Here is a 72,089-nt window from a genome sequence, read left to right as displayed (position 1 = left end):
ACATAACCTTTTCCAAATTTCAGCTGCTCATATCCTAACTTGCCCCCACAGCACTGTGCTGCCTGACCTACATGTCTTTCCCAGCTGGAAATGCCTGAATATTTTAATTCTCATCTTCAAATCATTCCATAGTCTCCTCACTCCATCAATCTAACCTCCTTCAACCCACAACCATTTGCAATCTCTGTATTTCACTAATTCTGCTTTCTTGTGCATCCTAAGGTTGCATCACTCCACCATTGACATGCTGTTTATATGCTAACATTTATAATTCCCCTTCTACATTTCTCTGTCCATCTACCTATCCCTTCCTCTTTATGGCATCCCGATGAGTCGCTCTGTGTCACAAGTTTGGTTTCTGATCATGTTCCTGTAAAGCGCCTGTGAGATTTTGCTGCAGAAAAGGCATTATATAAATGCATGCCATTGTCGTTGCTGGAGCAGTATCCTGCAGGAAGCAAAGCTACTGAATTTCTCAAAGTATTGCCAAATATATGGGATTCCGTTTATACCCTTTGCCTTTTGGTACATCTTTTCTTTTAAGGCACTAAAACCTGCCTCTTTGCCCAAGCTTTGAGTCAGCCGGCCTTGTATCATTTTTTGTAGCTGAGTGTCGATTTATGTTTGATTAGACTGCAGTGAGGCTCCTTGGGGGATCTAAATGCATGTTCAGGCATTTAATCAATGCAAGCCCTTTCTTATTCATTTCTTTACTTGCTGCTGTAATATTCTTCTTGATGGTCTGGCTGCTTTGACCCTTGATAAATTACAAAGCTTCCAGAAGTCCACTATTCACATTGTCCCCTTCACCAGGACCCACAGGCACATTATCACTGTTCTCACCAAACTCTATAAGATTCTACCCTGGAAAGTTAGCTCAAAAACTTTCGCTCTTAAATGTAAAACCATCCACGACATCAGGGAGATCTGGCTTTGTATCTCCTCTGGTCTTGTATTCTTAAACATGAAACATTCTACCCACATGGATTACCACTTGCCACAGCAATTGCTCTGACCAGGACCATAAGTAACTACAGAGCGTTGTGGACACAGCCCAGTCCATTACGCAAACCAACTTTCCATCCAATGACTCCACCTATATTTCTCGCTGCCTGGGGAAAGTAGGTAACACAATCAGAGACCCCTCCCACCCGGTTATAATTGCTTCCAACCTCTTCCATCAGGCAGAAAATACAAAAGCTTAAACACACAACGCAGCAGATTTAAGAACTGCTTCTTCCTTGCCGTTACTAGACTTCTGCATGGACTTCTCAAATGTTAAATTTAATATTGATCTCACTCTTTGTGCACCTGCTCTGAAGCTGTAACGCTGTGTTCCGCGCTCTGTGTTCTATTGCCCTGACACACTTTGTATGGTATGATCTGTCTGTACTGCAAGCAAAACAAAACTTTTCACCTAGGTACATGTGACAATAATAAATCAAATCAAATCAAATCAAACCCATCACTCCAGTCTTCCCCAAACATTTTCATTAGCTTCACCACTGGGTTTTCTGTGACTAAACTCTGACATTCTGACATTCCTTCGCCAGTGTTCATTCTTTATTATTTCCCCTTCTATTTCCAAAATTCCCCTGAACTGTCCTTTCTTCAGCCATGTTTTTAATTTTGCTCTCTTTACTGCTGCTCACTGGTTTCTAACACCCATTGCTCTGTAAAGCAACTATCTACCATCTGGAATGTTTGTTTTTATATCATCACCGACATTGAAAGCCGAGATGCTGGCGTAAGGGTGTGCTAATTACGAATACGGTTTTGACTGCGCACTGAATGTCTGCACCGATAATTTCTTCCAAAAAAAAATCTTTAATCCAAAATGAAGTTTAACATGTTGATCAAGCCGCTGTGAATTAAAATGAACAGTTGGAAGGCTGTGTGTTTTAAATTGGACAGAGTGAGAGTGCAAGAAACTTGAAAACATGATCCTTCACAGAAAAATACTCCCTGTCACGGTGTACATGTAAAATCACTTGGGGACATTAAATTATATCAAAGGCTGTGAAGATTTTCAATGGATGATAGAGATTATGACTGTGCTGATAGATACGGGTTTGCATGGCTTCTGAATTGGTTAATATCCAGGAGAGCAGATCTTCAGTACATGTCCAATTGTAGTGGGATAAAATGCAGTGCAGCAAAAGATGACCTAAAAGGATAATAGATTATTCTTTCAAAGGTTGGAATTAAATGAAAGCTGGCTGCCCTCATGTATAGGAGTACCTGGCTGGAACTTTCCCTGTCCTGCGCAGAGGGATTGAAGGCTGGATTAGTAGGGTGTTAGACAGGGGTACCCTGGATCGATGTTCTAACAAATCCCCACCTCCAGCTGATCTTGCCTAGTAGCAGACCACCCTCCCACAGCCCAGATTGGAGCCCAGCAGAAGCCAGCAGGTGATTTGTGGATGTACTAGCCACTGGGCTGTGGGTATACTGGGGACTGAGGACATCTCCTAGCTCCAGACTACTTTGTGAAAGCCTAAGGTTCTGTCTTCTGCTTCTGTCTGTGTTCATGTGGGCAGTTTACAAGACAGCAATTAAAAGGGAGTTACTATTCACATTTATAAACTTGATTCCCTATACCTCCAAACTGAACTAGGTAAGTGGGAAAACAGTAAGCAGCTCTTTACAACATTTTTTAAAGTTAAAGTCCAGAAAGAACAGGACACACAATTGATTGGGAGCCAATCGTATTTGCTTCTTGGCCCCCTTTCTTGTGCCCACCCTCTTTGCTTGCTGGAGTTGCATCTAACAGTATGATTCTTGTTCTAATGATATACAAAAATTGGCAACTACTCCTATTTGAAACACAACATTCTCACCACTACTTGTTTGGTTTGGAGTGCCATGCTGGAGGACAGCTGTTAATGGGCTTCAACTCTGACCTGTAGGGTTTGGCCGTCAGGACTGAACTCTGTTGAACTTGGCCCAATCCGACTATTTGAGAGCCAACAAAATTTATTATTTACCCTCCTGGGCGAAATGAAGTATTCCCCATTGTTAGACCCTCCTCAATCAGCAAAACTTATTAGTACTGACTTGTGCACATTGAACAATCAATTGGTGTCTGGCAAATTGTCCCCTATAAGTGTATGTCCCTGTTAGCTACATCCCCATTAAGTGGTGTCAAGATTATCTGATTAGATATTGATTGGCTCTCATGCTGTCAGATTGATCAGTTACAAAGTGTAGGGAAATTAACCTGGACATAAAACTGTTAATAGTTTCAACTGTATGAGACCTTCGTGCAAAATACAATGCTAACGAAATCCCATCCATGTTGATAGTTTCCAATTAGCCACCAAACCAATAAAACAGCCAAGCTTAATGTCACACTGGTAATTAAGTACAATGTTAGCAATTAGGATAACATTTGCTGTGCAAATTCCGATGCTTTTTGAAAGAGAGTTGTTGTGACTGGGGTCTGGGATACATTCGATCGCAGGCAGCCATGTCTCACGGTGGAATAGTTCAGAGTCAAGTCACATCCACAGCACAGTAACGCCCTATTTAACTCTGTCCCAACAACGTCTCTCAGACTCAAGAGGATGCAGCTTGAAGTCCAATACCTGGGACGCGAGAACAAAATCTAAGCTAACACTCCAATTGAATACAGAGCAAATTGCTATTGTCTGAATGAGAAGCCAAATCCATAAGCGGACGTACAAAATCCTTCAGCATTACTTTTCAAGAAAAAAAATGGGGAATCCTTCCCAATGTCCTGCTCATTATTTTTACCGCAGTCAATGCCAAGCAAGAGAGTATTTGGTCATTAGTGGGATCTTACTTTGTTTCACACAGTGTAACTGTGACAAATTTGCAAATAACTTAATTGCTTGTCATTGTGTTGGGACGTCTTAAATTTATGAAATATCATCAATGCCCAAAAGTATTTTTATTCCCCTTTCTTCTCCCTCCCTACCTTACTACTCTCCCACTCATTGATTGTCACCTCTTTTTGAAAACCTCTGTACATTTTACATGCTCTAATGTTGCTCTGTCAAATGATCTTCTTAAGTTCAACAGGATGACATCTGATGTGCTGATACACATTGCCTCTTCATTTTTTTGCTGAGGAAATTTCCAAACTAGTTACTTCACTGACAGTTAACATTTTTAAAAAAATGTTGTTTCAACAAGTAATCTAAGGAAATAGTAGTTTGTGGTTCTCAAGACTTGTTCCACTACTTGTCTGTAATCACAGACTAAATGCTGTAGACTGGGTTAATCACACATTCATAAACAGTGAAGTTTCAGTTCCATTTGCACCAGTTATTAGATTTTCCATTCATGTGTTAAAATATCCCTTCTGTCAACTGTAGTTCTATGGTCATTCTTTGAGTAAGGAGGTTATGGATACACATCTCACTATGTGTATCATGCAACCCATGCTTGCTCCTGTGGAGCAAGTGTGCTATTGTTGAAGATGATAGCTGTCAGGTATGATGTTAAGCCAAGGGACTATCTGCCTCTAAGATAGACATAAAAGATGTCAATGCACCATTCTGATCTCCTGGCCAATGTACACCTTTCAACAAATGTCTCGAGTACAGATTATTTAGTCCTTGTCTCATTGCTGTTTATGGAACTCTGCTGTGTTTAAACTGACTGTAACAGTTCTGACATGACAACAGTGTGTTCTTTAAATGCATATCAATGGGTTCAAAGTGCTTGGGATGTCCTGAGGTAGGACTGACCACTGCATAAATGTGAATAATACCTTTGCACAGATGCATATAACCTTTTTTGCTGTGGGAAGATTATATGATTTTTATTTATTCACGGGATGAGGGTAATACTAGCTGGGCGAGCATTAATTTCCCATTGCTAATTGTTCAAAGGGCAGTTAAGAGTCAACCACATTGTTGTGGGTCTGGAGTCGCATGTAGGCCAGGCCAGGTAAGGATGGCAGTTTCTTTCCCTCAAGGACATTAGTGAACCAGGTGGGTTTTTTTCCCAACAGCTGACAATGGATTCATGGTCATCATTAGACTCTTAATTCCAGAATTTTATAGGATTCAAATTCCACCACCTGCCATGGCAGGATTTGAACCCAGATCCCCAGAACACTATCTGGGTCATCGCATTAATAGCCCAGCAATAATATCACTAGGTCAATGCCTTCCCATAAATCAAAGAAATTACCATTAGTGTGAGGAAAGAGGGATATGAAGATGAAGAGGAAGTGAATCAAAAACACACTATTGTCACTGTAACCAAAGTGTACATTATCTCACTGGTTGAGAGTAAGAGAAAAGAAATGCTAGCATTAACTATAAGAATCAACACTTCCCTTTTGACTTTAGGCAAGAGTGGACGGAGAGTCTACGGCAGTTTAAAGCACCGAAGATTTTTACAATGTTAAACACAATTGATAATCACCAGCTACCCATTCATTTAAAAGCCATTTGTTCATGGATGATACCTTGTTATTATCCCCCCCAAAATTAACTCTATAATGTGACATGTGATGTCGGTCTGCCTACAGTACTAGGGCAACTAGGGATGTGCAATAACTGCTGGCCCAGCCAGTGACATCCATGTCCCATGAGTGAACTCAACAAAACATTAATCATGCATTGATGAAAATTCTTAAATTCCACTCCAAACATATCTCTCCATGTGTTAGCTAAGTTTAAGATAGTCATTACTTTTTAAAATGCTTAAGTTCTTTCTAGTTGTTAATCAACTGTACAGCTAAATAACACGGATCTGGTTATTAATTCTTATGAAATAGCAATGTCACATACCTAATATTAATGTCGTTAATCATTATTAGGTTAGCTCTTGCCTGGGAAGTTGACATTGCTGGCAGGGTCATCATTGCTTGCCCATCCTTTGAGCTAAGTGGCTTGCTCAGCCATTTCAGAGTCAAACACGTTGCTGTGGGTCTGGAGTCACATGTAAGCCAGACCAGATCAGGATAGGTTCAAGAGTGTGGTGCTGGAAAAACACAGCAGGTCAGGCAGCATCCGAGGAGCAGGAGAATCAATGTTTCAGGCATAAGCTCTTCATCACTCTCAGTTCTGATCTCCAGCATCTGCAGTCCTCACTTTCTCCCAGGTAAGGATAGGACCTTCCTTAAAAGACATCAGGGAACCAGATAGGCTTTTATACAATGACATGGTTGCTGTTAGGCTAGCTTTTAATTCCAGAAGTTTCAAAGTGAATTCAGATTTCATTATTTCTCATACAAAAAGCTGCTTCCAGAATGTTAGCTTTGTTCTAATGACATCACTGATACGTTCCTATTATTGTTATTCAAGTAGATGTCTCTTCTACCACTGATTATTGTTGGTTAATTCTTTGGCATGTACAACTAGTGCACTCCCTTAAATTGAGGGTCAGTTAGCTCAGTTGGCTGGCCATCTGGTTTGAATTGCAGTGATGCCAATCAGAGTGGGTGTGATTCCTGTACCAACTGAAGTCACTATGATGGCCCTGCCTTTTCATCTTTGCTCTCCATCTGCGACATGGTGACTCTGGGGCCAGTAGTTGTCTCTTCACTGATGACTGAGTTGAATCTGGTGACTTTCAATTATTACAAAAAGGGTTAGTGGCAGCAAATCCACCCAAAAGAAGATCCGAGTGGATCGAAGTGTCAACCTGGTAGACAGGGTTGTGGGAAATGGGAGTGCGGCTTACTTGGTGAGGTCTCTCCATTGTTGGTTTGGACATTGTCAAGTACACTCTTTCTCAGTTGGAAGGAAAGATCTCCCGTCATTATTGCAAAGAATCCTGGATGTCGGATCAACAATGACCTCTTAAGGGTCACGTCTATAAACATTGTCAGATGTTGTCGTTGAACCATGATCGGCACAATTATGCTGCAGCCCTCCACAATAAAGCAGTGGGTGCATCTACAAAGTGGCTATGAAGTACATTGAAAGCCCTGAAATGCTAAATTAATGCAAGTGACATGTCCTATCATAATTAAAATTCTTTCACATTCTGATTGCTGACACTCCCAGGTTGCTGAGGGAGGCGAGAGAGGAAATAGCTGGGGCCCTGACAGATATCTTTGTGGCATTCTTAAATACAGGTGAGGTGCCGGAGGACTGGAGGGTTGCTCATGTTGTCCCCCTGTACAAGAAGGATAGTAGGGATATTCTAGGTAACTACAGACCAGTGAGCCTGACGTCAGTGGTGGGAAAGTTGTTGGAGAAGTTACTGAGGGATAGGATCTATTTCTCTTTAGAAAAGAATGGGCTTATCAGTGATAGGCAACATGGTTTTGTGCAGGCGAGATCGTTCCTTACCAACTTAATAGAGTTCTTTGAGGAAGTGACCGAGTTGATAGGTGGAGGAAGGGCCGTTGATGTCATATACATGGACTTTAGTAAGGCCTTTGGTAAGGTTCCCCATGGTAGATTAAAGGAGAAAGTGAATTCACATGGTGTGCAGGGTGTTCTAGCTAGGTGGATAAAGAACTGGTTGAGCAACAGGAGACAGAGAGTAGTCGTTGAAGAGAGTTTCTCAAAATGGAGAAAGGTGACCAGTGGTGTTCCACAGGGGTCAGTATTGGGGCCACTGTTGTTTGTAGTATACATAAATGATCTGTAAGAGGGCACTGTTGGTATTACCAGCAAGTTTGCACATGAAACGAAGATTGGTGGAGTAGCAGAAAGCATAAGGGACTGTCAGAGAATACAGGAGGATATAGATAGACTGGAGAGATGGGCGGAAAATTGGTAGATGGTTTTCAATCCATAAAAATGTGAGGTGATGCATTTAGGCAAGACTAATTCTAGAGGGAATTATACAATGAATGGAAGAGCCTTGGGAAAAGTTGATGAGCAGAGAGATCTGGGAGTGCAGGTCCACTGTACCCTGAAGGTTGCTGCACAGATTTGATAGAGTGGTCAAAAAGGCATATAGTATGCTTGCCTTCATTGGACGAGGCATTGAGTATAAGAGCTGGAAAGTCATGGTAAAATTGTACAAAACATTGGTTCGACCGCATTTAGAATACTGTGTACAGTTCTGGGTTGCCACATTACCAAAAGAACGTGGACGCTTTGGAGAGAGTGCAGAGAAGGTTTACGAGGATGTTACCTGGTATGGGAGGTGCTAGCTATGAAGAGAGGTTGAATAGGTGAGGTTTATTTTCATTAGAAAAAAGGAGATTGAGGGGGGACCTGACTGAGGTTTACAACATCATGAAGGGTATAGACAGGGTGGATAGAGATAAGCTTTTTCCCAGCGTGAAGGATTCACCAATGAGAGGTCACACTTTCAAGATGAGAAGTGGAAAGTTTAAGGGGGATACACGCGGCAAGTACTTCACAAAGAGGGTGGTGGGTGTTTCGAACACGTTGCCAGCAGAGGTGGTAGAGGCAGGCACGGTAGATTCATTTAAGATGCGTCTGGACAGATGCATGAGTTGGTGGAGAGTAGAGGGATACAGATGCTTAGGAATTGACTGACAGGTTTAGACAGTACATTTGGACCGGCTCAGGCTTGGAGGGCCAAAGGGCATGTTCCTGGGCTGTAAATTTTCTTTGTTCTTTGTTCTTGATTGGGAAAGGAACTTTAATGCAAGCATGTTCATAAAACCCTACAGTGTGAAAATAGGTCATTCAGTCTATCAAGTGCATACTGACCCACCAAAGAGCATCCCACCCCACCCTTGCATATTCCAAGGTCAATCCATCAAACCCTCACATCTTTGGACTGAAGGAGGAAACGAGGACACCCAGAGGAAACGCACACAGACATGGGGAGAATGTGTAAACTCCATACAGAAAGTCACCTGAGGTTGGAATCGAACCCCAGTCCCTGATACTGTGAGGCAGCGCTGAGCTACCAGTGCTACCTTCCTTTTCTGAATGTACCAAATGTTACTGAAGGCTGATTGATGCCAACACGAGGGGAGGGGAGAAGTAAATGACGATGTTAGAAGGGAGTTCTTTTTTAACTCGAAGACTAATTGTGTTCTAGAATAAAGTATTGGAAAGGACTTTGAGATGGCAGTCAGGGCTAAGAGATCATGAAATGCTGTCTCAGCGAGGTTGAAAGGATTGAGGAGTGCAGTGAGAAGAATGGGATTGAAATAGAACCCAGGACTTAGTGGACTTTTTACTGGTTAACATGGATGAGATTTTGTATCTTTAGACTTAGCCATCGGTTCAATATGATTTGAGTGTCAGGAATTAATGTGGTTCCTGAGCCGTAATTTATGTGGAAACCATGAGAAAGTGCCTGATAAAATAGCAACCATTTAAATTTATACAGCACCTGTATTGCAGTTAAAAAGTTGGGCTTTAAAGATACTGGACAAGGGACAGCTGATAGTCAGTTCATAGGCGGTAACTCAATCCAGGGTCTCAGGCAAAGCTGCATGCCAGGAAACTGAGGCCTGTGCTGTTTACAAATGTCAGTAAATAAACACCCTGTCAAGATTGAATTACAACCTTATCCTCACTGCTGGACGCCTGTTTTTTGTACATGTTAATATACATAAGGCGGCTCATGTTTAAAAAAAACACAGACACACATTTTCCATTTTGCTACCAATTGGGAGGGATGAACACATTTGAAACAAGTAGGATAAACAAAGTTATTTTTGAACGTGTACTGTTCAGTTGATGTAATGTTGAGAGGCCGCTTGTGTTTATTTACTGCACATTTGCTGTGTTACACTGTGATTGAAAGGGCTGAACAAATAGAACAGTGACAGCACTGAGTGCTCACACCACCCAGACAGTGGGAAGAGTCACTATGCCCTTCCGTGTTCGTACTGCTGATTGTACTCAACACGTCCCTTACAAGATAAATGTGTCTTGAGCAGGTACAAGCGCACTGCACTCAATAGCAAGCTATGGCCATGTCAATGAGTTGACCGCATCAGGGCAAACTCTCTCGACATTGATCCATTGCATAGCAGAGACAGCAGCTGAAAAATGAAACACTCCCACCTAGTGGATATTCTGCAAAATTGCGGCACGCTCCTTTCAATGCTGCCTGAGGGGCTGCTGGGTCTATAGATCAGAGCAAATCACAAGAATGGTTCAGAGTCAGCAACATTACCTCCCAACAACAACTTACAATTGTAGTCCATATCACCTTCAACTTAATGAAACATTCCTGGGCACCTCATAGGAGCATTAGCTACCCAATGATATATATATAAAAAAGAAAGTGCTGGAGAAACTCAGCAGATCGAGCAGCATCTGTGGAAATTTGCAACAGAAAGGGGCTGGGAAATGGTGGTATTCACACAACTGACAAAGGGGTGAGGAAGGGTAGTTGGAGCAGATGGTGTGAATAGAAAGAAATATAAAGGCAGTGCTGGTGGTAGCAGAGGAGAGGCATAGATACAAATAGGTGTTGATGCTAGGTGTAAGTGGATGAAACTAGCTCCATTTTGCAGAGGTCAAACCCATGCAAAAAAAAGACCTAGGGTGGAATTGGGCTTGGTGGAGGTTTCGGATGGGCAGAGGTTTAGAAAGGGGTACAATCAAAGTGGAAGACAATGTTCATGCTCTGAATTTGTGGACATCAATACTGAGTCCCGAAAGCTAAGGGGTATTTAAGTGGGAAATGAGGTGCTGAACCTTGAACTCCTGTTGGTCTTCTCTGGAACATTGTAACAGGCAGATGACAGAAATGTGACAGAAGAACAAAATGATGTATTGAAATAGCAAATGACAAGAAGGTCAGACCATTCTAACCGAGAGCAGTGGTGTTCCATTTGACACTTAACCATTTAAGGACTTGGTTGAAGATACATGATCACACCTTTGGTCAAAGAGGTAGGTTTTAAGGTGGATCTTAAAAGGTTAGATTAGTCAGGTCTTTCAGCCCAATAAGTTCATACCAACCCTCCGAAGAGTATCCCACACAGACCCATTCCCCGCATTCACCCCTGACTATGGGCAATTTAGCATGACCAATTCACCTAACCTGCACATCTTTGGATTGTAGGAGGAAACCGGAACACCCGGAGGAAACCCACGCAGACACGGGGAGAATGTGCAAACTCCACACAGTCAGTTACCCAAGTCAGGGATTGAACCTGGGTCCCTAGTGCTGAGAGGCAGCAGTGCTAACCACTGAGCCACCAAGGAGAAGAGAGCATGATGTTTTGGAAAAGCAGTGCAGACTTAGGATTCAGACTGCTGAAGGCATGTCCTCCAATACTGGAATGATTAACAGCAGGGACACTCAAGATGCTGGAATGAGAGGAATGCAGACGTGTTGAAAAGCTGGAGGAGAGATGGGAGTGATGACGCTATGATGAGATTGATAAACAAGCATGGGTTAAAACTAAATGTTTTCTCACTGAGAATTAATGCAAGTTAGCAAGCAAAGAATTGAAGGGTAAACAGGGCATGATGCGAATTTAGAATTGGCTGCAGAGATTTGGATGAGCCCATGTTTATGAAGGGTGAAGGTAATTCACGTACATCATCTAAAACCCGCAAAAAATTGCCACTTTAGACAAGTATTCCTAACAATTGCATTTTACGTATGTCCGTGTTTGTGTGTGTTTGTGTGTGTGTTTGTGTGTGGGTGTGTGTGCGTATGTGTGGCTGTTTGTGTGGGTGTGTGTGTATGGGTGCGTGTGTGTGTGTGTCTGTGTGTAATGATGGTTAAAGGTAATGGATAAAATTCATTCTGAGACAGTAATTGTGTAATCTCACCAATGCAGCACAGTGCACTCATATGATGCAAAGAAGGCAATATAACAAAGGCCTTGTAATTTTAAGTAAATGGTGCAGAGGAATTAAGAGCCTAATGTATATATCGTAAAGTATACTGCATGAATTAAGAAACCAAGGTAAAAGAGCAAAGTGTATCTTTATGATGCTTCATAACAAAGTCATGTTCTAGTTGACTTATAGCCTGTTGTTCATTGTCTAAAGGCTCGTCTTCAAATTGTTGTTTTTTTTTAATATAAAGTGTAAGCTGTGTCCTTGAAGGCAGAGTGAGTGCTCTGACTCCATTCTTCTCACATCTTCGGCAAGTGGAATATATAGTCAAGTACATGCACACTGCACTCAATAACTAGTTACAGCCATGTCACTGTGTGACCTGAGCAGTGTACCTCTGCTGACATTGACCCATTGCAGGCACAAAGTGAATATCAGCAGCTCTGAAGGAGAGCCCCTCCCGGCCTCTCTATAGCAGTGTGTTAGAAACATGTCACTGAACGGAAGCAGCGTTATGGGGGTTTAAGGTGCTCGGGGGCTACTATACCACCTCCTCTTCCAATTTGAACATGTTGTTCAGTGCCCACAGACCCTGGCGTGAACCCATGAGCATGCTGTGGAAGCTAGGCTTCATTGTCAGGAATGCTTATGAGCTTGTAAGCTGGAAACCCCATGTGGGGCTCCTTGAGGGAGGGATGCCACTTCAGGCTAATGATACCGTTCAAAAGGCATGAGGCAAGAGAAGCCAACCTCAAAGGTACAACATCCCTCAGTGTGTCAGAACATTCTTAGCTATAGGACAATGTTGAGCTACTACACAGGTCTCAATGCTCTCCATGAGAGAGAGACTGGAATTAGGGAAGGCAGTTCACAAATAAGGGGTTATCCTCGATACAGAATTGAGGAGAATTTCTTTCTTCCTAATGTTGGTGGGCCTTTGGAATTCTTTTCTTGTCCCCCATCCTTCCTGAAGAAGGGCTAATGCCCGAAACGTCGATTCTCCTGTTCCCTAGATGCTGCCTGACCTGCTGCGCTTTTCCAGCAACACATTTCCATCTCTGATCTCCAGCATCTGCAGACCTCACTTTCTCCCCACCCTGTCACCCAACCCCAAGAATGGTGGATATGGGGTTGTTTAGGACAGCAGTGCTGAGATTCTTGATGAACAAATAAGTCAATGATATCAGGGTAGGCAGAAGGTAGAGTTCAGGCCACAGTCATGTTCCTCTTGAACGGTACAGCAGACGTGAAGAAGCTAAATGGCTTACCTCAATTCAGATATTAATGTACTGTTAGCTATGCTGTCAGAACACTATCTCACAGACAGGGTGCTCAATGTGGGTGTGAGTGTGCACATGTGACTGTGAGTGTGCTTGTATGAATGCATACACATGTGTGCATAGAATTGTACAACTGTGTGTGCATGTGATGGCGTGTAAATTTGTACTAACAGCAGATCAGGCAGCATTGAGGAGCAGGAGAGTCGACATTTTGGGCAAATGTCTTCAGGGAGGTGGTACTGGGGAAGGTAGCTGACAGTGTGATGGGTAGATGGTGGTGGGGGTAATGGTGATAGGTCAAAGAGGAGGGTGGAGTGGATAGGTGGGAAGGAAGGTGGACAGGTAGGTCAGGTCATGAGGGTGGTGCTGAGTTGGAAGGTTGGATCTGGGTTAGGGGGGGAGGGAGGGGAAATGAGGAAACTGGTGAAACTCACATTGTTGGCTGGGGTTGAAGGGTTCCGAAGAGGAAGATGAGGCATTCTTCCTCCAGGTGTCAGATGGTTAGGGAGTGGTGGTGACGGAGGCCCAGTACTTGCATGTCCTTGGCAGAGTGGGAGGGGGAGTTGAAGTGTTCGGCCACAGGGAGGTGGGGTTGGTTGGTGTTTGGCCCTTCCTGGCAAGGGGCTTTTGCCCGAAACGTTGATTCTCCTGCTCCTGTGCATTTCCAGTACCACACTCTCGACTCTAGTCTTCAGCACCTGCCATCCTCACTTTCGCCCGTTTGTATGAACACCTGTGTGTATGCATGTTTACATGTGCATGCATTTGCAATTCTGTCTGGTATGTACCTCTGCTAGTGAATTTATGTCATTCAGAATTTTTACAAATGTGTGTGTACACAAGTATGAATGTGTGTGTTGATATGTGCATTGCTCTATGTGTGTTAGTTTGGTTGTTTGTGTATATGTGTTGAGGTTTGTGTGTGTTAGTGCGTAGTTGTGTCAATGTGTGTATTGATGTGGGTGTGTTTTGTGTGTGTATGTGTGTGTTGGTGTGTGTGTATGGGTGTGGGTGTGTGTTCATGTGCTGGTGGATTTAATGGTGATAACTGTGATCTCATCCAGTGGTTGGAGAAACAATGGAAATACTGCATCATGTTTATTCAAGAAAACCAACATAGTGACATTCCAGCATTTGGTAAGAGATGCTGGGTTATCTCCCAGATGAAAGACCCTGGGATCAACAACTCTATTGTTCTGCTGCACCACCGGGAAATGGGAGCTGCTACCAATGCACCAACAACCAGCGCTCTGGATCATCACTGGATGCCAGGTCTCAGGTGAGGGAGGACCCTAGGAGGAAGTTGGCCCTAGGAGGAAGATGGCCCCAAGTGAGGGAGGCCCCAAGTGAGGGAGGCCCCAAGTGGAAGATGGCTCCAGGTGAGGGATGACCCAGGTGGAAGATGGCTCCAGGTGACCGAGGTCCCAGGTGGAAGATGGCTCCAGGTGACGGAGGTCCCAGGCGGGGGGAGGCCCCAGGTGTGGGAGGCCCCAAGTGAGTGAGGGCCCCAGGTGGAAGATGGTCCCAGGTGAGTGATGTTGGGCAGTAATGGGGGTGACTGCAAATGAAAGGGGGATTGGCATTCAATAGGTATGTGCTGTTTTGAATGGGGTATCTCCCGTAGGAACCACACTGATTTGCTTCATGCAGGCACACCTGATGAATGTGCACATTCTACTCGGTTAAGGTAGTTGTTAAGCATTTTCTGTTCACTTCAAGCCTCAGTTGGCAGCAGGGTGGGTAAGGTTTGCCAGGATCTCCCCTCCACAGATGATATTGATATGCAAGCTGCAAGGTGGCAGAGTCCTCATCTATCACACTCCCATCTGAGTCTCACCATTAAACCAGCCTCAGGATGGGGAGACCATTAAATTCCACCTTGTACTGTGCATTTGTGTGTGAATACCTTGTTAAAACTGAGGGGGTATGAATCTATCTCAATGTACATACGTGTATAGATGTAAATGTGTATTAGCTATAAGGAGAGGTTGGACAAACTTGGATTGTTTTCACTAGGGTCTTGGAAGATCGTGGGATGGGGAGGGTAGCGGCGACCTGATAGAAGTGTATAAAAGTGTGAGAGGCATGGATAGCATGAACGGTCTGAGTCTATTTCCCAATGTGGAAATGTCAAACACTCTGGACAATGGACTTAGGATGAGAGCAAAATGTGCGAGGAAAGTTGTTTACACAAAGGGTGGTATCTGCCAACAGAGTTAGTAGAAGCAGGTATGATGGCAACGTTTAAGAGACATTTGGACAGACACATGAACAGGCAGGGAATATGGACCTTGTGCAGGTAGATGGGTTTAGATTAGGTTCCCTACAGCATGGAAACAGGCCCTATGGCCCAACAAGTTCACACCAAGCCTCTGAAGAGTAACCCAGTTCCCTCTAACGAATGCATCTAACACTACAGGCAATTTAGCATGGCCAATTCACCTGACCTGCACATCTTTGGACTGTCAGAGGAAACTGGAGCACCTGGAGGAAACGCACACAGACACGCGCAGAATATGCAAACTCCACACAGTCATCTGAGGCTGGAATTGAACCTGGGACCCTGGTGCTGTGAAGCAGCAGTACTAACCATTGCGCCATCGTGCCACCCCACGGTGGTTTAGAATGACATCATGGTCAGCATAGACATGTTGGGCCAAAGGTTCTGTTTCTGCTGTCCTGTTCTATGTTCAATGATATGTATATCATAGAGTTTTAGATTCATACAGCATAGAAGTAGGCCATTTAGCCCACTGTGTATACGTCAATCAACAAGCACCAAACCAGTTTACCTAAACTTCGTCCATACTATGCCCCAGCATTTTAAATACTCATCCAGATGCTGAATGGAGTGAATGTGTGAATATCTGTCTCTGAAATACTAACTACAGATTCAGCAATTGTATCGATAGGTGAAGACAAAGAAGCTGACATCATACTTCCTCCTATGCATTTCTTAAATGCCACAGATCAGAAAGAGGAGACACTGGAGGTCCATTATAATGCAAGCACTGAGGCCATTAAGTGGAAACATATTCTAGCTAGCCCAGGTTAATAAGAAAACTCCTATTTTCTCCTATTTTTAGTAAGCAAAATTAAGATTTAAATCAATATTTACCTCTTTTGGGATGTATGAGACCCTTGTGCTCTAAGCAAATTCACACATATTGAACAACAACATTAAAGACTTCCACTGTATATTTCCAGAACTCAATGCCTTAATAATGTAAGTTAACTCATTTTTTCTTATATGTTCAGTTTAAAGCATCAATATACAAGCTAATTTGCTGTTGAATCATTCTACGTTTCATGTTGACGATGTGACAAAAGCATGAGATTTCTTCATACATTGTAGCCCTTTGCATTGCACTGTGCTGGCTCCCTGGCTGTGAAGGCAGAGAGTAGGCCATATCCAAAATATGGTACTTCCTGTTTTGTTTGTACAGGTCGTTCTGCTATAACGTGACGGCTGTGTTCCTCAGTAACCTAGCGCTATAGAAAATCGCGCTGTAGAAGATTGCTAATAGAAAATCGCGATAGCCATTCAGTAAAAAGCTTGAGTTATCCAAACAATATCCAATTCTGGTCAATCGCGTTACAGACAGTTCGCGCTGACAACACGCGTGTTATAGCAGAACGATCTGTATTGTTACTTGGGTGCCCAATTTGAAAGCGTCTCAGAAGTTAGCAAAGTTAGCAACCAGCTATGGTCAACTAATGTCCTTTTCTCCTGTGGTATAAATTGTTATAATGGAGGTTTGAAATTCAACATCTTTGTTTTTGTCCTGATAAGTGTAAGGCACAAAGCTTCAGCGACATGTTCCCCTCTTTTCAACAGTAAGTCAGCATTGGCTCGGCTGGGAAAGACTGAAAGGTTTAGGCGGGGTTAGGCTGCCATCTACTGGAAGGCACTGGCAGGTGCGCTGCTTCTTTTGCAGGTTGTGACCGAAGATCTTTGGGTTGGGTGGGGAATCTGACTGTTTGGCATTGGGCAGTACTCAAGAGGCTGTGTGACAAAAGAATATCATTGTGGGGTTGAAAGAATATCAGGACATCTTCTTCCAATTCTGGACATGATTAAATGACTTGAACCCAAAAATATGGAAGAGTTCCCGATCAAACCGACTGCAGTGGCATTAATTGGTGTTCCAAATTAATAGGGCTGAAGTAACATTTTCAATGAAGTACAATGAGCCTGTACTAAGTAAGATTTCCAGAAAATTTATTTGTATAGCACCTTGTGTGGCCCAATACATCAAATATGCTGCATGCAATAAAGCAATTTTGAAGTGTAAGGTACAAGTGTTTTTGAACCTGGTTTACTTCAGAACTTACGGTTCCAAATCCAGAAACTCCTGGTCAGTCTGGTTCCATTTTACTGTGAAAACACTACTGCCAATTTATATACAGCCAGCCCCAACATAAAGCAACCTGACAATGACTAGATAATCTGGTTTTAGATTGGTTGAGGAATAAGCATAGGTCAGGACACCACAAGGAACTCCTCTACTCATTAAGTATTGGCATGGGATCATTTTAAGTCAACCATACAGGGAGGATGGACTGTGATTTTTTTTATTACCATTGAATTTAGTAAAACAATATTTCCTAAAATGCAGTACTCTTTCAGTACCAGACTGGACTGTCAGTAAAGATTCTTTATTCAGATCTCTCAAGTCACCACCTTCCGGCTCAGACACAAGACTAAAAGAATCATATTCCTGCCAGACCATGGGCTGCTGTCTTATTACAGAGAGATGACTGGTAGTGGTTTAACCTGAGGATCGCTACACCTGAAATGGGAGAAGGAGAGTCTTTCATAGTAAAGTCAACACTTGTGGGATTTGAACTCACCCTGCTGGCATCCAGCCATCCAGCCAACTGAGCTAACCAACCCAAAAGAGGCAAGAGTGGTCACTGAAACAAGTTTAACACCAACTGACAGCAATTTTTACTGTGCCTCAGGTTTTTCTCATCAGGTTGCAGAGCAATCCACAAGCTTGGGAATAATTGTGATTTTAAGCACTTTTTGACTGAACTCCCTTTAGTCACTGATTTTCACAGGAATTCAATACTGTCTCAAATCAGTTTGGTTCTAATCCAGTTTCAGACATTGTCTCATTCTGTCCATCAGTCTGGCATGTCTCTCTTGACAGCAGAATCATTGCTGCCTCAGTCTGTTTTGATTTATCTAAGCTCTTTGACAGGGTCTCTTGTTAAATCAATTAGAAAATTCAAGTGTCCTTGGCTTTGTTGAAACGGGGGCAAGGGGTTGGTGTCAGAGTTGCTGAGAGAAGGTAGACCACTTCCTTATTGGTGAATATCAACAACTTTTTATGAAATAGTAACCATACATAAGAGATGGTGAGAGAGGACATCTCTGGAACACTACAGATTCAAGTCCAGTTTTATGCGATCTGATATTATTATGACATAGCTACCAAGCACATGTATAATAGGTTATAGTTAGAGTAAAGATACAATTAACCCTTTACTGTATAGTTTCATCCATAGAAACATTCATAGAAGCCAACAGCACCAGAGATTGAAGTGAAAGATACTATAGTCCCAGAACACTAGCTGGGCAATTCGTTCAGGAGCTTTTACAAATAAGATGGGTCAAGTAACCTCCTTCTATACTGTACAATTCTATGATTCTACGACCAGGCACTACCCTCTCATTAAAAAGAGATAACTGGTGGTGATTTGAGGGTGAGATTGAGATGGTTGGACTTTCATGGTAATCTGTGTTGGCTCTTTCGCAGAATGTTCTCTGTGGGAGAGGCTGAATAGGCTGGAGCTATTTTTCCTCTGAGGCTGAGGGGGGACCTTACAGAAGTTTATAAAATCTTAAGGGGCATGGAGAGAGTGAATAGCTAAGGTCTTTTCCCAAGGGTAGGGGACCCCAAAACTAGAGGTCATAGGTTTAAGGTAAGAGGGGAAAGATTTAAAAGGGACTGAAGGAGCAACTTTTTCACATAGAGGGTGGTACATGTATGCAATGAGCAGCCAGAGGAAGTCATAGAGTCATTGAGTCAGAGAAATGTACATCACAGCAACAGAGCTTTCAGAACAATTCTTCCAGGCCAACCAGAAATTAAAACAAAATCTAGTCCCACCTGCCAGCACCCGGCCCATATCCCTCCAAACCCTTCCTATTCATATGCCCATCCAAATGCCTCTTAAATGTTGCAATTGTATCAGCCTCCACCACATCCTCTGGCAGCTCATTCCATACACGTACCACCCTCTGCGTGAAAACGTTGCACCGTAGGTCTCTTTTATATCTTTCCCCCTCACTCTAAACCTACGCCCTCTCGTTTGGACTCCCCCACCCCAGGGAAAAGACTTTGCCTATTTATCCTAATAATTTTGTAAACCTTGATGACCCTTAGCCTCCGATGTTCCAGGGAAAACAGCCCCAGTCTGTTCAGCCTCTCCCTATAGCTCAAATACTCCAACCCTGACAACATCCTTGTAAATCTTTTCTGAATCCTTTCACGTTTCACAACATCTTTCCGATAGGAAGGAAACCAGAATTGCATGCAATATTCCAACAGTGGCCTAACCAATGTCCTGTACAGCCGCAACATGACCTCCCAACTCCTGTACTCAATACTCTGACCAATAAAGGAAAGCATACCAAATGTCTTCTTCACTATCCTATCTACCTGCGACTCCACTTTCAAGGAGCTATGAACCTGCACTCCAAGGTCTCTTTGTTCAGCAACACTCCCTAGGATCTTACCATTAAGTGTATAAGTCCTGCTAAGATTTGCTTTTCCTAAATGCAACACCTCGCATTTATCTGAATTAAACTCCATCTGCCACTTCTTAGTCCATTGGCCCATCTGGTCCAGATCCTGTTGTAATCTGAGGTAACCCTCTTCGCTGTCCATTACACCTCCAAATTTGGAGTCATCTACAAACTTACTAACTGTACCTCTTATGCTCACATCCAAAACATTTATGTAAATGACAAAAAAATAGAGGGTCCAGCACTGATCCTTGTGGCACTCCACTGGTCACAGGCCTCCAGTCTGAAAAACAACCCTCCACCACCACTCTCTGTCTTCTACCTTTGAGCCAGTTCTGTATCCAAATGGCTAGTTCTCCCTGTATTCCATGAGATCTAATCTTGCTAATCAGTCTCCCATGGGGAACCTTGTCGAACGCCTTACTGAAGTCCATATAGATCACATCTACTGCTCTGCTCTCATCGATCCTCTTTGTTACTTCTTCAAAAAACTCAATCAAGTTTGTGAGACATGATTTCCCATGCACAAAGCCATGTTGACTATCCCTAATCAGTCCTTGCCTTTCCAAATACATGTACATCCTGTCCCTCACAACAACTTGCCCACCACGGCGGTCAGGCTCACTGGTCTATAGTTACCTGGCTTGTCCTTACCATCTTTTGTAAACAGTAGCACCACGTTAGCCAACTTCCAGTCTTCCGGCACCTCATCTGTGACTATTGACAACACAAATATCTCACTAAGAGGCCCAGCAATCACTTCCCTAGCTTCCCACAGAGTTCTCGGGTACACCTGATCAGGTCCTGGGGATTTACCCACCTTTATTTGAAGTGACATCCAGCACTTCCTCCTCTCTAATATGAACATTTTTCACATTTTTCCACATTCTATATCTTCCATTTCCTTCTCCACAGTAAACACTGATGCAAAATACTCGTTTAGCATCTCCCCCATTTCCTGCAGCTCCACACAAAGGCTGCCTTGCTGATCTTTGAGGGGCCCTATTCTCTTTCTAGTCACCCTTTTGCCCTTAATGTATTTGTAAAAACCCTTTGGATTCTCCTTAGCCCTATTTACCAAAGCTATCTCATGTCCCTTTTTTGCCCTCTCTTAAGTATAGTCCTACTACCTTTATACTCTTCTAAGGATTTATTTGATCTATCCTGTTGATACCTGACATGTGCTTCCTTCTTTTTCTTAACCAAACCCTCAATTTCTCTAGTCATCCAGCATTCCCTACACCAACCAGTCTTTCCTTTCACCCTAACAGGAATATATTGTCTCTGGATTCTTGTTATCTAATTTCTGCAGGCTTCCCATTTTCCAGCTGTCCCTTTACCTGTAAACACCTGCCCCCAATCAGCTTTTAAAAGTTCTTGCCTAATACTGTCAAAATTAGCCTTCCTGCAATTTAGAACTTCAACTGTTAGATCTGGTCTATCCTTTTCCATCACTATTTTAAAACTAATAGAATTATGGTCGCTGGCCCCAAAGTGTTCCCCCACTGACACTTCAGTCACCTGCCCTACCTTATTTCCCAAGAGTAGATCAGATACATCCACTAGAGTGTTGAAGACTGGTACAATACATCATTTAAAAAGTATCTGATGGGTATATGAATAAGAAGGTTTTAGATGGATATGGGCCAAATGCTGGTAAATGAGACTAGATTAATTTAGCATATCTGGTTGGCATGGACAAGATGGAGCAAAGAGTCTTGTTTCCATGCTGCAAGTATCTATGTCTATGAGTAAAACAAAAGTTGGTGGTTTCATTTTGGAGAACAATGGGGCAACACTTAATGGAAACACTGGCTATCTCTTCTACCAGCACCTTGGGGAAGTCATGCTGTATGAAATGTTTCTTGGAATTTCTCTCTCTCTCTTCAGAGATACTGTCAGACTTCCTGAGTATAACCAGAATTTTCTATTTTTACTTCCAAAACTTGATCTTTTGATTTTGATATAAGGCTTGGTAATATCATCTTATTACTTAAAGAAATGAGATCTAAACAGGAGGAAAGCTGGATGTGAGTTTCAGTTCTGTGAAGGCATTACTTTGTAAGGTCAGAGAGAAATTGTGAACAATGAGTGCAAAACAATGTCTACAAGAAGTCATGCAACTTTAGATGAATGACCAGCCAACTACTTAACTACTTACTGTTAGGAGATTTGATAAGTTGAGTTATATGACACAGAAAGGAGTCAGAACAGACCCACTTAGGACAAAAGGCACATAACAGCAGAGATGCTATTGTTAGCAGTGTAGGCTATGGCAGAAATCCTAAGGTGTTGTGAAGTTATTGAAAATAAAACTCCAAATCAGAGAGTCTTATGGGTATCAGAGAATAAGACATCCTAGAAGAATGTTCAAGACATGAATTTAGGAAACCCAAGTTATAAAATAGTGAGCTAAATTTTGGGCGGCACAGTGGCACAGTGGTTAGCACTGCTGCCTCACAGCACCAGAGACCCGAGTTCAATTCCCGCCTCAGGCGACTGACTGTGTGGAGTTTGCACATTCTCCCCGTGTCTGCGTGAGTTTCCTCTGGGTGCTCCGGTTTCCTCCCACAGTCCAAAAATGTGCAGGTTAGGTGAATTGGCCATGCTAAATTGCCCGTAGTGTTAGGTTAAGGGGTAAATGTAGGGGAATGGGTATGGTGGGGTGCGCTTCGGCGGGTCAGTGTGGACTTGTTGGGCCGAAGGGCCTGTTTCCACACTGTAAGTAATCTAATCTAACTTAAATTAGCAGCTTGTTTAGTTGTCTTCAGGAGAGATGTAAACTGAAAAGCAAGTGCAAACCTAGTGAAGGCATTGATATTTGCTGAAAATAAACTGATTATGGGATCAAGAAGCTTTATCTTGGAGATGGGTTGACTGTTCACTGAAGGTTGAGAGTCATTTAGGATGTTACTGGGGTAAAAAAGGATGACTCTGTCTCTCTGTTGGTTGGAATGAGATTTTCTTTAGATTTTCTTTTCTTTCCAGTGTACTTTAATTGGTGTTTTTCTTTTGTGTAATAAACATTGATATTATTTTTCTTAAACCTAACTTGGCGGCCTCTTGTGACTATGTCTGGTGACTGAGCTCCATGATAAATATGGAGAAAAAAAACACTTATGGTCCATCAAGCCAGGTTTCACTCTGAAATCTTTCTTGTCTAATACTGCTATTAGCTGGTATCATAAGAAACTGGGGAGTCTCTGTGGATCAAAAATGTTTAACTTTAAGAGAGATCCGTGAATCGTTAGAAATGGGTGTGTGGAGCTACTGAGCATAGAAACAGGAGGATTTATTATGAAGTAAGTTGCACGTTTTGAAATTTTGAAAAAGGCTTTGACTGATGTTGAGACTTCTAGGAATGGAAATGCAATAGTGTATAATTCAAAATCTTAAGCTAAGGCTAAACTGAGAGAGCAACAATGTTAGATATAAACATATAACCAGGATCTTGTGAGGCTGAGGTGCCTGAACAAATCATTTGGAATTAAATTGGGGGATATCTGAAATTGATATGTCACAGCTAAAATTAGCTAAGGTTCAGTTTGAAGTCAAAAAAAATCTTTGAGTTTCAAGAATAAAGGAAGAAAAGAGAAATGGAAATAGAAAAGCTTGAGTTGGCAAGAGAAAGAAATGTGAAGTAAAAAGGAAAGAGAAGAGAAATAAAATGATAAAATAATGGAAAGGAAAATAAAATTAAAAGAGTTTGAATTGCAAAGAGAGAGTGAACATGACTTGGCTAGAGAAAAGCTCCGAGCAAAGGAAGAAACAAGAAAAAAACAGCTCAGTAATGATTCCGAATTCACGAAAGGATTGGATTTAATTAAAAATCTTTGCTTAGTGCCAACATTTACGAAGGGCAGAGTTGAAAGAGATTTCATTTCATTTGAAAAGATAGCTGCAAAATTGGATCTTAATGCTACAGTGTGTCTTGAGCGGTACAGTCAGAAATGTTTAGACCAGTCTATTAAAAGATTAATGTAACTTATCCAGTGTTACAATTAGTTGGATTACAACAATTTATGAGTTCTGAAGAAGAGTCATGCTAGATTTGAAACTTTAACTTTATTTCTTTCTCTACAGATGCCATCAGATAAGCTAAGTTTCTCCAGCATTCTCAGTGTTTGTTTCAGATTTCCAGCATATTCAGTATTTTGCCTTTATTCATAACAACATCTTCATGATTTACCGCCCATCCTGAATTGCTCTTTAGAAGGTGACAGCGAACCAACTTCTTCAACTTTTGCCATTCATTTGATGAAGGTGCAACCACAATCTGTTAGGAAGGGAATTCCATGATTTTGGCCCAGTGACAGTGAAGGAACAGTGACATGGGTTGGGGAAGGGGCATCCATGCAGATGGTGATTTCCTGTGCATTTGCTGTCCTTATTCTTCCATGATGGTAGAGGTCACTTATTAAGGGAGCTTTGATGAGGTGTTGCAGTACATGCTACAGTGTATCAGAGGTGGAGAGAATGAATGTTACGGTGGTGAATAGAGTGCCAATCAAGTGACCTGCTTAGTCCTGGTTGGTGTCAAATGTTTTGAGTGTTACTGGTACCGCACACAGAGAAACATCGAATCACTGACACTAGGAGCAGGGGTTGATGATTGAACCCTTCGAGCTAGTTCAGCCAAGTCAAATGATCATGAGTGATCCTCTTTCTTAATGGCATTTTTCTGCTTGCTGCCCATTTCACTTGACGCCTTTAATATCTAATTCAGACAAGTGGAAAATATTCTGTCACACTCCTGCCATATTTTACAAATGGTGAACAGGTTTTGAGCAATTAGGAGGATGTTGAAGGAATCAGTTGCTACTTTCAAACTTTTTTTTTAGATTAGATTAGATTACAGTGTGGAAACAGGCCCTTCGGCCCAACAAGTCCACACCGACCCGCCGACGCGAAACCCACCCATACCCCTACATTTACCCCTTACCTAACACTACGGGCAATTTAGTATGGCCAAACTTAGAAGAGCTAGGATCATAGAACAGAATCATAGAATCTGTACAGTATGGAAGCAGGCTGTTCATGACATTGAGTCCACACCACCCCTCAACCCACATCCCCCAACCCTATCCCTGAAACCCTGCACATCCCAAGGGTAATCTAAGTAACCGGCACATCCTGGGACACAATGGGCAATTCAGCAAGGCCAATCCACTTAGCCTGCATATCTTTGGACCTCTATCAAAACTTCCCTTAACCTCCTTTACTGTAAGGAGGATAGCTGCAGTTTTTCCAGTATTGCCAGACAACTGAAGTTGCACATACTCTGGTACCATTCTCATTAATCTCCTCTGTACCTTTGATAAAGGTGCTAACATCCTTCTTACAGAGTGACTGGAGACAGACCATGGTATGCCGAGTGGGCCTAACAATTTTTTTTAAGGTTTAGTGTAACCTTTATAAACTTGCTGTAATATTTTGATGTGTAATGTGTTCCTTTTGATATATACACCATGATTGTAATTCCATCTTTTGTTTCACAGTCCCCTTCACTGTTGCCAAACAGCGGTTTCAAAGGGAAATTGCATGTTCTGTGAAATTGAGTTTGCAATAAATTTCTCGCCTGGATATGTTTAATGATTGCTGCACAACTCTAAGCCATGCTGCTACTTTGTAGATACCCAGGAGGGGGTTTATCGAATACTGCACAGATGCAGCCTGATTTAACACACTCTCCCCTCAAGGACACTGTGAATAAGCCAAGGTCATAGCCCAATATCAAAACTTGTGATAATCTCAATTTTTCTTGTGTCTCCCATATTGCACCCATGACAGGATTTCTATTACTTTTCTTCAACAGAGATTTGCCATGTTCTCTTGGTGAAACTCATGACACCATTAAAGTATTTCATACAAGGACAATATTGAACAATCAGTGAAGGGGAGCCCTATATTTTGACTTCCCACGACCTACACCATACAAAAGAATTCCAAATCACCAGGCAGAATAGACTTACTCTCCTGCACTCTGCCACCCCCCCCCCCCCCCCCGCCCCCCCGCCCAAAAGATAATACATTTACTTCAAATATCCCAAGTATCAAATAAAATTATTAATTGAATAAAAACATGGCACCAGTTTACCATCTACATGGTACCCCATTTGGTTTCAGGATTATCTTTAAGAATATACTCAATAGACCAAAATATTTATAAGATAAAAACATTGGCAATCATCTAGGGATAGTATAGTATCTTTTCTCCGATAGCACTTTTCAAAGGACAACCTATAACTGCAGATATGCCACAGGATTATTAATAGTTTCTCACACAACCCAGACCATAATAGAACTGACCAAGGTCACAAAATTACAAAATAAGTTCTGTGAAGTCAAAATTGTATTTTTGACCTCTCTTCTTTCCATCTGCTTCTCTCCTCTGTACTTACATTTAGGTAATATAACATATCTGTCATACAGTTCCATTTAATTCCCAACTTCACCTTCAACATAATGGCTATGATCCCAGACAGGAATGGATTCACTTAGATACATAATAAACACATTCTTCTTTGAGTTGGATACAACACCAGATTCTGGAGATGAAGAAGTAAATCAGCACATAATAAAGAACGATGGTTACAAGAAACAGTGAAGAAAACTCAAAATTTCCACATCGCCTTTTGTAACCCGGCATTTCCCAAAGAGTTCACTATTGTCATGTAAGAGCAAATTTATGCACAGCAAGATTCCACAAAACGTGCTGTGTTCATGATTATATGATGACAAAGTAATATGTTTTCAGAAAAGGATAGCATGGTGACAGCCCATTGATCCTATACAACTTTGGAATAGTAAATTAGCTAGTCCCACACCCTGCCCTTTCTCTGTGACCCAACAATCCTTTTTTTCAGGTTTTATTCAATTACCTGTTGACATCTGACTTCACAATGCTGTCGGACACTGCATTCTAAATTGGGACCAAGCCCTACTTGAAAAGATTTGTCCACATGCTACCTCTGCCTCTTCTACCATTCCCATAAATTGGTGTCCTCGTATCCCTGAATCCTTCTGACAATGGAAACAGTTTATCCCTATCTACACTGTCCAAACACCTTGCTGTTTTGAATCCCTCTGTTCAGATGTCCTCTGAACCTTCTCTTCTCCCTGGAGAACAGTCTCCAGTCTATCCATGTAAGTGAAATCCCTCATTATTCTAGAATTATTCTGGAATTATTCTAGAGAATCTGTAGATACCACTGTAAAGACAGTATAGCTTTCCTGAAGTGTTGTTTCCAAGTCTGGATGTAATAGTCCAGCTGAGGCTAAATGTATGTGTAGAAAGCTTGATCACAACTTAGCATTTTAAAAAAATCTATGCCTCTCTATATAAAACCCAGGATCCCATCTGCCTTTCTAATTCCTTTCCCAATTTACCACACTCCCTACATTCAACTATATTGGCTCATACACACCCAGATCCTTCTACTTCTGCACCCACATTAGAATTATAACCTTTATGTTATGTTGCCTTTTCTCAATTTTCCTCTGAAATCTGCCATATTACCACTGCATGACATTCCATCTGCACATGCCTGGCTTTTTTCCACCAGTTATCGAATTCTATCAACGTGCTCCTTACAGTTTGCAAAGTTTCCTTGTTCTATGGCAAATGCAAATTTGTGTAATTGTGTCCTGTATACTCAAGTGCTGATCACTACTATATAGCATGAAAAGTTATGGTCTTACCACTGACCCCTGGGAATCCCATCATAAATTTCCCTCAAGTCTAAAAAACAACCATTCTTTGTGCATCCTGTTCTTTATATTTAGGTCGCGACTGTTCATTTTTACTCCAGAGGCTTTACCTTTGCTGTAAGTCTATTCCAGCATTTTATCAAACACTTTTTTGGAAATTCACGTTTACTCTTCCTTCTGTTACCTCATCAAAGAACTCAATCAAATCAGTTAAATACAGTTTGCTTTTAAAAAACCTGGAATGATTTTCATCAATTAATCCACATTTGTCCACATGACTGTTCATTTTGTACTAATGTTTATTGAAAGATAATTATTAGCCATAATATTGGGGAGAGTTCCCTTTTACATTTTTTTCTTAGATTCCGTACAGTGTGGAAACATGCCCTTCAGCCCAACAAGTCCAGACCGACCCTTCGAAGAGCAACCCACCCAGACCCATTCCCTTACATTTACCCCTGCACCTAACACTATGGGCAATTTAGCATGGTCAATTCACCTAACCTGCACATCTTTGGATTGTGGGAGGAAACCGGAGCACCCGGAGGAAACCCACGCAGAATGGGCAGAATGTGCAAACTCCACACAGACAGCTACCTGAGGTGGGAATTGAACCCAGGTCCCTGGTGCTGTGAGGTAGCAGTGCGAACCACTGAGCCACCTTGCTGCCCCAAACGAACGTCAATAGATGATTTAGATCCAGATGGAAGGGTAGGTGGAAATTTGGTTTAACATTGTATTCCACAGCAGAGTGTGTTGTCAGTCTCTGTCTTGTTATCAGGTTCCTGGAGTAGGAATTAACCCTGTAACAATCTGGCTCAGAGTGGAACGTGTTGCCATGACTAATACTGCAGTAGCCAAAATAAACATACACAATGGATGACATGAAGTGTAGTGAATATCTAGAAAACAGAGGGAAAATAGAAGTAGGTATTGCTGGTAAATTGATCAGGCAACAAATAAATATTGGATGTAAAAGTGATGGAGGGGGCAGGGTCTAACTAAATTTTCTCAATTGTCTTTTACAATCATGCACAATTTTATGTATTATCAAAAAATATTACAACTGAGAAGGATACATTTCAGACCATCAATCGTCTGCCAGCTTATTGAAACACTTTCCCAGTTTGGTTCTTCAACCAGCTTGATTAATTGCTTTTTCATGATCATGTCCCACTGTCTTTTTGAAATCCTGTGGCATCTGATTCAATGCAGCATTCTTTCCAAATCCCAACAACCATTTGTGTAAGAAATACCTCCTCTTTGACTACTTTGGCTTCAGTTCTTGCTTTGGTTTTATGGATATCATAGACCAATCAATATTCATATCATCTAATATTTCTGAATCGGGTTAACAATGAGACTATAATTAAACAATCTGTTTTTCATGATGCCGATTAAGGGGAAGGCTCAAGTACTCAATACCATTATTTTAAGCCAGATTAACTTAAATTACTAACCCACTTATAGACAAAATCTGACTTGCTCCATCAAAACCCTAAGTAATTATGAATACTTCCTCTTCATGCAAACCATCTTCGAGTTATTTTGATCTCCTACCTTCAGCAACTGGATATGTTTCACTTCAAGTTCTGCCCATTAGTTTATGTTTCAGTTCCAGCCCTTCAACCATAAAAAGGCTTGAGATGTTTTATCACAAGATAGCTTAAGTTTCAAGATAGACTTCTGAGTCCGTGCTTTGACTTGGATTCAGGGAGAGCCACTCTTAGGTACTGGCACAGTTTCAAACGTCTGGAATAGCACACTATTTAATGTATGTACAAAGGAATTTCACAGGGACCAAAAAAATAATTACTCACAGCTCACATTTCGTGTAGTTGATATGATCTTAGTGTAAGAACAGGGCTCAACATCTCAGTCAGCCAGTAAGTATGTCAGAGTGGAGTGGAGAGCCACCAGACTCAGGCAGTCAGATGAGTCTGTATTCTTTAGATTGCGGTTCCATTTTATTGTTTGTTGTATATGTTTTCTATGCATATGGGAAAACGTTGTCATAATTTTAAGAAAGTCACAGTTGTCACAATCCTCTGATGCATAAATGGAAGTTTAAATGGTTCAAACGCTAACATAAAGTTGGGAAACATGGCGAAGAAGGACTGAGAAAGAGAAAATTGGGTATTTTTACTGCCATTAATCACTACCCTCGGTGATAAAATATATGAGAGCGACATTACGTGAGAACAGGCTCGGAGTCGATGGTGTTGACCCATTGCTTACAGTCAATACCTGCTGACACTTATTGTCAAAAATCCAAATGGAAGAATAGCTCTTGGCTAAAGTACTGCAGAACTATGCTCAGTCAACTGTACTTCCACCACAGAATGCTATTTGTGGTTCATTTGGTAGTAGGGTCATCTCTGAAACAGTCTTAGGATTTGAGTCCTACTCCAGAAACATGGCTCAAAATTTGCTCCCTACCTTTATGTAAGTGATTTGGTTGTGAACGTTGAAGGTATGCTCAGTAAGTTTGCAGATGACAGCAAAATTGGAGGTATAGTGTACAGCTTGGATCTTGATCAGATGGGCCAATGGGCTGAGGAGCAGCAGATGGTGTTTAATTTAGATAAATGTGAGGTGCTGCATTTTGGAAAGGCAAATCAAGGGCAGGACTTGTACACTTCATGGTAAAGTTCTGGGAAATGTTGCTAAACCAAGAGACCTTGGAGTGCAGATTCATAGCTCCTTGACTGTGGAGTAGTAGGTAGATAGGATAGTGAAGAAGGTGTTTGCTATGCTCACCTTTATTAGTCAGAGCATTGAGTATAGGAGTTGGGAGGTCATGTTGCGACTATACAGGACATCGGTTAGGCCAGTATTCAAATATTGTGTTCAATTCTGATCTCCCTGCTATAAAAAGGATGCTGTGAAACTTGAAAGGGTTCAGAAAGTATTTACAAGTATGTTGCCAGGGTTGGAGAGTTTGAACTATATGGAGAGGCTGAATAGACAGGGGCTACTTTCCCTAGAGTTTCAAAGATTGAGGCGTAACCTAATAGAGGTTTATAAAATGATGAGGGACATGGATAAGGTAAATAGCCAACATGTTTTTCCCAAGGTGGGGGAGTCCAAAACTGGTGGGCAAAGGTTTAGGGTGACAGGAGAAAGATTTAAAAGGGATCTAAGGGGTAGCCTTTTCACACAGAGGGTTGTACGTGTATGGAATGAGTTGCTAGAGGAAGTGGTGGAGGCTGGTACAATTACAACATTTAAAAGGCATCTGGATGGGTATATGAATAGGAAGGGTTTAGAGGGATATGGGCCAAGTGCTGGCAAATAGGACTAGATTAATTTAGAATATGTGGTCAGTATGTACAAATTGGACCGAAGGGTCTGTTTCCGTGCTGTATATCTCTACGACTCTATGATAAGTGCAGTAAAATGCTGCCACTCTGAAAGGTGCCAGCTTTCACATGACACATTAAACCAAGATCCTGTCAGCTCTTGCAGGTGGAAGTAAAAGATTCTAAGACATTACTTTGAAGAAGAGCAGGGTTGTCCTCCCCAGGGTGCTTGCCAATATGTATCTCTCAATTAACATTGCGAAAACAGATGACCTGCTCATTATCACATTGCTGTTTGTGAGACTTTGCTCAAATTGGCTGTCACTTTTCATACAGCACAACAGGGACACTTCAGCAGCTCCAGGATGTCTAATGTTGCAAATAAAGTATTGTTTCTTATAGCATTCTATCTTATAGGTTACCAACTCAGGAAAATAAAGGATAAAAACAAATAGAAAAGCATTTCTGAGCAAGGTCCATAAGTCTCCTTTCTCTGATATCTAAGAAAATCCAAAATGAAAGCAATTCAAGATGACTTGTCTCCCAGTAGATCACATCAGAAAATTGTGCACCCACAGTAAGTACGTTTCCATCCATTAATGGCCTGAATTATTCAAAATGTAATTTGCTGTGGGAATTGGTCACAAAGCTGATCATAGATTGGGATGATATGGTAGCAACATAATGTTGCAATCTCAAGCAGAAGTTATTCTTTGGCCTATTTAGCCTGGGTGGGGGAAGGCAGAAATGATGCAAGTTGGCATAGGTATCCAGTGTGAAATGTACATGTTGTTGTGTTCATGTCATGTCTCTAAAGTAAATTATATATCAAGAAAATGATTGCTGGATTCTTTCTACTGAAATTCACCTTGATGGTAAAAATGCTAAGGAAAATGTGTGCATCAATTGAAAGGATTGTGGTAATTCACTACTCAGGCTCACAACCATGATAATGGATGTTGTTAAATGTCAATTGTACACTACCACCTGATAAGTCAATGATGTCAGAGTGGGAAACAGGGAAACAAAGGGAAAAGGGGGGAGAGATAACAGTGGAAATGGAGTTTGATGAGGAGGAGGGAGACCATAAGTCCATCAACCTTGAATTAATTTAAAGACCCAGCCTCAACAGCTTTCTGCAGTAAAGAATTCCACAGATTCACTACCATCTCAGAGAAGAAATTCCTCCTCATCTCTGTCTTAAATGTGAAGAGAAGAGATTAAAAAAAGCGAGTGCTTTTGACAAACAAAGCAGAATTAGATCAAATTTAACTGTTTCAACATTTATTAACTGTAAACCTTTATTTTATTTGTTCACAGAATGTGGCATCACTGGCTAGGCCAGCATTTATTGCCCAGAAGAAATTCCTCCTCATCTCTGTCTTAAATGTGCAGCTAAAAATCACACAACACCAGGTTATAGTCCAACAGGTTTAATTGGAAGCACACTCGCTTTTAGAGCGATGCTCCTTCATCAGGTGGCAGTGGAGGGCTCAATCCTAACACACAGAATTTATAGCAAAAATTTACAGTGTGATGTAACTGAAATTATACTTTGAAAAATTGATTGTTAAGTATTTCATCTGTTTGAATACCATGAAAGTTTCACTTCTTTCATGTGTAAACCACAAAACCTTTGTTTAAAAGTTGCATTCTCAGGTTAGCTGTTAACAATGGGTGATAGCTAGACAATATTTGAAGATGTGAGAGAAGAGATTTTAAAAAAGCGAATGCTTTTGACAAACAAAGCAGAATTAGATCAAATTTAACTGTTTCAACATTTATTAACTGTAAACCTTTATTTTATTTGTTCACAGAATGTGGCATCACTGGCTAGGCCAGCATTTATTGCCCAGACAGTAAATTGAATCAACCACATTTCTGTGGGTCTGGAGCCACATTGAGGCCAGACCAGGTAAGGATGGCATTTCTCTCCCTTAAGGGCATTAAAGAACCAGATGGGATTTTCCCCAGCGCTCAGCAATAGTTTCATGTTCTTCATTGGATGCTTCATTCTAGATTTTTATGGAATTCAAATTCTATCATTTGCTAGGGTGGGATTCAAACGAGGGATCCCAGAACAATAGCTGGGTCACTGGATACATGGTCTAGCAACAACACAATAATAACATTGCATCAAATATAAGGAAGTACATAAATAGGCGAATGAATGAATGAATTAATTCAAATGATACTCCAGAGGCACAAAAAGAGGCGAAACCTCAGCAGACCTTTCAGTGAAGTACAGACAGACATTTCTAACTTTGGATGGGACCAGAAACCAAATTGGCTCTCTCTGTTGACACTGAATGATCCTTTGAAGAAGATAGTTACCCAATGAAAACCTGGTGTGTTGGAGGCTGAGGTGTGACTTCATAGAGCTTTATAAAATCATGAGAGTCATAGGTAGAATAGCCAAGGTCTTTCCCCCAGGATAGAGGAGTCCAAAACTAGAGAACATAGTTTTAAAATGAGAGGGGGAAAATTTAAAGGGACCTAAGGAGCAGCTTTCTCATGCAAAGGGACACGCATGCATTGAATGAACTGTCAGTGAAGGTGATAGGGGCTGGTACAATTGCAACCTTTAAAAGGCACCTGGATGGGTATATGAATAGGTAAAGTTTAGCTGGCAAATAGGACGAGATTAATTTCAGATATCTTGTCAGCATGGATGAGTTGGAGCAAAGGGTCTGTTTCCATGCTGTACATCCAAATGACACTATGACTGTAAGAGTAGAGATCCACCCCAGAGGCCCTGATCAATATTTTTTTCTTTTCAGTAACATTGCTTAAAGCAAATTATCTTCTCATTATTGCATTGCTATTTGAGGAAGCTTGCTGCATGTTACTTGACTGCAACAGTTTTTAAGTATTTAATTGGCTGCAAAGGGCTTTGTGAAATTATGAAATGTGTCATATTAATGAAATTTATTTCTCATTTTCACATTGTTTCAATACCCTGTTGTGATCCCCACAGAGACTAATAACATTTCAAGAGCGATTAATTTTCCCACTGATCAATTGAATTAACTGAAGGACCGAATTTCATGCTTTAAGATATACTGTAAAAAAAAATTAAAATCAACATAGATCCAACATTGCTCACCCAGCAGCTAATACATCAGACTAAATAAAAGGTGCTTTTGCAATAATTAACTAACGCATTTGAGGTACGTCTCTCGACAGGTTATGCTGTGCACTGCACTTCTGGCAGTTATACAGCATTACAGGAACAGTTCTGAGATATTTCCAGATCTCCAAAAGGCTCACTTGTCCTTGTGATATTAGGATAAAGCTTCCAGTGTCCTTCAAAAATTGTTCCGCTCAGCCTGAGCTTTCTGGATCAAGGGCTCCCCAGCAAGACTGGGTCTGGGTGGGTTACTCTTCGGAGAGTCGGTGTGGACTTGTTGGGTCAAAGGGCCTGTTTCCATACTGTAATGAATCTAAAAAAAAAGACCCACCTCAGTGATGCTCTGTTCATGAAATTCCCGAAAGCCCTTTTGTGTTTTCCCTCCCTTTCAAGCAGTAAATGTGTGGTATTGTTGCTAGACCATGAGCCCAGAGACCTGGGTATTGTGCTGGGGACCCTAGTTTGAAACCCACTTTAGCAAATTGAGTTATAACCAGCATTCTGTCTAGTAGTTAACGCAAAACATTGCTTTCCTTCTTCTTCAGTGTAGTGTGTCTTTCAGTGTGTTTCACAGCTTTTCCTAATGCAACTGACCTTTGATTGTGATGGCATTAAGATGCTCACTTGACATTTCAATCAGTGTCCATTTACAACTCCCAGCCACTACCCTCTCCCCAATTTACACAGGCATATTTCCAAGTTGAAACTTACCAACCCCTTTCACAGAACATTTTGTTTCATCTCACATTAAAAGGAACATTTCAAAACACAACCACCTTGTACAACTTGGTGTTTATAACAATGTTGCTGAATCTAGCTCAATTTTTGCTTCGGCATGTTTGAAGATTAGTGGATGTGTGTTTCTGCCATGGACATAAAGGAAGGCAATCAATGAACAATTGTCACTTTGTTAATATTTGAAATGACCAAGAGCCATTGTAAAAGCATTTATGGTTTATTTCTGTTATCATTACAGTAAAATTAAAACCAAGAAAAGATAGAATTAAATAAGGACGAAAAAATGAGGACTGCAGATGCTGGAGCTCAGAGTCAAGAGTGTGGTGCTGGAAAAGCACAGCAGGTCAGGTAGCATTCGAGGAGCAGGAGAATCGATGTTTGGGGCATAAGCCCTTCATCAGGAATAGACTTGTGGGCCAAGAGGGCTGAGAGATCTCTCAGCCCCCTTGGCCCACAAGCCTCATTCCTGATGAAAGGTTTATGCCCGAAACATTAATTTTCCTGCTTCTTGGATGCTGCCTGACCTGCTGTGCTTTTCCAGCACCACACTCTCGATATAGAATTAAATAAGTTATGTTGCATGTATTGCTAAATATCCTGCACTATTTTATTCTGGAACATTGGGGAAATGGATTTTCATTTCACTGATGGCTCCATAAGTAAAATCAGACACACGGAGGGATCATATGCTTTGTGTACTTTGCAGCTTGACCAAAAAAATCAATGACTTGTCCATCTATTGACACAACTGTATCAGATGTTCAGTTGCAGTATGTGAAACAAGTCTGGTAGGAGGCAGATGGTCATGGTGGAGGGTTGTTTTCAGACTGGAGGCCTGTGACCAGTCATGTTCCACAGGGATCAGTACTGGGTCCACTTTTGTTTGTTATTTATACAAATGATTTGGATGAGAATACAGGAGACAAGGTTAGTAAGCTTGTAGGTGACATCCAAATTGATGGTACAGTGAACAGTAAAGGAGGCTATCTAAGATTACAGAGGGATTGCGATTGGGTGATGAGTGGCAGATGGAGTTTATAGAATCCCTACAGTGTGGAACAAGCTATTCAAACACTGACCATCCAAAGTGCATCCCACCCAGAACCATTCCTCTACCCTAACCGCATAACCCTGTATTTTCCATTGCTAACCCACTAACCTACACATTCATAGAACATAGAACAGTACAGCACAGTACAGATCCTTCAGCCCTTGATGTTGTGCCGGCCTTTTATCTGATGCTAAAATTAGACTAACCCACATACCCTTCATTGTCCATGTGCCTATCCAAGAGTCGCTTAAAAGTCTCTAATGCATCTGACTCTACTACCACCGCTGGCTGTGCATTCCACGCACCCACCACTCTCTGAGTAAAGAACCTACCTCTAACATCTCCCCCAGTGACCTCAAAATATTCCTCCCTTGTGATAGCCAAAAAGTCTCCGGCTATCCACTCTATCTATGCCTCTCATCATCTTGTACATCTCTATTATGTGTCCTCTTGTCCTCCTTCACTCCAATGAGAAAAGTCCTGGCTCCCTCAACCTTTCTTCATAAGACATGCCCTCCAGTCTGGGAAAAACATCATGGTAAATCTCTTCTGCATCTTTCCTATAATGAAGCGACCAGAACTGAACACTGTGAGTAATTTAGCATGGCTAATCCATCTCACCTGCACATCTTTGGGCTGTGGGAGAAAACCAGAACATCCAGAGGAAACCCACATGGAGACAAGAGAACAAGCAAACTCCAGCAGACAGTCGTCCAAGGATGGAATCGAAGCCGGGTCCCTGATGCAAACCACTGAGCCACAGTGCCGCCCTAATTCGGATAAATGTGAGATATTGCATTTTGGTAACACAAACAAGGACAGGACTTATACAACTAATGGTAGGATCTTGGACAGTATTGTAGAAAAGAGAGACCTAGATGTTCGGGTACATAATTCTTTGAAGTTTGTACCACAGGTGGACAGAATGGTTAAGAAGGCATTTTGCCCACTTGCCCACATTGTTCAGACCTTCGAGTAAAGGAGTTGGGGTATCATGTTGAGGTTGTACAGGACATTGGTGAGGCTTCTTCTGGACTACTTTGTGCAGTTCTGGTCGCCCTATTATAGGAAGGACATTATTAAACTGGAGAAGATTCGGAAAAGATTTACCAGGATGCTGCCAGGAATGGAGGGTTTGAGATATAAAAATAGACTGGAAAGGTTGGAACATTTTCACTGGAGCATCGAGGGCTAAGGGGTGACCTTACAGAGGTTTATAAACTCATGAGAAGCATAGATAAGATGAATAACCAAGGGAGGCCTGAATATGGGATTCCAACATTGTTGACAACAGAGACCCTTAAGTGGTCAATTAAGGGTTTTATCCTGCCTCAGGTAGTATTAAACCAGTGGCAATTGAGCCTGACAACATGTGACTTGCACAATAGACAAAACTGTGTGGCTTGCTGTAGAGTCTGGGCAGCAGGGAGAGGGATGGTCATCATGGGTCTCAGTGCTGCCCTCACCTCTGATCCTCCAACCTGGGCTGGTAGATACCATCCCAACAGCAACCAGGGCCTCTCCACTTGAATTAGTACTTTTCTTCAGTATTTACAAATGAGAGGGACCGTATTGTTCAAGAGGAGAGTATGAAACGGACTGGTAAGCTAAAGGAGATACTTGTTAGGAAGGAAGATGTGTTGGGCATTTTGAAAAACTTGAGGATAGACAAGTCCCCCGGGCCTGACGGGATATATCCTAGGATTATGTGGGAAGCAAGAGAGGAAATTGCAGAACCGTTGGCAATGATCTTTTCATCTTCACTGTCAATGGGGGTGGTACCAGGGGACTGGAGAGTGGCGAATGTTGTGCCCCTGTTCAAAAAAGGGAATAGGGATAACCCCGGGAATTACAGGTTAGTTAGTCTTACTTCGATGGTAGGCAAAGTAATGGAAAGGGTACTGAGGGATAGGATTTATGAGTATCTGGAAAGACACTGCTTGATTAGGGACAGCCAGCACGGATTTGTGAGGGGTAGGTCTTGCCTTACAAGTCTTATTAAATTCTTTGAGGAGATGACCAAGCATGTGGATGAGGGTAGAGCAGTGGATGTAGTGTACATGGATTTTAGTAAGGCATTTGATAAGGTTCCCCATGGTAGGCTTATGTGGAAAGTCAGGAGGCATGGGATAGTGGGAAGTTTGGCCAGTTGGATAGAGAACTGGCTAACCGGTCGAAATCAGAGAGTGGTAGTAAATAGTAAATATTCAGCCTGGAGCCCAATTACAAGTGGAGTTCCGCAGGGATCAGCTCTGGGTCCTCTGCTGTTTGTAATTTTTATTAATGACTTGGAAGAGGGAGTGGAAGGGTGGGTCAATAAATTTGCAGATTATACGAAGATTGGTGGAGTTGTGGATAGTGAGGAGGGCTGTTGTCGGCTCCAAAGGGACTTAGATATGATGCAGAGCTGGGCTGAGGAGTGGCAGATGGAGTTCAACCCTGTTAAGTGTGAGGTTGTCCATTTTGGAAGGACAAATAAGAATGCGGAATACAGGGTTAATGGTAGGGTTCTTAGTAAGGTGGAGGAGCAGAGGGATCTTGGGGTCTATGTTCATAGATCTTTGAAAGTTGCCACTCAGGTGGATAGAGCTTGTAAGAAGGCCTATGGTGTATTAGCGTTCATTAGCAGAGGGATTGAATTCAAGAGTCGTGAGGTGATGTTGCAGCTGTATTGGACCTTGGTAAAGCCAAATTTGGAGTACTCACTTTAGGAAAGATGTGGAAGCTTTGGAGAGGGTGCAGAAGAGATTTACCAGGATGTTGCCTGGAATGGAGAAAAGGTCGTACGAGGATAGGTTGAAAGTGCTAGGCCTTTTCTCATTGGAACGGCGAAGGATGAGGGGTGACTTGATAGAGGTTTATAAGATGATCAGGGGAATAGATAGAGTAGACAGTCAGAGACATTTTCCCTGGGTACAACAGAGTGTTACAAGGGGACATAAATTTAAGGTGAAGGGTGGAAGGTATAGGGGGGATGTCAGGGGTGGGTTCTTTACCCAGAGAGTGGTGGGGGCATGGAATGCGCTGCTTGTGGGAGTGGCAGAGTCAGAGTGATTGGTGACCTTTAAGCGGCAATTGGATAGGTACATGGATAGGTGCTTAAGCTAGGACAAATGTTCGGCACAACATCGTGGGCCGAAGGGCCTGTTCTGTGCTGTATTGTTCTATGTTCTAGCATTGCTATTCGAAAGAACCCCAGCCTCTCTGGGGAGGAGGGATTTCCATCCCTAGGTTCCTTAATTCCAGGAAAACCAGGATTGTCAGTGGCTACTTCTTCAAAGTGGTACGCCTTCCAGATGGAGGGAAGTGAGTTCCCCTCTGCTTCTATATGTGCTATATGGGACCAGGAAAAGCAACTATTTGTGACCCATGACCACCCCACCATTCCCAGTACGAGGCGCTTTTCAAGTTTTTTTAATTTCAAAATATACTTTATTCATAAAAATATCTTTATAGACATAAAAAGTCACTAAAGCAGTTTGGTTCTCTATAGTAGCAGATGAAGGAACAAACTGACGTTGGAATTTGACTCTATCCAACAAACCAAAGGTATTTCTTTCTTGCGCAAAATCATATTTACATACATTTGAGGCAGCAGGAGGATCCGATAAGTGAAAGGGCCTCCATTTAACTTCGGCAGAAAGTCTCAGACAGTGGTCTTCCTTCACTGCACCTTGGCAGCAGCTGCCCCAGGATTTAGCGCCTGGACCTGGACCTTAGAATGTGCCAGTCTGCAACACTCTGTTGAGGTCAAGTCCTTGTTTTGGAAGTCCAACAGGTTTCAGGTAGGCCAAAGAGTGTCTTTCACCGAATTGATGGTCCTCGACGCGTAGTCAATCAAGGTGGATCTTGGGAAGAAGAGAAATTGAGGAGTGGAGTGTTACCCCTCTCTCTTCTATCAACTTCTATTACATGAGGGCATGACGTAATTAAGAGAAATTTGTAAACAGGTTGCCTCCTTGCACTTCAGTCGAGCTCTTTAAAATGAAGTAAACATTAAATTACCAAAACCATTAAAGTTCATAATAAATACCTCGAGAATCTTTGATCTATGTCGCACCATATTTAAATCATTACGTGGCCCAAAATCTGTTTATTCTGATACAATTATCACCTTACACCATGCATTATACATCGGAGTTTCAAAAGCCAATTAGACTTGTTGTCCAAGAGAAATCCCCAAATGGGAAGATTGATGCTTTCCTTTTACACAAGAGATACCAGTGAATCCTGAATCTTTTTAAAGAGACATTGATTACTTCCAACCATTCATTTGAGGGATTAATTAATTTATGAACTTGTCATTTCAATTTATTGATTGAGCCTTCCTCCGCACTGGATTTCATTTTGGCCCATGAAAACAGATTCAACCATTATTGTGTTTTATCCAATTGTGCTCTTTGTACTACAATAAAAGTTCAAAAGGTTTAAGGCTGTTGCCTCTTAAGGCATTTACCGGGAAAAGAAAATTTAATTAGAAAAGTGACATTATTCACAGTGGCATGCTCAGGTTTGTTAAAAGGGGAGGGTGGGGAGTCTAAGAGCTAATGTCATGTGGAGTTGCTAGTGCTTTGTGTGAGGAACAGACAGTGTGTTAGCTGCAAACAGATCATTAGCTTTAAAGAATTTTGCACCCTTAATTAGGCAGCATTTGCACATAATGAAGGAATTGTCAAATTGGCATGCTCCATTATGTTATACTAGTCCAAGCAATTTCCGAGTCTGTATTTAATGCACAACTGCATGTTATAGAAATCCCTGACAAAAAACCTGAATGGAATTTTACACAAGAAATGCTCGGCTTAATTCCAAAAAGGGGTAACAGTGTATGATTTTAAATATAAGCTCGGATATCTCAATTTCATTTGTGGCCAGATATCTCTAGTCTGTTCTAAAATATAAAGTATTTCTTTGGTTCCCTTGTACCTTTTATGGAAACTAAACTTGGCATCACAAAATGACAACCTTGTGATTAAATTGTGCTTTGTTTATTGTGTGGTCACTATACTATGCGAGCTGCTCCTCACGATGCAGACTACTACCACTATCTGTCATTGCAGGAAATCGTATGACCGGAAGAGGAATACCATTTTTGGGTCTATCTAGAAGGGTCTCATGTAGTTAATTAGATATTGTTTATTGCATGTTAGAAACTAGTTACAGAGTACTCTGACATGATAATTGTTGTTATAGAGACTTTGAGGAAGATCAAATGTTCTGCCACATGACATTAGCAGTCCACAGAAAACCTGGTCACAGCAAAATCCCACAAGCAACAGTTTGATAACAACCAGTTCATGTGTTTTTAATGTCGTTGATTGACAGAGAATACTGGCTCAGTCATTAGAGAGAATCGTCCAGTTCTTCTTCAAAATGGTGCCATGGACTATTTTATATCCAATGGGTAGGGCATCTCTTTGATGTAACATCTTGCCTGAAAGATAGATTGAAAGTTTGATTTGTTTGATTCCAAGGGGTGGCACGGTGGCTCAGCAGTTAGCACTGCTGCCTCACAGTGCCAAGGTCGAGGTACAATTCTAGCCTCAGGCATCTGTCTGTGGGGAGTTTGCACATTTTCCCCGTACCTGCGTAGGTTTCCTCTGGGTGCTCCGGTTTCCTCCCAAAGATGTGCAGGTTAGGTGAATTAGCCATGCTAAATTATCCATAGTGTTCAGAATAAGTAGGCTAGGTATATTTGTTAGACGTCTAGAGTAATCAATGTTGGGAAATGGGTCTTGGTGGGCTACTCTTCGGAGTGTCGGTATGGACTTGATGGGCCAAATGGCGTGTTTCCACACTGTAGGGATCCTAATTCTAAAAGTGGTCCCAGCATTCTGACCTGGAAGTGAAGCCAGGGTCCAAAGGTTAAAGATCAGCCTCCGAAGTGTGACATCCATTATTCTCTGTAGTCCAGCTTTTAATTATCCGGACTGCATATCAGACAAGGTTCAAAATCAAGGTTCAAGTCTCCAATTAGAGGTCTATAACTAAGATCAGAGGGGAGAGCAGGGAGGAAGGGCAACATGTGCATGTGTGTGTGGGTGTCTGTGTGCACTATTGACATCATGAGTAGAAGATGCCAATGTAGCAATTCAGAAAAGCGATAAGAGATTTCATTTACATGATGGAAGGCAAAATATTTATTTCTACATGGAAAACATTGTAGATTGGCCCTTATCCTAGTGAATAAACAGCAACATGATGTTGCCAGTCCAACAAAGGTGCAGATTAAATGTTCAAAGTTAGACAAAGTTCACAAGTAACATTGATGATAAGAACCATCCTGGGTTAGTTCCTCTGCTATGCAATATGGTGCATTAGTAATGTAGATTGAAATGGCATGAGTGGTTCATATTTGAGACTTTTCTCCTCAAAAGTTGCAGAGTCACTGACCTGGCTCATGCAGCTACATGGAGGCAGTCAGCCAAGCCGAAGCATCTATCCTTTGAGAACACTTGTCAGCAGAGTGTTACTGTAGCTATTTCAGTGGTGAGCTAAAGAACAGCACTGACAGAAACCAGGGAACAAGGGATTCCTGGTTCAATGAGGCCCAGAAAGGGTGGTAATGCAGGATAAGAAAGATGTGCAATTATACATAATGTCTACAGGATGCCACAACACACTTTACAACCAGTGAAGTAATTCTAAATTGTAATAATTTAGTCATGTGGGAAACACACCAACCAATTTGTACACAGTCAGTTCCTGTAAACAGCAATGGGATGATGAGCAGACAATCTGTTAGTGATACTGGCTGAGGGATACGTACTAAGCAGGATACTGGGGAAAATATCCCAGCTCTTCTTCAAAGTCTGCCACGGGAATGCCAACAGCCATCTCAAAGGCAAGAATGTGCTGTGATCAACACTAACCTTTGAGTTCAGGTGTAATGCCCCACTGTCAATTTTCACTTAACTACTTAATGTGTGAACAATTGGCCAAGTGGAGGGACTGATAGAATAGAACTCAACTAGACAAGGAAGCAATACCTTTCAGCAGAGGAAACAAGTAGACAAAATAGGCAAGTAACAAAAGGAAAGAAATCTAATTAAGGCTCTTCCCAATCGAACAAACCTATACACGGCAGTGTTTTTATGATGGATGGTTTAAAATCTCCTAGTAGTTATTTCGACAACTATGTCAAACCTTTTTTATAATTAAGTGCTAATGTAGGAAGTGCCATTTTATTATATAGTGAATACTGCAATAAATCTTCCCAATTTTTTTTATCATTTCAATTTAATTAAATTAAATTAAAATTTTAAAAAATCTAAAAATTACACAGAGCCACTCTCGGACATCACATCATCTATTTCATCCTCTATCCCAGACTTTCAGCTGGAATTACAGGAATGATATGGTCAGAGATCATCGTCAGAATTAGATGTGGATGTAATAATAATTGCATCCAAGAATGCATGAGGTTGGGAGTGGGGTTAGGGAAGGGGGAAAGGAAGATGTTGACAGAGGGATCAAGAACAGTAAACCCAGCAAACATCCACAAATTGTGAAGCATAATCATAGTTTTTTTGTTATCAGAAGAAATTAAGTCAAGAACTCCCAGCAGCAACTACTCAGGTTCTCAACTGGTACAGCTCTCAAGGCAGTGCTTTGGTTCAGTTGGTCTGTTTGCCCGATAGGATGCGTCATTGTTTGGATTCTTCTGCGACTTGTGGTGAAGATGATCCTGCCCCTTTTGCTGGAAGACAGTCACATTGCTTTCAATAAATCTTAATCTCTTCCCTTTTGGGTGCGACAGTAAATATAGTCAAACAGTCACTTGGTGCCACTTCTGACCTTGGCACCAATGTTCCTGCAGTGTAAGGTCAGCAGGAAGGACCTGCCAATCAATTAATCTTGACTGCAAAGTGTTTGCATGTCAAATGATGTCAATCTCTCCAGTATTAGAATAACCTTCTGACACACACTGTAATTTTAAATAATCCTGCTGTAGTCTTGTGAGAAATATTTCAAAATAAGTTGATGAAAATGAAAACATCCTTAAACCAGTGTGATACAGTCAACATTATGGAGATGTGGCTACAAGGTGACCAGGGATGATAACTGAATATCCAAGGTGTATTTAGGTTTTCAACAACAATGAAAAGGAAGTGGCGAGCACTGCTGGTTTAAGCAAATTAATGCAATGGTGAGGAAAGATATTAGTTCCAGTAAAGGGAGTCTATATGAGTAGAGCTTAGAAACACCAAAGGGCAAAGAAAAACGCTGGGGGAGGATTGTGGAGGGAAGGTACATCGATCCAAAATGCAATGACAATGAAGAAAACATTAAACAGGAAATTAAAGATATAATCAATAAATCTATAGCTGTAATTATGGATGACTTTAATCTATATATAGATTGGATTAGTCAAATCAGTGACAATACCATAGAGGAAGAGTTCCTCAAGTGTGCAAGATGTTTTCTATGACAATACATCGAGGAACCAATTAAGGAATAGGCTATCTTGAACAGGGTAGTACACAATAAGAATAGAATAAACAACAATCTCGCCATGAGTTACTATAGTGACATACAATACTTCTTCAAGATGGAGAGTGACATAGTTGATTCTTGGACTAAGGTCCAAAATATACATGAAACTACTTTGGCACGACACACAAGTTGACTATGATAAATTGGGAGCTGGAAATGTGTTGCTGGAAAAGCGCAGCAGGTCAGGCAGCATCCAGGGAACAGGAGAATCGACGTTTCGGGCATAAGCCCTTCTTCAGGAAGGGCTTATGCCCGAAACGTCGATTCTCCTGTTCCCTGGATGCTGCCTGACCTCCTGCGCTTTTCCAGCAACACATTTCCAGCTCTGATCTCCAGCATCTGCAGACCTCACTTTCTCCTCTATGATAAATTGGGAATGTTACTTAAAGGGATAATGACGCATATGCAATGGAAAATATTTAAAGTGTGCATGGAGGAGCTGCAACAATTGTTCATTCCTGTCTGGCACAAAAAATAAAACCAGAAAGTCGGCTGGACCATAACTAAAAAGGGAAATTAGGGATAGTATTCAATCCAAGGAAGAGGCATACAAATTGGTGAAAAATACCAGCAGATGACAGGGAGTGGTTTAGATCTTAGCAAAGGACAAAAGGATTGATTAAGAATAGAGTACAAGAGTATACATGTGGCGAACATACAGATTGATTGCCAAAGTTTCTATAGATATATGAAGTGAAAAAGCTCAGTGAGGACAAATGTGGTAAGAAACCTGGGAAGTTATAATCAGGAACAAAGAGATGGCTGACCATACATGGGTCTTGTCCTCACAAAGGCCATAGCTAACATTCCAAAAGTATTGAGGAACATGGGTTCTAAAGAGGGAGAGGAAATGAATGAAATCAGTATTATTAGGGAAAATTATTGGGAGAAATTGATGGAATTAAAGGCCCATAATATCTGAGGGCCCAATAATCTATATGCCAGAGTAATTGATGAAGTAGATCTAGAAAGAATGGGTGCATTGGTGGTCACCTTTCAAGATCTAATAATCTCTGGAAACTTTCCTATGTATTGATGAGTTGCTGATGCAAACGCAGTATTTAAAAAAGGAGGTAGAAAGAAAACAGGGAATGATAGACCAGTTACCCTCACATCGATGGTGGGGGGGAGGGGGGGGGGGGGGAATGTTAGAGTCCATTATGGAAGATTTAATAGTCGAGTACTAGAAAGTCAGTGGCAAGATTGGACAGATTCAGTACTGGTTTATGACAGGGAAATAATGCTTGACCAATCTTCTGGAGCTTTTTTGAGAATGGGACAACTAGAGTTGATAAAGAGGGTCAATGGGTATGTTTTACTTGGATTTTCCGGTTTTCAGTAAAGTCCCACATTAAAAATTTGCATGTAAAGATTAAAGCAGATGGGATTGGAGTTGTCTTATGATATGAATAAAGAACTTTTTGGCAGACAGATAATGAACAGCAGGAATAACCAGGTCTTTTTCTGAATGGTAGGCAGTGACTAGTGGGATACCACAGGGATTAGGGCTTGGATGGCAGCCATTCGCAATATAGATGATAGAATTAGATGAGGGAATTAAATGTAATATCTCCAATTTTATTGGTGACATAAAGCTTGGTGGGAGGGTGAATTATAAAGGTGGATGCAAAGATGTTTTAATGTAATTTGGACAAATTGAGTGAGTCAGCAAATGCAAGGTAAATAACGTATGACGTGGATAAACTTGAGTTATCTACTTTAGCAGAAAAGAAAACAGGAAGGCAAATTAATACCTGAATGGCAATATATTGGGAAAGTGAGAGATGCAATGAAAGCTAGACTTTGTACACCAGTCACTGAAAGTTAGCATGTAAATGCAGCAGACAATGAGGAAGGCAAATGGTATGTTTTGCCTTCCTTGTGAAAGGATTCGAGTACAGGAGTAGGAACATCTTGCTGCAGTGGTTCAGGGCCTTAGTGAGATCACATGTGGAGTATTGTGTGCATGTATACTCTTCTTATCTGAGGAAGGATTAGAATTAGAATCCCTACAGCATGGAAACAGGCCCTACGGCCCAACAAGTCTACATCGACTCTCCGAAGAGTAACCCACCAAGACCCATTCCCCTACATTTACCCCTGACTAATAACCTACACTATGGACAATTTAACATGGCCAATTCACCTAACCTGCACATCTTTGGATGGTGGGAGGAAACCAAAGGAAATGCACACAGACACGGGGAGAAATTGCAAACTTCACACAGACAATCGCCTGAGGCTGGAATCAAACCCAGGTCCCTGGTGCTGTAAGGCAGCAGTGCTAACTACTGAGCCACTGTGCTGCCCAAGGGGGCATTGAGGAAATAACAGAAGATGGTTCTAAGATGTTATGGAGAGAGTGCAGTGAAGATTCACCAGGCTGATTCCAAGGATGATGTATGAAAAGAGATTAGATCAGTTTGGACTATATTCACTAGAGTTTCAAAGAATGAAGGGGAACCTCATAGAAACCCTTACAATTCTCACAAGACGAGATAGGATAAATGCGGGAAGAATTGTTCCCTATGCTGGAACCAGTGATCTCTGACAAAGGATGGGCCATTTAGGACTGAAATGAGGAGAAATTTCTTCACTCAGGGAATGGTGAGGAATTTTCTGCCACAGAAAACAATAAGGCTATAACTGTGATTGTTTTCAAGAGGGAGTGATAGTTTTAAATGCTAAAGAGATCAGAGGGTACGGGTAGAAAGGGGAAGAAAGTGAGGATTGTAGATGCTGGAGATCAGAGTCAAACAGTATGGCACTGGAAAAGCACAGCAAGTCAGGCAGCATCTGGGGAGCAGGAGAGTTGATGTTTTGGGCATAAGCCCTTTATCAAAAAGGGAGAGCCAGGTAGTGAGTTGGGAAATCAGCTGTGATCATATCAGATGATGGAGCAAATTAAAGGGGCTGGACTGGCCGACTCCTGCTCCCATTTTCAGTGTAATTAACCTTGCAAGGGGAAATGTCATTCCTCTCAGCCTTGAATTCAAAGTTTAATCGGCACTACTTTGAGACAGATCAGGAGGATTTCTGTCATATTTTATCCACTGTTTACCCTTCAACCAATTCTGAAAACGACAAATTAACTGGTCAGCTGTGAGAGCTTGCTGAGTAGAAATTTATTGTGAGATTTCCTAGATTACTGCTGCAAATATACTTTGGTGGTACCTTTTAGCTACAAAGTGCTTGATACAACTTATAACTATGAAAGGCCCATTGCAAATCTTGATTATTTACTAGTGGAATTGCACATGTAAGCTTTATAATTTTTATTTTTCCTCAAAGTCCCCAAACTATCCTAAGGGAACATAACATTGTTGGGTCAATTGACATGATACAATTCTGTGATATTACTCCAATATCTTTACATATTTCCACATGTCTAGTCAGCTCTGAGAGACAGGAATTTCTTTAATCTATTAGGTAGAAAGATTCATTGACTAGAGCTACTTTTTAAAGCTTTCCTGATCATGAAGTCCTCATTCCTTCTTTAAGAGGAAGGACTAATCACCTGAGTGGTTGTTCAAACAAGGTTGTGTACTGTTTACCAACCAAAAAAACCAAACAGCAGCTGTGGTAAGCAACCTGGAGAGGAGGAGGTGGTACAGAGTGGAAGTGACATGGGCGGTAACCACATCATGATTGTTATGAATGGAGCCTGTATACTTCATGTTTATACAGCAGCACTGGGGAACGCAAGCTAGTCCAAAGTAATTAATGATCGGCTTCTCAAGTATTACCCAGATCCAATTGATAGCAGTATTACAGATCACATAAAGTATTTTTGTTTTTCCCCTGCCAATTTGCTCCCTTGCTCCATCGGAGTCAATAGTTCCTCTTGTCCTTAAGCACCTGGTGTTCTCTGGTCCAGGATCTTCTTTGGAAGAGCAGGGTAAGGAAGGATGGGAGGAGGCTTGAATAAATATTGGAATGGAGTGGTTGGGACAAATGTTCTTTTTCTCTGCTGGATATCCAATACAATCTTCACATACATGCAAACTCCATCAGTGATCATAGAATCCCTACAGTGTGGAAACAGACCCTTTGGCCCAACAAGTCCACGCCAACCTTCCAAAGGGTAACCCATCCAGACCCATTCCCCTCCTCTGTTACTTAACATTTACCTAACGTACACACCTCTAAACACTATGGGCAATTTAGCACAGCCAATTCATCTAACCCACATATCTTTGGACTGTGGGAGGAAACCAGAGCTCCCAAAGGAAACCCATGCACTCACGGCGAGAATGAGAAAACTCCACACAGATAGTCACCTGAGCTTGGGATTGAAGCCGGGTACCTGCAGTATGAGGCAGCAGTGCTAACCACAGCGAGCTTTGAAAGATTCTGTTTCAGGGAGCAACTCAATCAAGCCTCCTTTCGTACTTACATACTCAACTGATAGATGCACATCTGCAAAGTCTGTAAGGATTTGTTGACTGGGGATTGGGGACAGAAATCTTTCTGTTGTACCCTCCCTAACCCTGTTAAGGCCATCAACATTTCATCGCTCTTCAGCTTGCTGGGATTGACCAGTTGAGCTGAAATAACTCATCCTTCTCAATTGGACTCCTAGATCAGAGAATACACGGCCAACACCAACCTCATTTCAGAAATCCTGATCCATCTGTTAAAAGGAAGAGAGAAGGGTAGAGGTCAGATGCAAAGAATAGAAAGTGGAAGATGCAGATTAGAAAAAACAACAGAAGGGAAAGATAAAGGAATATGGGAGAGGCATATGGAGAGTGTAAGACATAGCAGAGAGGTAGAGAGGAAGACAGAGACAGAGCATAGACAGGAAATAATGAAAGTGAGATTTGCATGAAGTAGGAAGGAATGGGGACCAGTTGGAGAGACAGAGAGAGAAAAATAGAAAATAATTAAGTTTAGGTGAGACAGAACCATAAAGTATGGTTATCGTATAGAATGGAGTCCGTGTTTGGTTCCAAGGCGGAAGATGAGGCGCTCTTCCTCCAACCATCATGTATAGAATGACAACAACAGTAACAACATAGTAAGATAAAGAATGGTAGATGGAAGGAATTACAGTGTAGAACACAGAAATGTTCAAAAAAAGAGTGAGGTAAAGAGTCAAACTGAAAATTGACAAAAAACTGGCCTTGAGCAACAACGTAGAAGATCCACTAGCTTCAATAAATAATACATCCATGTAATTGCTAATGGCAAAGCGTACAATACTATTAATGATTTGAAGTGGATTTCAGTGACGAAATGTCATTTTCTAAATTTACGCATTATAATCTACCCCTTCTATTCTCTAAAATAAAGTTATTCTAATCTGTATATTTTGATATGAGAGCACATTAATCACTGTCCTGTAATTCTGAACTGTTAAGTTTGAGAAATTCCTTCTGAATTCTACACTGGTTTAATCATATGTATATCATCCATTACCAACCACCTTCTGAAAGAGTTTCATTTCAGCCTAATAACAGGCATTTTAATTAAGAGTTAAACTAATCAAGAATGGACTCACAACTCGTAACATTCGCCTGTACCCCTGTTTTTGTTTTTGCTTCTGTTTACCTATTATTTACCTATCTATGGCACTTAACTCTGTGATCTGCTCGTAAGACAACATTTTTCACTGTGCCTTGGCACACGTAACAATAAATTCAATTCATATTCAAATTAAATGTAACAGAAAATCAGAGATTGGCTGGATGGAAATTGCAAACAAAGAGACATTCATCTCTCTTTGATGATAGGGTTTGGGCTTATATGTGAATAAATGCTAGAGTAGGCAATGGCCCGGTGGTATTATCGCTGCACTACTGATCCAGGGACCCAGTTAATGTCTAGGAGACCTGTGTTAGAAGCTCGCCATGACAGATGGTGGAATTTGAATTCCATAATAATCTGGAAATAAGAGTCTAATAATAACCATGAAATCAATAAAAACCTGTTTGGTTCACTACTGTTCTTAGGGAATGAAACTGCTGATCTTACCTGGTCTGGCCTCCATGTGATTCCAGACCCACAGCGATGGGGTTGACTCTTGATTGTCCTTTGGGCAATTAGAAATGGACAATAAATGCTGGTCTGACCAGTTATGCCCTCATCCTGTGGATGAATGAAAAAAAAATGATCATGCAGATATTTGTAATTCATCTCCAATACTGAAGTTAGGATGTGCATTTTAATGAGACGTTGGGAGCAATTTGCTCTTGTATGGCTATCTGTCATGGCAGATCTGAAAGAGGGTGTACTTGTATGTGGGTGGGGTGGGGAGGCGGCTTTCAGTTTCTTTCACGCAACTACATTCTTTCAAGGTCATAGTATGTGCAAGAAAGGATACAGCACTAAATTTTATCGGCAGGCACAGAGTAAGTTCTCTCTTCCCCTTGCCACCACCTTCCAGTTTCCAGACATTGATGCTTCATGTTTCCCTCTGCAGCTTCCGAATCATCATCACAGATCTGAGGAAGATTAGGAAGACACCCATCCGTCAGAATCCTCTCTCGCAGCCCCACTCCCTGCACTGAGGAGGAATAGCCAGTACCCTCAAAGGAAGCATTGTCAAGGAGTTAAGCCCCCTACTCCCACTATTCTCCCAATTCTACCATCCAGGAATGCCGATGCTTCCACTTTGGTGGGTGATGTACAGAGAACAACTTCAGAATCACACTCTGGTGAACACAGCACTGGCAAGGGCACAGAGCTAGAGTTCAAAGAGGTGGCTCTCTTTGGAGTGGTCAGTGTCTCGCTATGGACTGATGGAGATTAGGCCCCTGCTCAGCACAGGAGGGACAATGAATCTGCGGAGTTGGTATGAATAAGTGGACAGAGAAGAATAGGCAGGCACTGGATTATCTGGTAGAGATGCCAGAGATCAGGTCCTACCTGGTGTCAAAGGAAGAAGGACCCACCTACTCTCTGTCTGATGCCATGGCTCTAGCATGCAAACATTTTGCTGCCTATTTTGAACAGTGGTGGCCAACATGGAGAGCCAGGCCAGGATGTTTTTGCTGGCTGGGGAGTCGAGAGCCAAGGGGTGCAATTTTAAAATAAGAGGCATGCTATTTAGATCCAAGAGGAGGAGAAATTATTTTACTCAGACAACGGAGAGCCTTTGGAATTCTCTACCCCAAAGGGCTGTGGAGCCTCGGCTTTTGAGAATGGTTCAAGTAGAGATTGACAGTTTTCTGATTCCCTGTGAAGTAGACGGTAATGGGGATGGGATGTGTGGATAAAAGGCATTACAATGTTTGATCAACCATGATCATTTTGAATGAATGGCCTACTCATGCTCCAATGAAACCTGAACTGCCCAAAAGTTTCAACCATGTTCATAGCTGCCATCGAGAGACTGATATTTTGCCTCCAACCCAATCAAAGCCCTCCATCCATATTGTTCAAGGACCTGGACAGGCCATGAAGGTTTTGCCCACTAACTGAGGCTCAGTGGATCACATGGTATGTCTAGGAGCAGTGCAGGAACTTCACACACTGCCCTTATTAACATCTCTGACTCAGCTTGCATTTACGAAAGCTGTTTAAGAACTTGCTTGCCTCAATGGAGTCAATAGGATCATATCCCTGATACTTTCCCACAACCCCTTTCTTTTCCCCTTCCCTCCAATCAAAACTCTTGCTTAAGTCACGCATGCCCTACGCAGGAATACACGATCTAAGAGCAAATATAGGCCATTCGGCCCCTCCACTATTCAGTGAGATCCCAGCTGATCCCATTGTGGCCTCAACTCCAAATCTTACCTTATTCCCAATACCTGTATACTCCCGTGTTAATCAAGATTCCATCTCGCTACGTTTTTAAAATATTCAACTACTCTTCTTCCATCACTGCCTGGCAAGAGTACTCTGAAAATATGATCCATAAAGGACAAAAAAAATCTCCTTATCCTGTTTTAAATTGGAAACTCCATTTTTATGAATGGAGTAATAGCTATAGTTTCTCTCACAAGAGGTAACATCCTCTTGGCATCTGCCCTGTCAAGTTCCCTCAAGATTCTTAGAATAAAGGAAAGACCTTTAGAACAGAGATAAAGAGAAACTTCTTCAGCAAGAGACTCGTGCATCAATGGAATTCATTGCCACAGAAGGCTATGGAGGCCAGGTCATTGAGTGTATTTAAGACTGAGATGGATAGATTCTTGATTGTCAAGGGGATCAAAGATTACAGGGAAAAAGTGGGAGAATGAGGTTGAGAAACTTATCAGCCAAGATTGAATGGCAGGGCAGACTTGATGGGCTGAATGGCCTAATTTCTGCTCCTATTTCTTATGGTCTTATCGTCTTGTCTTATGGTCGTATCACTACTCATTCTTCTGAGCTGCAAACCATACAGGCCCAATCTATTCAATCATTCCTCATTGGGCTAGTATTCAAAAGGGGTCTGAATGGACAATCATCTGACTCAGAGACAGGGAAAAAGAGATGAGAGGCTTGGAGTTGAGGAGGAATAGGGGAGGCTTGTTCACAGAAGCACTATGAAGAGTAGTGGAGAAACAGGGAGTTGGATGAAAGACAAGGATTGCTTATGAGACTACGAGTTATTTCTTGTAACTTGTCCAGAAGTGCTGAAGAAATATCAATGTTTTATCTCTCACCACCTGTAAAGCTCACCAGCTTTCTCGTTTCCTGTCTCTCCCCATACCCAGCTTGTAAAAAGTTTCTGTCAACATGACATTTTGCTCCAAAGTAAAGAAAACATTACGTTTAGCGATAGGAACACATTTGAGTTGTCTCCTTGCCAGCTATCGTGAACTCACAGTCGATCTCTCAGTGTAGCAGCAGCTGAGAAACTACAGATGCCACAAGCCTTGGGCTGTTAAATGATCCAAATTAATAGACAAATGAAAGATACCCTTATTTAGTCAGAATGAGAGAAGTGAACCCAAATGCCTGTACCCAGGAGATCATCTTCCGATGTTGCTTTCCTCTAGGTGGCTCTGACATACTGTCAGCCCCTAATTTGTGCATGCGTCCATCATCCAATGAGCCATTGATATAATATCTCTGTGGATATAATGATTAATGCTCAAGATGTGACTGAAACATGATCCCAACATTATACGCATACAATTTTACCCTGGCCTTCAGGCATTTCTATTGGCATTCCAGTGATTGGCCATATTAACCCTTTGGAATCCTTTGTGCCTCCAATATTTTCTATTTTATTTGCTTGTGGAATGTGGTGGTCGCTGGCTCAGTCACCATTTTTTGGCCATCCCTAATTGAACTGGAGAAAGTGGTTGTGAGCTGTCTTCTTGAATTGCCTTACTCTTTTGGGTGTAGGGTCACCCACAGTAAGAAGAACGTTTCAGGACTTTGACCCAGTGACTCTGAAGGAACTGCAGTACATTTCCAATGGGGAGTGGCGTGGAGGGGAACTTGCATTTGAGACATATAAACATAATATAAATATAACAGCCAGATTGTCCTTTTTGATGCTGATTGGAACATGGGAACTAGGGTAAGCCATTCAGCCCATTAAGTCTGGCCCAGCATTGAGTACAGGATTGGCTGTATAAACAATTCAATGGTGTTCCCATTAATTTTCTGCCCTTGTCTTTCCAGATGGCAGAGGTTTGAAAAGTACTGTCAAAGGAGACTGAGTGAATTATTGCAGTGCATCTGATATGTACTACACACTGTTACCACTCAGCATTACAGAATTGCAGAATTTGTGCCTTGCAGAATAAGACCATTTGGTCCATTGAGTCTGTGCCAGCTCTCCACTTGTGTGAGACACTCTTTTCCTATGTCGAGGTTAGCCCACCTGAGACAGAGACATTCAGTTTATGAATGACCCATCTCCTGAACCTTTCACAAAACATTCAGACATCTCCTGTGCATTTATTTGGGTGTAGATCAAACCACTAGACTCAACCCACCTGAGGATGCCAACTGAGTAGAGAACTCCATCAGCCATTATCTAAACATTTCCAACTAGTGGACCTGGAATCAGCTTACTATCAGCATGTTCAGTTAACTGGCCAGTCCATAAGAGAACATCCAGTGATGATCAAATTAACTTTTTATATGTTTTACAGAACGACTGTGAGGGACAGTCAACGTGAGACCAGCAAAACCATAAGTGGGTCCACTGTCTCCATCCATCTTGTAATCTTGTGCGTCGCCAGCTTTTTGACCAGCTGCACATCAAAGGCAGTGTCTTAAAAAGAAACTTAGCAACTGCTGAGTCCAAAAGAAAAGACAGATAGTGGCTGTCAATGTCCTTAAAATCATCCTAATGCAGAACCTGGAGAGAACATTGAGCCCAATCTGAAACCATCCACATCATCACCATACAGGATCGATATGTACTTGACTTTTGTTTGGACTCTTCAACAATTTACCCATCCCATTTGTAACTTTTTGCACATTGGCGCATGTGTTGCATCTACTCGTGGAGAGCTTTCTAAATTAGTTTTGTTCCAATCGGATGTTAACAACAATAAATACTGCTCTTTCTTTGTTAAGATTTTAAAAGACTTACAGAGGCAGCACCAAAACAGTTAAACACCTGCTGAATTGGAAAGTAAATCCTTTACAAAGCACACTCACTGTCAACTGAAAGGATGAAAAATAAGAGTTATTTCACCACTTCTAACCTGATGGCCCTTTGAGTCAGGGTGATGAAAGTTCTCTCATTGTGTGGTTAAGTGGAATGTTCCAGAACATTGATTCAGTCTGGGTGAAGGAATTATGATTTATTTGCAAGTCAGGATGATGTGTGGCTTAATAGGGAATTTGGAAGTGTTGGCATTTCAGTGTAACTTCTACCATTGTCCTTCTAAGTGGTTAAGATCACAGATTGGTGAGATGCCTTGAAGAATGGTGATCTAACAGCTGGACCCCTACCAAACACTCCAAATGTTAATAGTCATCATTGTGTCAAAGAAAGAAAGTTACCACACTTTTACAATATATCGCCATGGTCTTTTGAAGTTGTCCTTTATTCTTGCCAATAAATTATTCCTGTTCTCAGTCTAGTGTGGCCAATAAGAAGAAAAGTTTGGTACAGAGCATTGTTCTGTACACTTTCTCTGTATCCTAATTCAATTCTTGTGGTTTCTCATCTTCTCAGTTGGTTAAAAATGAACCAACCACTCATTATAGAGACCATTGGATTTTAAAACCCGTTATATTTAAATTTGGATTTTGGTTTTTTGAAATACCCTACCAATCAGTGATAGCATTTTTAATGTCCAACAGCTTTTGGAGCATCGTTCCTTCTTCAGGTGGTTGTGGAGAAAGCTAGTGCTTTGAAATACACCTGTTGGACTGTAACCTGGTATTATGCAAGTTTTAACTTTGTACACCCCAGTCCAAAACCGGCACCTCCAAGTTATGGCATTTTTAATGGCAAATTAAAAATTGCTTACACTGTTCCAGGTCTTATTCCCTATGTCACATTTACTGTCATCTTGCTCTCCTTTTCCAATCAAAGTGGCATTTTGACACATATAAAGATAACAACCAGATTGTCTTTTTTTAAAAATCCTGATTGGAACATAGGAACTGGGGGTAAGCCCTTCAACCTATCAAGTCTGGTCCAGCATTGCATACAGTCATGACTGTGCAAACACTTTAATTTCTTTCACTCAGCCTATCCTCATAGCTCTGTACACCATTTGTAATCAGACATCTGTCAATCACTGGCTTAGACATACTCAAAGACTGAGCTTCCACAGCTGTCAGTGATAGAGAATTCCAAAGATTCACAACTTCATGAGTAAAAAGTTTTCCTCATCCTGGATTAAATTTTGTCAACCTTATTTTTACATTCTGATGCCAAACCCTATACCAGGGGAAACATCTTCCACAGGTAGTACTTGAACAGATAAACACGCACTGAATTGGCAAGCAAATTCTTTAAAAAGTCTACATCTCCCTTTGCAAATTTTTGTAGGTTTCAACGAGATTGCATCTGATTCCTCAGCATTCCAGTGAATAAAGCGCAATTTGCCCAATCCCTCTTCATAGGATAGCCCTGTCGTCACAGGAACAAGCCTGGTGAACCTTCACTACACTCCCTCTGTTGCAATAAGGAGACCAGAACTGTACACAGTACTTCAAATGTGATCCACTCAAGCACTTAGACAATTGAAGGAACACTTCCCTCCTCCTGTGTTCCTGTCCTTTTGCAACAAAGGCCAACATTCCATTAGGATCCTGCTGAACCTGCTCAGTAACTTATTGACCAGGACATCCAGATTTTTTACAGTAGAAACAAAAACAGAAGTTGCTGGAAAATCTCAGCTGATCTGGCAGCATCTGTGACGAGAAAGCAGAGTTAATGTTTTGGATCTGAACCTTTCCTCTGTACATTAATGAAGTGTACATGAATGATTCTGGTTTTTCAGTGATTTTTAAAGCAGGTTACTGTCTGGAGAGAGTCTGAATGTTTATTAAAAATACTTCTGGAGATTAATAACATTTTCAGTTGTGTTAATATACTGCATTAGTTTACCATGTCAAGGAATGAAAACCAACAGGAGAAACAATTACATAAACACAATATGGAAGGAGACAAGAGGTGCTAGCTTAGTGGTAATGTCATTAAGTTAGTAAATGAGTGATTTATATTAATGCTCTTGGGATTTAGCTTCAAAAACAAAGATAAGTAAAATTTTAATTCAATGAATTTATCTGAAATAGGAATTCATTAATGGTGACCATGATTTGTTCTGAAAACCCACCTGATTTACTAATTTCCTTTAGGGAACAAAATCTGCCCACATTTACTTGTTCTGACTTGCATGTAACCCTCTGAAATATCAGAACAGTCACTTAATTCAAGGGCAAGGAGGGACGTACACCAAGTGCTGGTCTTGCCAATAACATCCACATCACAACCAAGAATAAATTCTGTTCTGCCCTCCAATTGCATTGGTTCATGAAAAATTAATCTTCAGAAGTTTAAAGTCTCACCTAATTAGATTAATTTGAGTGTAACTTTAGAATCAAGTATTTTGAAAAAAACAACAACCTACAATGTTCGTGTGCAGTACAGGTTTCCAGCTCCCCCACACGTGTTCTGTCAATTCCCACCAAACCTTTTTTTTAATATCAGTCAGTTCAGCATTTGCTGCTAGGATGTAAATATTCCAAACAGGCACGTGATGCAGAGATAGACAAGAGGGGCATGAGAATTCATTCGGGTTCAGGGTTAAGGTGCTAGGGATTCTTCCAATCTTTGAGATTTTCAAAGAGAAGGAAAATCCAAAAATATCAAAGTGACAGTTTTTAAAAAATCAAGTAAAGGAAAGAAATAAATTCCTTGAGTACTTAAGAATTTCTTGTCTATGTCTCCACACACCATTATCTAGTCGATAAAAACAGCTACGGCTTATCAAGTCTACAGTTGTCTGTACTTATGACTTTCATCTGTTCTTCTCCCTTGTTAACTTTAATTAGTTTGGTCATCTCATTCCTGTTTATGAGAACTTGCTGTGTGTAAATTGGCTGCCACATTTCCTACATTACAATAGTGAACAAAATGTATTCCAATGGCTGTAAAAACTCTTGAAAGACATGCAGAGGTCATGTTTGTGCATGATATAAATAGGAATCATCCTGCATGCAGTGGCCCTTACCAGTTCCAAGATGAGGGCTGAGGAGGGGGACATTACTCCCAGCTGCCTGCCTCTCTTCCAAGGCTATGTCTGTGCCAGGCTATTCCCAAACAGGGACCTAAAAGGGTCCACTTGACACTATCTATGACTGGTACACAACATACTGGTTGGAGTGCATTATCAGCCTTGGTATAACATTTAAATTTGATTAATGAGCTTCCTTTAATGTTTTATCCTTTGTTTACAGTGCCTCTTTAAGGAATAGTTAATTGGCCGATTCATGATCCTTCTTATTAGTTACTCAAAATACAGCACCATCCAAACCCATGACTACCACTATCTGGAAAGACATGGGCAGCAGATATAATGGAATGCCATCACCTGCAAATTTCCCTCCAAGCCACTAACTGGCCTGACTTGGAAACATATCGCCACTCCTTCACTATAACTGGGTCAATACTATGTATTCTCTTCCTAATGCATTTCACCCAAATGGACTGCAGCAGTTCAAGAAGGCAGCTCAGCAGCACTCTATCAAGGGCATTTAGGGATGGGCAAGAAATGCTGGCCCAGCCAACAAAGCTTATATATCACATAAATGAACTTCTTAGCAAAATCTTTTTACAAAGGTGCTTATCTGAACCTGTTCCGATACATTCCCTTCTCTTCCTTGTTGGATCTGCAATGATGTGCTGGGCCTTTATGTTCGAGCCTTAACCCTCTGAAAAACCATTTTATTGGTTTTACAGAAGCTTGAATTGCAAGTGAAACAAAATGTTGGAGTTAAAAGAATTTGGAAAGTAGCTACATTCTCGCCATTGGGAGGAAATCTGGGCAGAGGATTTCCAATTGGTGCAGAGACCTCAGTCAAGACTATACTCACCTGCGTGAGTCAAGTTCCTGATCCAAGGAAGCCTTGTACTCTTGACCAGATTTCCCATGCTTTCCGCACCAATTACTTTCTGCTATTATGCCATGATATGCCATCACAGATACGGTTATACCTAAACCTTTTCATGTATCACTTTCCATCATAATCATGATTCCCCTTCCAAAGAAAACTTCCCTTTCTAACTGCTCTTCAAAAAAACCTCTTCCCCCAATTATTTTAGAACTGTACTTTGGAAAAGCAATGGCCTAACTGTACTATCACTAGAGTATTACTCCAGATACCCCAGTAACAGGCCCAGGATTCAATCCTGCTGTGGCAGATGGTGCAATTTGGATTCAATTATAAATCTGGAGTTAACAATCTAATGATGACCTTGAAACCATTGTTGATTGTCAGGAAAATCCCATCGGGTTGACTATGTCCTTCAGGGATGGAAATCTGCCATCTCTTACCTGGTCTGGCCTGCATATGGAGAAACTGCGGACTGCAGATGCTGAAGATCAGCGTCGAGAGTGTGGTGCGGGAAAAGCATAGCAAGCCAGGTAACATCCGAGGAGCAGGAGAATCGACATTTCAGTGGTTAGCACTGCTGCCTCACAGCACCAGGGACCTGGGTTAAATTCCCGCCTGTCTGTGTGGAGTTTACACATTCTCCCCGTGTCTGTGTGGGTGCTCCGGTTTCCTCCCACAATCAAAAGATGTGCAAGTCAGGTGTGTTAGGTGCATTAGTCAGGAGTAAATATAGGGTAGGGGAATGGGTCTGGTTGGGTTGCCTTTTGGAGGAGCGGTGTGGACTTGTTGGGCCAAAGGGCCTATTCCACCCTGTAGAGAATCTAATCTAATCTAATCTAATTTCAGGCGTAAACCCTTCATCAGGAATCTGAGTTCCGAGGAAGGGTCACTGGACCTGAAACATTAACTCTGATTTCCATCCATAGATGTTGCCAGACCTCATGAGCTTTTCCAATAATTTCTGTTTTTGTTTCTGAATCACAGCATCCACAGTTCTTTCCGTTTTTATCTTGGTCTCTCTACCCCATTCCGACTAAACTGCTGACAAGTTTACTTCCTTTCCTGGTTTCTCCTGGTTTCATGGTGCTCTTTCTCAGATTCTGCCCTTCCCTCCTTTAAATCAGCTGTTATGACCCTTTGCCTCCCTTCTGTCCTTATTACCATGCATTTCCAAGCTCTTTCTTTCTCTCCAAGGCCCTTAAACTTGTTGTTCCCTCCCAAATCTAATGTTACCTTTCACCAGACTTGTTAGAATCCCTCCAATTAGATTTACATCTTGTCAAAGTAGGAAAACGGCTCTTCATGCTGTCATAAATGCGATCACATGAGACTCAAAAGCAGATTGCCCCAGTTCATTAGTGTCAACCTGCCCAAAATCTTTGGCCATAACAATGTCCTTCAACGTATCTACAATTCCATCTAATCCCGTGAGGCTACATCTGCCTGAGTCCATTCTTATCTATCTGGTAATAACTGCAAAATCTTTTCTCACTGCTGGTGTCCCGCAAGGATCTATCATTGGATTCTTGTTTATCATCTATTTGCTACCTCTTGCCAAGAACATCCAAAAATATACCAACTTCCACATGAATGTTGATGATACCCTCCCTCATCTCAAAATTCTCGGGTTGCTTATCTATCATCGTACTAAATGAGCTGACATTTCCTCCACTTTGATGTTGGAAGGACTGAAGTCATTCTTTTTATTCCCACTACAACTTTGTTCCCTAACTATCGAATTCATTCATCTCCCTGATGGATTACTGTCAAATAAAAGTATTTGCAATATTGAGATGTATCAAACATATATTTACATTGCTACTAAAACCTTTTACACATCTGTGACATCAACTGATCCCATCCCTGCTGCGTCTTGATGCTCCCTCATTTATTCCTTTATTACTGAAGTTCTTCTTGTGACTGCCTTTATGTTAAGAAATGTAACATACATTACAGACAGTCAGATACATATTGAATCAGATATCTACAAGTTCCTTAACAGCAAACTACATACATTAATGTGACTTCTCAGACTTATAGATATCATCCAGATGTATTCTTACTTTGGCTATTATTTCATTGTATACAGAGTTTGCTGGCTGTCTAATGAACTGGTCAACAAACTGACTAGCAGACTGGCTGTCAAACTGGTTGCTGTCTGAATATACAAAGAATAAAAACTAATTTTTTATATAAGGGAATCATATGTCATGATAGCATCCAGCTATCTTAAAGAGGTTGTGCATTCCTAGGATCTATGCAACTATTATAACAGCTACATCCAGATTTGAAAGTTTCAACACAATGCAAGCTGACCCGCATCCCCCCCCTCACCCCCCATATTCCATCTTCATAACGTTTCTCATCTAACATCTGTTTAACTCTATCATAACTCAGATCAAATCCCATTCACACATCATTCCCGTGTTCGGTGACCTTCATGTTTTCTCAGTTAAACAACGCCAAAGTGCTAAGGGCTACCATTGACAGAAACAGAATTGGGCTGGCTATATAAATACTGTGCCTACAAGAGCAGGTCAGAAGCTAGGTTTCTTACAATAAGTAATTCACCCCATGCAGAGTTAAAAATCACACACCAGGTTATAGTCCAACAGGTTTAATTGGAAGCACACTAGCTTTCAGAGTGCCGCTCCTTCATCAGGTGGTTGTAGAGTGCACAATTGTAAGACACAGAATTTATAGCAAAAGTTTACAGTGTGATGTAATTGAAATTATACATTGAAAAATACCTTGATTGTTTAAGTCTCTCATCTATTAGAATGACCATGTTAGTTTCACTTCTTTCATATGTAAATCACAAACCTTTTTTTAAAAAAAGTTACATTCTCAGGTTAACTGTAACAATTGGTGTCAGCCCAGATAATGTGTTGAAGGTGTTAGCCCCCTGTGTGCTGTTGCCTGTGACATAATGTTTAGACTGATTCTAATCTAAAAAGGGAGTTAGCAGAGTTTTACATGGATTCATGCAGTTTTTGAGCAAAGTACAATGTAACTCTGCAAGTACAAAATCACCCCACAAATGTTTATGTGTATGTATGTATGCGTACATGTGGGGTTGTGTGAGGGTGAGAGGGTGCATGTGTGAGTTTGGGAGTGTGTGTGTGTCTGTAGGAGTGTGTGTGTGTGTGTGTGTGGTTTTGGGGCGGGGGGTTGTGAGTGTCTGTGAGAGCGAGTGTATGTGTGTGTGAGTGGTGTGTGAGTGTAAAGGGGTCTACGTCTGTGAGAGGGTGCATGTGTGAGTGTGGGAGTGTCTGTATGTTTGTCTGTGTATAGGAGTGCCTGTGTATGTGTGAATGTGTGTGTGTATGTGTGTGTGTCTAGGAGTGTATATGTGTGTGTGCGCATATAGTGCAATAGTGGTCACCTGTAGTGTGACACGAACCCAAGGATCCCGGTTGAGGCCCTCCCTATGGGTACCGAACTTAGCTATCAGCCACTTAGCTCGGCCACTTTTCGCTGCAGCCTGTCCCGAAGTCCGCCTTGGAGGATGGTCACCCAAAGGTCTGAGATTGAATGCCTTAGACCGCTGAAGTGTTCTCCATCTGGGAGGGAACACTCCTGTCTGCAGCTACTGGATAAGCTGCTGAGGGAGGTGAGAAAGGAAATTACAGGCACTTTGACCAAATGTTAAATTCTTCTCTGGACACGGGGGAGGTGCCAGAGAACTGGAGGATAGCTAATGAGATTTCACCTTTGAAGATGGGTGGTAGGGATAATCTAGGGGAATACAGACCATAAATCTCACATCAGTGATAGGGAAACTATTGGAGAATAGTAGGAGCAAATTAATTTCCACTTGGAGAAGCAAGGTTTGATCAGGGATAGTTAACATGGCTTGATCAGAGGGAGGTAACATCTGACAAATTTGATAGAATCTTTTCAGAAGGTGATCAGGTCAGTGAGAGTAGTGCAATTTATACGGCGTTCAGCAAAGCTTTCAATAAGGTCCTATAATGGACCTCAAGTAACTTGGCAAGTTAGATCCAAACTTGACTTTGTGGTTAGAAGACACAAGGTGATGGTAGAAGGCTGTTTGTCTGACTGGAGGCCAGTGTCTGGTGGCTATCACAAGGGATCACCACCTGCAAGCTCCCCTTTAAGCCACTCACCATCTCGATTTGGAAATATATCGCTATTCCTTGACTGATGCTGGGTCAACATTTTGGAACTCTCTTGCTAACAGGATTGTCAATCTCCTACATCAAATGAACTGTAGCCATTCAAGAAGGCAGCAAACTATTACCTTTTCAAGGGTGACTTGGGATGGGCAATAGATTCTGGTCAGTCACACATACCATGGGTTAATTTTTTTAAATGGTCTCAATTTTTAATTGGGAGGGGGGGAGGGAAATCAACTAGGCAAAAGTGAGGACTGCAGATGCTGGAAACCAGAGTCTAGATTAGAGTGGTGCTGGAAAAGCACAGCAGGTCAGGCAGCATCCGAGGAGCAGGAAAATCGATGTTTTGGGCAAAAGCCCTTCATCGGGAATAGAGCCTCGATTCCTGATGAAGGGCTTTTGCCCGAAACATCAATTTTCCTGCTCCTCGGATGCTGCCTGACCTGCTGTGCTTTTCCAGCACCACTCTAATCTAGACTCAATTTTTAATTTGTAATTCTTGTGTTCAAATTCCTGTTTGGCTTCCCTCCTCCTGTCTCTATAATCTCTTTCAGCACTATACCCTCTGAGATGTCTGTCCTCCACTATTTCCAGACGCTTGTGTATCTTTGATTTCTTTCACTCCAGCATTGTGGCTTTGCCTTCAGTTTTCAAGGCTCACAGCTCTGAAATTCCCTTCTAAATCATCCTGCCACTCTCCCTCGTTTTCTCCCTTTAGGATACCCTTCATAATCTATATTTCGACAAAGAATTTGTTGTCCTGCCTAATAATTCGTTTGGTAACTTGGTATAGGATATTGATTTAGAATGCTGCTGTGCAGCCCTTGAGACATTCTGTTAGGTAAAACAAGCTCTATATAAATTAAAATTGATGTTGTATCTTTCACACCTTTTTTAGACCATCTTTTGTTTCATTAAAGATCCATCTGAATGAAAAAACTTAGTACAAGTTAACAGCTTTCAAAGGGTTAATGCCAAAGACTGCACTAAGCTCTACCCAAACTGACGATACCATAAAGACGATAACAACAGAACATCTCAGAATTTCGAAGGGTGGAGAGTTCTTATCCCAGGTCTCCCATAAGTCTTGGTACCCATCTCTATCCTAGTAACATAACTTATTTGGTGATTGCTGTCACACACAATAGAATTAGAATTAGGTTTATTGCCACATGTACTCAACTTACAAAAGAACAGGAGTACAGTGAAAAGTGTACAATGTAGCTAACACACATGGGGCCATCTTAGGTACAAAATACCTAGGTACAAAATACCTAGGTACAAAGCTTGCATATCAAAAATAGAGAAAATAAAGAAAAACATTACACTACATTATAGATATACACAGTATAAGTTAGAAAAATAAAAAAAAGAAGCTAAAAAGATAGACATTGCAGTCTTTCTATAATGGCTTCCACATGGTCTGACCGGGCTCCACCCGTGTGGGCGGCACGGTGGCACAGTGGTTAGCACTGCTGCCTCACAGCGCCAGAGACCCGGGTTCAATTCCCGCCTCAGGCGACTGACTGTGTGGAGTTTGCACATTCTCCCCGTGTCTGCGTGGGTTTCCTCCGGGTGCTCCGGTTTCCTCCCACAGTCCAAAGATGTGCAGGTCAGGTGAATTGGCCATGCTAAATTGCCCGTAGTGTTAGGTAAGGGGTAAATGTAGGGGTATGGGTGGGTTGCGCTTCGGCGGGTCGGTGTGGACTTGTTGGGCCGAAGGGCCTGTTTCCACACTGTAAGTAATCTAAGGGCAGCACGGTGGCACAGTGGTTAGCACTGCTGCCTCACAGCTCCAGAGACCTGAGTTCAATTCCCGCCTCAGGCGACTGACTGTGTGGAGTTTGCACATTCTCCCCGTGTCTGCGTGGGTTTCCTCCAGGTGCTCTGGTTTCCTCCCACAGTCCAAAGATGTGCAGGTCAGGTGAATTGGCCATGCTAAATTGCCCGTAGTGTTAGATAAGGGGTAAATGTAGGGGTATGGGTGGGTTGCGCTTCGGCGGGGCGGTGTGGACTTGTTGGGCCGAAGGGCCTGTTTCCACACTGTAAGTAATCTAATCTAATCTAATCTAATCTAATCTAATTCCCAACCAGTAGCCATTTTTGCTCCAGGCCAGATGGCCATCCCCATTCCACTAGCCATCCCTGCTCTGCTCTGGGCTACTGGTTTCCATTCCCTATTCTGGGCCACTGGCTGCCCCCCAAAAGCAGCCTCTTCTCAATAGCCTACCTCCTGGACCTCTGCTATCATTTTAAGGCAAGTAGACCCTGGAAACCCAGCTATAAAGGGTTATGGTGGCAGCAATCTACCCAAACCCATGTTGATAATGGTTGACATGCTCAAGCAACGTGGAGTTAGAGAGGATAATCTGAACGTTTAATGAAAATGCAGCATTATGACGTGATCAGCAGTGCTGTGGATTCTAATTTGATTAGTCTGTGCACAATGAATTCAAGCGAGCCCACAAGAAATTCCAGCTCTAGCTTTAAAGGTGACTCAGGCAGGCAGCAGCTGAAAGAACTGAGCAAACAAGGAGGCAAACATGTAGAAAGATTCTAGAAGACGGTATCTACTGTCAAGGGCTGAGAAAAGCACTTCCAATAAGCCTGATAAGAGAAGCTCAGAAGTCAGTGTAAGCTAGAAGCCACTCGGAGCTGGCACATTAGTTACACTTGACAATTACAGATTGCATTGGGTACTGATGAAGTGTCAGAGCAGGTCTTACGAAAGGTTCAGGGGCAAAGAGTAAACAGACATCGGAGTCTCTGCGGGGAATGTTCAAATCCCTGGTGGGCAAGGGGATAATGTTTCCTAACAAAAAAATGACCTGGTAGTTGCAGGCTAGAAAGAAGAACAGATATTCACAGCTCAGAGTGAGTGCTTCAACTGACTCTGCAGTATTGTATTCACTGGGGTTTGGAAGAATGAAGGAGTTTCTCATAGAAACCTACAAAATCCTAACAGGACTAGACAGGATAAATACAGGAAGGATGTTCCTGATGATTGGGGAGTGCAGATCTAGTGGTCATATTGAGCTGAGACAGCAGCAGTAAGGGAAATAACAGGCTATAGAAATAATTCCAACCTTGGTCGCAGTACTGAAAATGTCACAAAGTCAGAACTGACAATGTAAAAGAGGATAGAAGCATAGAAAATTGGTGCAGGAGTAGACCAGTTAATCCTTCAAGGTAAAAACAATGACTGCAGATACTGGAAAGTCTCTTTCCTGATGAAGGGCTTTTGCCCGGACCGTCAATTTCCCTGCTCCTCAGATGCTGCCTGAACTGCTGTGCTTTTCCAGCACCACTCTAATCCGGTCAATCCTTCAAGCTTGTTCATGACTGACCATCCAACTCAGGACCTTGTTCTCGCTTAATGCCTGTATCAATTGACCCCTTTAACCTGAAGAACTTACAGTATATCCATCTCCTTCTTGAAAACATGCAATGTCTTGCCCTTAACCATTTTCTGTGGCAGAGAATTCCAAAGGCTCACCACTCTCGGAATGAAATGTTATGCACCAGACCAAACCCTCTCAAAATTCAGAAGATAGTCGAGACCATAGCTTTTTCTTCTTTTCAAGGTAAGTATGCAGAGTTTTGTTCCAGATGCTGTTCGAATGGTCAAACTACTGTACTTAAAGCAAACCACACTTTATTCATCCACTATATTTAAAATACAATGAAAGAAAGAAGAAATCGGAATAACCTAACTTTACTAGAAAACAGAATAATAGATTATTAACTATTACTAATTAACTGTTCCAATATAGTACCAATGGTTTGCAAAAGGAAAGAAATTATCAACTTTATTCCTGAAAAGGTTTGACACATTCATTTTAGCCACGCGGACACATTCCAGTATGAGGGACATGGAAGCGGGATTTCTATCCTGCACAGTTAAAAACTTTTAAAACAGGGAAACTATAATATCATTGCCATAATGTCATTCAAAGAGAATAAAGCAGTGTTAATATATTGCATAACTAAAAGCCTTTGAAGCCATAAGGGTAAAGCAGCCCTGAAACACTGCAGAAATGAAAAACTTTTAGTAAGAAGAATAAATAAGCATGTTAGGAAGAAATGGCAAAAGAAATAATACTGCACCAAATAAAACTCTTGAAAGAGTTAGACTTAATGGTAGAGTTCAGAATCCAGGGAAATCCACAGAGAATGCAATTAATGATCTTTACAGATTCGTGAAGAAATGTGACTATGGAGCTTTAGAATCAGAATTCGTAAGTGCCATTGTCATATTTCTGTGAGGGAATTGCATGGAATAAAAAAAATGAAGATAATTTTCCCACAGCCTTAAGTCTGAGCAGGTTTTGAGTTACCTGTTAAGAATTATTAGGGCATGGCTCTTCCTCTTCTTTACCATTACCCCCACCAGCCCCCAACTTCTGAGAATGACCCAGTATCTGTTTTACAAATGCAATAACAGTGTCCAATAGTCCACTTATGAGTAAACTGATTTGAAACGTTGAAATGGCTTTAAAAATCAAACAACACCACTCAATCATTTCAATGGCACATATTAGTTAGTTCCTTCATGAATTCCAATTGCGATTGAAGAAAACAATTGTTATTCAGAGAGAAGGAATGTGTCTATTAATGATTGTGCATCTAAGTAAATAAACACAATTTGAGAAGTCTTCTTGAGCCAGCTTATTCCTATAATGTAGGACATTGAGTTGGGTTGCAGTGACAGGAAAATTCATTCACAGGATGTGAGCATCACAGGCTAGGCCAGCATTTATCGCCAATCCATAAAATCATAAGACCATAAGACAGAGGAGCGGAAATGAGGCCATTCAGCCCATTGATTCTGCTCCAATCATGGCTGATAAGTTTCTCAACCCCATTCTCCTGCTTTCTTTCCATAACCCTTGTTCCCCTTGATACTCAAAAACCTATCCATCTCAGTCTTAAATACATTCAATGACCTGCCTCCACAGCCTTCTTTAGATTAGATTAGATTAGATTACTTACAGTGTGGAAACAGGCCCTTCAGCCCAACAAGTACACACCGACCCGCCGAAGCGTATACCACCCAGACCCATACTCCTACATTTACCCCTTCACCTAATACTACGGACAATTTAGCATGGTCAATTCACCTAACCTGCACATTTTTGGATTGTGGGAGGAAACCAGAGCACCTGGAGGAAACCCACGCAGACACAGGGAGAATGTGCAAACTCCACACAGTCAGTCACCTGAGTCGGGAATTGAACCCGCGTCTCTGGCGCTGTGAGGCAGCAGTGCTAACCACTGTGCCACTGTGCTGCCCACTGTGGCAATGAATTCCATAGATGGACCACTCTCTGGTTGAAGACATTTCCCTTTATCTCCATTCTACAAGGTCTTCCATTTACTCTAAAGCTGTGCCCTCAGGTCCTAGTCTTTCCTCCCATTGGAAACATCTTGCCAACATCTATTCTGCCCATGCCTTTCATAATTGTTTGACTGAGAGTTGAGTCAACCACATTGCTGTGAATCTGGAGTCCCATATCGGCCAGACCAAGTAAGGATAGAAATTTCCTTCCCTAAAGGACATGCATGAACTAGAAGGATTTTTCCAACAACAGTTTCATGGCCACCATTAGACTCTTAAGTCCAGATTTTTATTGGATTCAAATTCTAGTATCTGCCATTGCAAGGTTTGAACCCTGGTCTCTAGACCTCTACATTAATACTGTAATATTACTGGGTTATCACTTCCCAGTGAGTGTAAGAGTCAAAGGACTCAATGTTGAACCTGCATTAAAAGAAATAACAGAAAATACTTGTGCTGCAAGGCACGTGTGTTTAAAATATGTCAATCTCTTTCAACTGTTTGACTATTAAACAATAACAAGTTGCAACTTGAGACCCCACATCACAATTTTCACCAAACACATATTGACATGTCGGATTGAATGCTTTATGATTGTTCACTTTGTTCTGCCATCCAGTCCAATATTTCAGCTGGGACTCTCTCTTACACATAATCTGCAAGCTACTCTTTGTGGGACTGAAAAAATAGTGTGTTCCCATGCAAAAAAGTGACAAAAATCCATGAGCCACCTTTTCTCCTGCAAGAAATGTTACCATAGGGCATTAATATCAATAAATATTTGCACTGGGAATGAGATGTATGTAACCTATTTGGAATAACAGCAATCATTTAAAATTACTGTGTGGGCAATGGATTTTAGACCCTTTTTTCTTCTGGGATTCAGGCTTGAATCCAGCCCAGGATATTCGAATGAAAGTCTCCTCTCTTTAACAGCTACAAGTGAACAGAGCTTGAACAGCTTGATTTCAGTTCCCGGCTGATGTGGCTCCATCGGGACAACTGTTTAAATTGGCAAGAGCTTTCCTTATTTCACAAGGATTGAAGGCATGCTGTCAAAACATAGAAGAAGGAATATTTCTCTGTCACTCAACCCACTTGGTACTTCCATTTCAATAATGGTAAACTTCAACCTGACCTAAACTATATACAGATTCCCTTGATTTTTGTTTCTTCTTTTATTCTATGATGGGATGTAGCTGTCACTGGAATTTCTTTTCCATCCCTAATTGCCCTTGAACTGAGTCACTGACTTTGCCACTACATGGGGCAGTTAAGAGTCAATATCATTGCTGTAGGTCTGGAGTCACAAGTAAATCACAGCAGATTGCCTTCACGTCAATGAATAAGATTGGTTTTCATTACAGTCAACAATGGTTATGTAGTTGCCATTAAGCTCGCTTTTAATTTCAGGTTTATTAATTGAATTCAAATGTTGCCATCTACTCTGATGGGATTAGTTATAGAGTCATACAGCACAGAAACAGACCTTTCAGTCCAACCAGTCCATGCCAATTGTAATCTCAAACTAAACTAGTCCCACCTGCCTGCGCTTGGCCTAGATTCTTCCAAACATTTCTTGTTCATGTACTTATCCAAATGTTCTTTAAACGTTGTAACTGTGGCCATATCCACCACTTCCTCTGGAAGTTTATTCAACACACAAACCCGAACATATGTCATTAGAGCATTAAACGACTATAGAAACATTACCAAGATGCCTTTACATCCACCTTATCTACCTCCATTCAATATCCAAAGAAGATCCATGGTTTTCAAAATAAGTCTTGATTGGAAACACTAGATCTGTTTCATTCTCCCATATATTGTAGCAGGTTCCTGGGGCCAGTGGGCCCGAAGGATGTAGTACATGGGAGTGAGTATTAACCCCAAAAATACCATTTTAATTTGAATTATTAAGTTTATTTAATTTTGTTTATTAGTTACACTGGGAAAGCTCCCTTTTTAAATGGAGCAAGTAATGGTTTATGCGAGCCACAACAGAAGTATATAGTTGGTCAGATTTTTGAGTAGATTTGGAGCTCAGGTTGTGGTTCAGTTTGTAAGTTTGCTCACTGAGCTGGTCAGTTTGTTCTCAGACATTTCGTTACCGTGCTGGGTAACATCATCAGTGACTAGATTAAAGTGGTGCTGGAAAAGCACAGCAGGTCAGGCAGCATCCGAGGAGCAGGAAAATCGATGTTTCGGACAAATTTCATGCTTGATTAAGGGCTTTTGCCCTTAGCATCGATTTTCCTGTTGCTCGGATGCTGCCTGACCGGCTGTGCTTTTCCAGCACCACTTTAATCTAGACTCTGGTTCCCAGCATCTGCAGTCCTCATTTTTGCCTAACATCATCAGTGAGCCTCCGGTGAAGCGCTGGTATTCTGTCCTGCTTTCTATTTATGTATCTTGGTCCCTTGAGGTGGGTGATAGCATTTCTGGTTCTTTTTCTCAAAGGTTGGTAAATGGGTTCCAAATCAATGTGTTTATCGATGGAGTTCCGGTTTGAATGGTAGGCCTCTAGGAAATCCCATGCACGTCCTTGTTTAACCTGTCCTAGGATGGATGTATTGACCCAGTCAAAGTGGTGAACTTCTTCATCTGTGTGTAAGGATACTAGTGATAGTTGATCATGTCTTTTGGTGGCTAGTTGGTGCTCATGTATCCTGGTGGCTAATTTTCTGCCCATCTATCTGATGTAGCATTTGTTGCAGTCCTTGCAGGGTATTTTGTATATAACATTTGTTTTGCTGGCTGGTGGTACAGGGTCCTTTAGATTCATCAGTAGCTGTTTCAGTGTATTGATAGATTTTGTGGTCTACCATGTTGCCAAGGGGTAGGAGTAATCTGGTTATCTGGTTGTTGAGTTTGGACTTGCATAGTTGTTGTGTGTGTGTGTGTGTGTGTGTGTGTGTGTGTGTGTGTGTGTGTGTGTGTGTGTGTGTGTGTGTGTGTGTGTGTGTGTGTGTGTGTGTGTGTGTCTATGTGTGTCTGTGTGCATGTGTTGGCATAGAAACAGTTATACATTCAACAAGAACCATTTATACTTAGAATTGCATGAGCTGTTAAACTCTTAAAATGGATCCCTTCTTAATTACTATTTTCTCCCTAACAGACTCCTTCTACTGGTACATGTGTCTGGGGTAGCCTGAAATGGACAAAACGTATAATAAAACCTCCTGTACGTTGCATGCTTCTATTAATAAAAGCTTGTAAATGTCTAATAAAAAAGGCACCAGCAGTATGTTTTCATCCCGTGGCTCACTGAAGTGGAACATAAACCTCTTGTAGTACACATTGCCATCCCAACACCTCCTTTCCATTGTCATTGAATCCAAGTCTTTCTCCATTCACTTATCTTACGTTTCCACCCTTATCACCTCTATGACAAATTGCATCATAAGATTCACCTCTGGACCCTTTGACTGTATTTCCCCTGAATTACAGACAATTCAATATGTCTTTCTGATCCCTAAGCTACTCACTCTTCCCCTCAAATTCAAGACAAATCCCCTTCTCCGTCTCTCATGATGGTTGAAGCTGCTGCTCCTATTTCCGACTCCAAGACATGTAAACCATTGATGGATTGTTGAAGCTTCTAATTAATTTTCACCTTGGCCACAGTGATGAAATGAATAGGTATTACCCTCCATGAATGTTATTCATTCTCTCTGCAGCTATTATCACGACCAAACAACACAGTCTGATTCCACCATTTCCACTCTGGGTTGGTTTGTTGGTCTTGTTTTGTTTCAACCTTGGCAAAAGTAAGGACTGCAGATGCTGGAGATCAGAGTCAAGATTGGAGTGGTGCTGGAAAATTCCTGATGAAGGGCTTTTTGCCCCAAACGTTGATTTTCCTGCTCCTCGGATGCTGCCTGACCTGCTGTGCTTTTCCAGCAACACTCTAATCTTGACTTTGTTTCAACCTGGTAAAAACAATGACTGCAGATGCTGGAAACAAGATTCTGGATCAGTGGTGCGCTGATCCAGAATTT

General features: G+C 41.6%; 1 long non-coding RNA gene across 1 annotated transcript; it reads left to right on the top strand.

Moving 5' to 3' along the window:
* The first annotated feature begins 31,160 nt into the window (after positions 1-31,160).
* LOC148147284 (uncharacterized) lies at positions 31,161-50,749 on the top strand. Its single transcript, XR_015759850.1, has 3 exons — positions 31,161-31,298; positions 32,539-32,636; positions 50,561-50,749. It is a non-coding gene; the product is annotated as an uncharacterized LOC148147284 (long non-coding RNA).
* The last annotated feature ends 21,340 nt before the right edge of the window (positions 50,750-72,089 follow it).

This window comes from Chiloscyllium plagiosum, unplaced genomic scaffold, assembly GCF_037043375.1.
Source record: "Chiloscyllium plagiosum isolate Xiang-an unplaced genomic scaffold, Cpla_swu_hap1 HiC_scaffold_17, whole genome shotgun sequence".
NCBI lineage: Eukaryota > Metazoa > Chordata > Chondrichthyes > Orectolobiformes > Hemiscylliidae > Chiloscyllium > Chiloscyllium plagiosum.
The sequence above is the reverse complement of the archived record's forward strand: the minus strand, read 5'-3'. Positions and strand labels throughout refer to the sequence as shown.